Genomic DNA, 72,089 nt, shown 5'->3' on the forward strand with positions numbered 1-72,089 from the left:
AAAACACATGCATTTTCAGTCTGTTTAAAAACGGTCCAAAAACTGTCCAGGAATGCAACGTGTGGTAGCACCCTAAGGATTCTCCGATGAATGCATGTAAGCCTATGTTAAAACAAATTATATATTAAAGCTAAATGTTACTGGAGATTAGGTTCAATTTCATATCTGCCCAATTTAGACAAGAAGGAGAATTTCATCAAAACATGTACCAGTCTAGATCCCTGGGAGCACAGCACTAATAAATGAGGTGGATCTCCTGTCTTCCATGCAAAGGAATATCAGATCTATGGCAGCTGGGGGCTTGAGTGTGCAATATTACTAGAGAAAACATTCCCCGTTCTACAACATGTGGTATTTTCTCTATGGATTGACAAAGCTTGTGTCTGTCTTGTGGAATTGTGCAGCTGTAGCGGCTTCACAATGATTCTTGGAGCTGTATATGTCATAGTCCACGTTTATGAAAGGAACTGTTTTCCTAGCAATAAAGAAAATGAAACAGACCATAGTAGGGATAAGTAAACATGTGCACACAGCCTCCACTGACAAAGGGAACCCGGCTGTCTACAGAGCAATGTGATTACTTACTGTGATACATTCACAATGGAAGGTAAACCCATCCTACAACACTTTTTGTAATATGATTTCTAGTGACATACAATAGACAATTAACTTGATTATTCAACAATTTAAACAACTGTTCATCCTACAATACATGTCAATTGTCTGAAATGAGCAATCCAAGTGTCATATCCATCTACCAGGTACTGAAAAATTTAACACTGACATATACATTACTAGTTAAATATGTTTCACTGTACTGAATAAAACTATACTGAAAGTAACAAACATAACCCGCAGAAGCCTTCAGACTGATTATCGGGGGGTTAATTGATTGGGGCATCTAAGGGTGGGATTACAAATTCCTCTAAACCCAGTTCTTAGTGTAGTGGCAAGTGTCATTCAAAGCCACTAACTATAGGTGACTGATTTAAGTAATCTTTCATGGATTGGATAGATGACCCAGGGGCGTAACTACAACAGTAGCAGCCATAGAAGCGTCACAGTGTCAAAGCGGTCCTGGCTTTTTACCTGACACACTAAAGAATGGAGGATGTGCACCATTATATACATACTATATTATGATGCACATGCTACAGGATAATGGGGCACATTTAGTAAGGGCTGTGTAACAGTTTTATGGAGGACTTCGCACATTCTTGCAAACTGCTTACTGCAAACTGCTTACACAGGTAAGCAACCCCTTTGAGGCGCAGCTACACTAGGCATCGGGCAATTAGGGGGCAATCGCACATTAGGGGGCGTTCTGGTGTACAGTAGGACCATGTGCCAGATTTATCATGCAAAAGTTCGCCAGAATTGTGTCACATGCCTCATGTTAAAGGTATACCATAAAAAAGTTGGTGCACTTTGTTGGCCCATTGCAGAGAGCACCTGATTCCGATTCTGGCGCCCTCTCATTATACACAGGAACTACTCTTTGTACATGTGCCCCAATATGTATATAACAGTGCAAGTCATCCACATGACACACCTGACCTGGCAGCTCAGATAAGAAATGTCAGGGAGAGGGATGAGACAGCAAGAAGGCAGAACTAGGGATCTCCTCTCTACTTCCTGGCATCTATTTCCCCCATGTGGTCCGCATCTACTGGGACGGTACTGTGCAAGTTGCCCCATGCAGAAATGTACTATGGACCACTGCCTTTCCTAGTTATGTCCCTGTAGATGACAGCTGTCTGATCAGTGGGGGACCATCAGCTCGCAACCCACGGATCTCTTGATAACCTTGTAGCCTTGTATCAGAGGAGCAGTATTGCTTATACTCATCCACTCCATTCATGATTTGGAACTGTCGGAAATGGCTTCACTGGTCAGATGGCTATTTTCTATGAATGGTTAGGAAATAACTTTAAATCACTAGAATACTTCTGTAAACAGCCCTGTGTGGAGACTTTCAGTTGATTGTTTTCTGTAGGTTGTTATGCTTACATTGGTGTTGTCACGGCTGTCTCCCAGGCCTCACGGTTGCGTCACGCAATAAGTGCACATATATGTACAGAGCACAAAAAACAATATGGAACATGTAGAATATCCAGAGACATGTCTAAACTGGGAAAGTGGTACCAATAATAATAATGACTCAATGTCAGAAATAATCTTTGTGACAATAGCATGCATGGGATATTATTATAATGAAGCCAATTTGGGTTACAATTGACAGTATTGTCTATGCTTACCTGATTGTAATATGTTTTAAATACAACAACACCACCAGCACAGGACTGAACGTAACTTGGATAATGTTGTCCATTTTCCCGTAACCAAACTTGTGTTCCCTGCAACATAGAGAAATGATATTACATTTAAATTGTATGCACAATGCAGGCACAGGGGGTGATGTAGGAGGCAGCCACACACCATAGCAAATAGTGTCTACAGTTCCTCTCACCTTGGTGAACCTCACATTTCCAGACCTCACAGGGCAACTGATGATTGATGTTTTTCATTTTCAATACAAGATATTTTTAATGTATCAATATCCATGAACTATAGTAAATATTTCCCTGTGTGACATGTTGATTGGAAAAGTAAAATTCTTGTAAATTCATCTATTGTTTAATAAATGTAATGCTTACAATATCATTACATTGCCATATACTTGAGATGTATTTGTCGCCCATGAAACCTAATCCTGCCTCTATTGTTTTACCTGAATAAAATAACAAGAAGTGGAAGTGCTCCCTGCCTTGATGACCTATATAAAGTGCAGTTCTACAAAAGCTTTATTCCTTTTATATCCTGATATGTTCCACCCAAGGATGTGGCAAAGGCGGAGAATTCACACTTTAAAGCTTCTACAAGATCTGAGGTCCACAAAAAGTCTGCTTATATGTCTTCATTGTTTTAGACTATTTTTTAAAATTAACCATCTCAGTAGCTGATAAGCAAGTACAACTGCTCACAAATTTACCCAAAATCAATTTGTAGCCAAATTCAGTCATTTCTAACTAAATAATTCAAAAGTATGCAGCCTAAATCCTTCACAAATATGATAGCAAATAGTTTTACAATGTTGTGGTTACAACCGCTGGGCAGAGTTTCATTAGCATGCTATTGATGTACAATATGGAGGTCAATATGGAGTTAATCTGCAACAAAAACTGGTAGGAAGCATGCTAAGTAACCCAGGGTTCTAACAAGAGGAAGAAAAACCTAGAATGCCAACCCCCGAAAGATGTATCAGACATCATGGACCACCAGCTGGAGAGCACCTGAGAAAAGTACATTTAAAATGACATAGGGTTTGGCGAAACAGGTTGCATAGAGTCTTTTAATCTTTTTAATCTTTTCCATTTTTCTCTTACCACCTTCAAAAAGTCATAACCTTTTTATTTTTCCATGTACAAAGCTGTATAAGGGTTTTTTCTGTACTTCCCAGTTGTGGATTTTATATTCCGTGCTATGCACTGGAAAGCTGGAAGAAAACTCAAATGCAGTGAAATTGACAAAAAAAATTTCAATTGCGCCATTTTCTTGTGGGCTTCATTTTTCAGCTTTTACTGTACGCTTCAAATGGCACCTCTACTTTATACTTTGGGTTGCTACACCAAATTTATATAGGTTTATATATTTTCTATATATTTTTATAGTTTTTAATAGATTTTAAAATTTTAAAACCTCTTGTACGAAAAAAATATCTTTGTTTCGCCCTATTCTGATGCCAATAACTTTTTCATACATGTAATGTGTCATTTTTTACAAGACAAGCAGAATTTTTCATTTCATTTCTACAATTTATGGGACTGTAAAGTCTTCTGAGTGTTTTGTATTGAAATTTATGTGTATTGTGTAATCTCAAAAAAGTGGTGATTCGTCATTTGGTCTTTTGGCCATTTACCATTACGGTGTTCACTGCTGGGAATAACTGTTTTTATATTTTGATCAGGACTCCATAATCTTTAACAGACATGTTATGTACAGATACATCAAATCATCAAATGTCTTTAAAGTGTTAAGAAGTAACTGTAAAGGTTTTTTTGTTTTCCACAAATCAATAGCTCTTGGGATGTAAAACAACTTTGCCTTCTATCTTTGTTACCTAAATTTAGCAGTTTCTTTACTATCCCCCTCAGATTATTATGCAGTAGCTGCTTCCTATCCCTCTGCTGACAAGCCCCGGAGTCCGTAGAATAAACAAATCTACAAATCCTATGGACTCCTGGGAAGGGAGGGGCTGCGACAGAGAACTCTCTGTGTATGTAGCAGGCTGAATATGTTCCAAGACTGTGAATACAAATGTCTCCTGCACAGAGTAGTGAGGTACAATACCTCCCCTTTTCCCTATCAGACCCTACATCCGAGTCTGTGATTCTACAGAACTTTCTCTGTCTCTCTCCTCTCCTCATGCTGCTCCCTTCACCCACCTTTTCATCAGCAGTATCAGCTCTGTGCAGATAAGCTATCAACCCTTAGTGCTCACACAGCACAGGAATATGCATACTTCATATACTTATTATTTCTACCACTTATTACAGGTTTGCTGCTCCTCCATTTGATGGAAGCCGCCAGGTTAGTAACCATATACATCCTGTATGTGCACTGTGCAGTGTTCAGTGGATTTACTTGTCGGAAACTAAATGTATTTATAGCTAAATTACTTTGAAAGAGAACACAAGGCACCAAGGATCTGTGGGCAAGCTATCCGGCCTCAGCTTGAGGGCATAGACAGACATTAGTCTCCGCCCACTTCCCCTCTGGTGAGAAAGATTTTTGTCAAATACTTTCAAAACAGAAAATGACTTAACTTTGGAAAGAAAAGTCTGAGCAGCACAAAGTAGGAATCGTTCTGTTTGTTTTTAAAGGAGGAATCACATAATAATAATAATTTGGTAAAATCATTATAAAACTTTATAGTTATGCTTTAAGCTTCCTACAAACAAACGTAACCAATCTCAGCGATTTAGAGTGACATTTTATTCAGTTTTTCGCAGGCTATATGTATCAGTCTTGCTTCAGTTTTTACCAGATCCTCCTAAACTATTGTACAGGCTACAAGTGATCCAAGAAAAACAGATTTGACTAAGACATGCTCTACTTTTTAACGACCATTGGCAATGATCCATTAAAAAGCATTGCATTTAGTGCAGCTGTGTACCATCCGTCCCAAAAACTTCTGCATCTGCCCTTAGTGAACAAGATTCTGCATGGAAGCTAAGAGCAGGATGCACTCTGCCAAGTGAGGCTGTCAACTGATACATTCATTTAAGAGAGACTGTGATATACTGCAGACTGTAATGTACGGAAGAGAAATACTACTGTGGAATACAAGCACCTCTTGCTGACAAGAGATTTGTTACTGTTTTATGCTGTTACTACAGCTGTGGTACACATGTCTTCAATGGGATTCACATGCACCAGCCATGTGGATGAAACATGTATAAACATATCACAAAATTACAGTATTTTTTGGCACAACCTAGTGAGATTTTGCTGCACATCATCTGAACAATCTATGTACACACAAAGGTTATATTCACGCTTAGTACTTGAGGAATTGCATTACATCTTACCACAACTGAAAAAACTATTTTACCATGATTTGCTGCTATCTTTTAATGTGTAATTTGCCACATGGTTTTTACAGATTAAAGGACCTGAACTACCGTACATGAAACAAAGTATCAGAATTATAGTTTAAAGCAAACACTTATGTGTCACCGTGTTTGTTTAGTTCTTAGAGTAACTAAGCTTTTGAAGCTATTTTTATAATTTCAGAAATGAATACAACAGGAGACAATGGTAAACTTTATGGAAAACAGCTTTTCTGTGTCTTTTTGCTGCTCTTCCATCAAATTTGGGCAAATATGAAGACTAATAATTAAATCATTCAATACGTAAATATAATTTCCATTGATGGTTCATCTCTCTTTCTAGTGATTACACTAAGCAGAGATTGTCTGTGATGAGTTAAGTCACTTTATCAGGATTCCTTATCTCTACCTATCAGTGGTGTAAGGAGGGAGAAAGTTGATTTACAAATACTGGAAATCAGGGGAAATCAGGAGAAATCAGGAGATGAACAAAAAAACATATGTCTATAAAGTCTATTACAAACCTTACTATTATAATTTGCACTATTGAAGTCATACATGATCTAAAGAAAAATGTGGGAAGTACAGTAATACAAAAATGCAACAGCAGGTAAAAAGTAAGTTTCAGATATTCCAAATAGGCCTGGTCTGTAGGTGAAATAGATAAAATAACAAGCAATCATGTTTGTTTCTTATCTGTAGACACATAAAATAAAAGAAGCATGTTAGATCCAATGAACAGTTTCATCTGCCTCTTGGATCTGTCCATGTTGGTTAGTGGGAGACAGCTGCACTGTGCAGCCTTCTGTAGCCTTCAACCACCTGCTCTAATAATAGCTAGCAGACCAGACAACACAGATTCATGGCATCTAACAGGTTTCCAACTAAATTGAATGTGAGTGGTGCCTTTAATTTTCTATTTTGATCAACATATAACAAAAACAGGACCATATAAAGTACAGACACCAAAGACTGTCTTATAACTAGTTTAGAATCTATTATTTTTCCCATATTTTGTTATAATACAAGGAATGAGTGATGAGATAATGTTTTTGGCCCATTCTAAAGGTACTTAAAGGGGTTTTCCCACAAAGCAAAGCTAGGCCCTATCCACTGGATATCTCAGTGTTGGGATCCCTGACGATCGCGAGAACAAGGGGTCCATCGTCAGATTAATGGAGCAAACAGCCGCACATGACCGTTCTTCTCCATTATTCTCCATGGAGCTGATGGAAATTGGCGAGCGCTGTGCTTAAGGATCTCTGTCAGCTCCCTAGAGATAAATGGAACAGAACGGTCATGCGCGGTCGCCTGGTCCATTCCCTGAGGAGCGGCGAGGTCCAACGGACCCCTAGTTCTCGCGATTGGCAGGGTCTCAGCACTGAGACCCCCACTGATCAGCAACTTAGGCCCCATTCCGTGGATTGGGCCTAACCTGGCTTTGTGGGAAAACGCCTTTAATGGAGAAAGCCAATATCACCCCATCCAACATCTCAAGCATCCCTTTGACTTTTGTTATAACAGTAGGGCCTGTTGACATGATATGAAGACCATATTTTGTTACTGTCAAGTAGGATACAATTTACACCATAAATGCCTTGTTTCAAATGTTTTTTACTTCATCTTGCAAACTTTAGTTTAATTTCTATTTCCATATGTAATTTGAATTATGTCATTGAAATGATGTGGGTGTCTTAATGTAGGTAGTTAGTGGGGCAGACAGTTAGGAAAGTTTTATTAATAATGAGACGTGTAATCATAAACCTGGTGTGTATTTTGGATTGTCTACAAGCAAAATGGCAGTGGCTAGATAAATAAGGGGGAAAAATAATACTCTGGTTACAGGAATCCCAAAACCCTGCTCCCAGAGTCCCTAAGTACGCTAGAGACTGTGGTAAGACCAAGTCCTTTCACATGCCCACAGAAGTGACCTGAAGTACTCTATGCCCATTAGACGTAAGACTGTTTTAGGCAGGTTTACTGTACAGTTTGGAACACGCTGGAAAAACATGGTATTCCTGTGAAGCCACACTTCATGAAAGTGGCTAAAAGCTGCTCTCTGTGGCAGAAGGCATTTTAGACAGTTTCTGGCACTTATTACAGGTGATGTTTGTTGTAAACTAATTGATAAATATGCCCTACTGAGTCCTCACTGACAGACGGGTTATGACCTCAATGCTAATTGCTATTGGCATAGATCCTTGTAACAACTAAGTTTGCTTCCTAAAGCCTAATAAATAAACTGGCCAGGTATTGCTTTGTGTCTCGCTGCAGTAATATTCTATGATTTTATGACAACTGTGTTGGTTAAAGAAAGCAGGCCCAATAAATTACCAGATTCACTGACTTTTTCTGCACTTTTTTTACATTCTGAATAGCGAAGGCATGTAAAGCAGCAGTAGCCATGCTTTCATGCAGAAATTGGCTAATTACTATTTTCCTTAGACACCAGTGAAGACATCACTATATTTTTGCTTGACAATGAGTGACATGGAAGATGTAGCACTGAGGTTTTTATTACTTAGTAATCTGATCCATAACAATGACAGCATACACTGCAGGCATACAAGCTGTTACATCTGAACTGCCAGGAGCCAGGTGTGACAAAGTGCTGATAAGCCTTGCAGGGCCAGGACGCCAGGTGACAGCTGATAACAGCTCTACTTTCTATTGCACCGTTTGTATTTGAATGAAAACATTAGGGAAATGCTCTTCTGAACAGTCATAAACTAGGCTGAACTCTTATACAGATTCTCTGAAAAGTCAATGAAGCTACACAAAAGTTAATGGCAGTATCGGAGTATGTATGCAAGTATACACCACATGGAGCACATGGTCAAGCAGTAGAACTCCTTAGGGTGAAGACACACGTGGCGTTTTTAGGCCGTTTTTGGGTCGTTTTTAGTTAGTGCGTTTTCAGATCATTAAAAACGCATCCGTTGTTTAAAAACGGGTGCGTTTTTTGAAAACGGATGCTTTTTTAACGATCTGAAAACGCACTAAAAACGGCCCAAAAACGGCCTAAAAACGCCACGTGTGTCTTCACCCTCACTTGTCATTTTATATCCTCCCCTTCTTTTCCTGGTGCAATAAAACTAAGATGATCAATAAGAAAGAAATGTCTTCAAGAAACATGCAAAACGCTTTTTTGATTAAAGTTATTCTGTGTTTGAAAACATGATGTAATTAAGGTAGAAAGGAACTATAAACACTGGAAATAATTATGCTTTTTACAAATAAATTGAAAATGTATGTCTTATTTTTTGGAAAAACTAAAGTAAAAGTCAAATTTCTAAAATTCATGGTATATAAAACATATGAATATGATTGTGTTTTTTAAAAACTACAAAGAAACAAATCTACTTGTGATCTAGGGTGAGTATAGAAGAGAGGGGGCTTCTACTGCCGATCAAAATACACTTCCCATTTTGGTTCCAGGATTTTACAATCTTTCTATATAGCCCTTAAGTTTCTCTGGGAAGGTGAATTCTTTGAAACGTAACAAGGGAAATGAGACCAACAAGGTCTCAGCCCCCATTCTCCCAGATCCCCATTACTCCCACATGGACTGTCCCTGCGCTTGTTAGCATCTATTGTAAAATCTTATAGGGCAAATTCAAAAGTACAAACAATACCAGAATTTAGCGAGATGTCCAGCATCTTTGTGTCCAAAGTGTTAGATGATATATTTGCTTCCACTAAGCTGAGTCATGTTCCGCTTTGCAGAATAAAAAATCAGTGCAAAGTCCAGGTGGTAATTTGAGGACTGCTAGGTAAATAAAATGTATACAAAAAAAAAAAAAAGTCATTGGAGTACAATGCTTAACCTAAATCAGTCTATATCTTGTGTTATATTTATTTGTATTATATTTCACTACGAGTGGAAAATAATTGCAACACATGTACTATTAGAGGCTTTTTACACCGACTTAATTTCAACCTCAATAAAAAAAATCCCATTTTGTAGCCAGAATTTTAAGCTTGAAATATTGTTCCAATTATCAATTGCAAAATGTTATAAAATTATAGAAATGTGCTATTAGCTGCAGAATTCTTATTTCAACAAATACTAAAAACATTTCTATTGTTTCCTGAACTTTAAAACAAAGCATCTACTGTTTAGAATACAGGTGAAACCTGTTTTGGGCATGTATTGGCAGAGTATACTGTTTGTGTTTCACTAGTGTCAGCAGCACATAAAGGTAGACATGCACACTAATATAAGGCAAAACGGGACTAGACTAACCAGTATATGCCGTCCATAAAGAACAGTCAGTCAAAGTTCAAAAAGGAGGGCCAGAGCAGATTTGCATTGTTATATTGTAAAGTCTATCAGTTTTTTTTTTTTTTTTTAACGTGGATATATTTGCCACATGAGATGCCTTTTTCTGGTACATAATTTTGGGGAATTTATAGCTAATTGATTATTTATTATTAACTATTGGATGGAGGAAATGAAAATCATCAATTTTTGGTAACTTTTTTTGCTTTTTTATTGCCCTTCACCATACCAATGATATGTTATTTTTATTCTTTGGGTCACCACGATTACAGAAATACCTCATTTATATTGCTTTTCAATTTTTTTCCCAATTTTACTGAACTACAAACGAATTTGGAGAAAATCTTGTAAATGTTAGCATCACCATCTTTTCAGAGGCATAACATTTTTATTTTTCAGCTGACAAACCTTGTAAAGGGCTTATTTTTTGCGAGAAGTGGTTTTATTTTGGTGTGTGTAACATTTTTTTATCACTTGTTAGCATTTTGTTAAAGAGGACTAAAGTAAGCAGCTCCTTACTAACACAAACGCAGCAGTGTTACAATGCTAGCGTTATCAAAAACCTCTGATAACGCTAACAAACACCGCTGCGCTGTACAGTGGAAACGCCGGACCACTCTCAAAGCGGGATTGGGGTAGATTGGGGGCAGGATTAGGGGCGGTGACTGCCGCATGACAGCAGCCTCATATGACATCATCTCCCTGGGGTGTGACTAGAGGGCTTAAGAATGCAGGACACAGCCTCAAATCCAAAAATTACAATAGTGTCCACTCCTGCATGTAAGACATTTGCAACAAAAAGTCTCAAAAAGAAGCCAACTGAGAAACTGAACATGCATCACAAGTAAAAAGACAAGATCATATATAAGGCACAAAAAAGACCCTCCAAATGTCTCAAAATTTCACCACAGAAAGACAAAACTATGATACATGTCCCCATATGACTGTATTTATTACTTTTCAAAAATAAAATGTAATAAAAAAAAAAGTTGGTGCACTCTGCAGGAGAAGTGCAGGGGTCCCAGATTCATGGCTGGAAAAAGGCATTTCATCTGGGAGGGGTGAAAGGCCTCAGGTCTAACTGCCTGATGTTAATAGAAGCTTATAATTTATTGTATAGTTGTTTTTTTTGAGATAATGCTGTGAGGACCGAGAACCAGCATCACAAGTAGATCAGAACCTACCTGTTGCTAATAGTTCTACTGTTATAGAGATTTCTTATTTTCTTCTTTTATTTTCTTGTATTGAGCTGAGCTCATCAATATTAAGAACAGAAGTTTTAAAGCACATGGCACACAAGCACACAAGATATAGAAGACTTCAGGGGAGCACAGTAACAATAAACTGCACCTACAGCACCAATCTGATACAGATGCATGCAGTGCTATTTTAGTTGCTCCACTCCTGTGGTATAAAAACATTATTCCTACAGGAAAATCTGTATTATAGTACACACTTCTCCAGGTGTGCCAACACCTCACAGGCCAGGACACCAGCTGTGGAGCCATGTTTCTTAGATGGCATTGAAAGGATGCTTTCTTTTGAAAAGGAAGATCTCCATCTACCACCAAAAATCTACCATTACAATCAAGCACAATAAACCAATAGCTCTGTTCAGGCTAGATACAGTAGAAGTCAGGCTGAACATTACAGCCACCATCCTACTGCTTGTGATCACATGGGTACTGTCAATGTATAAGCAGGGATGTGGAGTCAGAATTGTGTAGTCTTGAAACGCAATAAAATGGACTCCAACTACGCAAACATATAATAAATTATAAAATTTATTATAAAAAATAAAATTATAAAAAATTAACTTTAAGGGGCCACATCAGTTACCAGCAACTAGATGCACCAACAGTACAGCTACAATAATAGTGAAGACCCCAGATCAGATAATAATAGTACCGGAGACCCCAGGGCAGACAACAATAATAATGGAGAGACCCCCAAAATAAACAATAATAATACTGGAGCAGACAAACAATACTGGAGACCCCGGTGCATAAAATTACTAAAATTGGAGACCCCAGAACATAAAACTACTAATACTGAAGAGCAGACAAATACTGGGGACCCCACAGCAGAAAATAATAATGGAGACCGCCCCAGTGTAAACAAAATACTAGAGACTCTAAGACGGTGATGGCAAACCTTTTAGACACCGAGTGCCCAAACTTCAACCAAAACTCACATATTTTTTCGCAAAGTGCCAATGCGACAATTTAAGCAGTAACTTATTACTCCCTGCTCTGTCACAGGTTTTAATTGAATAGGCACCTGAGGACACCAATACAGTAGAAAGAAGGAGAAGAAGTTTGGATTATCATTGTAGCTTCCTTCTAGAGTCCTGGGCTGCAAGAAGCCTTGAGTCCTGTCTGGCGAATTCTGCGCTGGTGTGACAGCAAAGGTGCCCATGGAGAGGGGTCTGAGAGCCACCTCTGGCACCCTTGCCATAGGTTTGTCACCACTAAGAGCAAACAAAATACTTTCCTTTTCTGTCTCTTTTTCTCCTCCCTGTACCACACTTCATTTTCTTCTCGTCTTTTTGTACCGCTCTGCTCTGTGCCCCCCGGTGGTTGTATTCATGGGCTTCAGGAACCAGAGCAGAGCTAAACCAGGAAAGGTAGAGGACCCAGGAGCAGTTCTGTACATCTCACAAGTACATACTGCCCTCTGGTCCTCTCCTGCTCCCCTGGGTTGCTCTGCTCTCTGTCCTTAGCCCAACGCATATAACCAGTGTTAGAAGTCAGGACACAGAATTGTGTTGCAGGAGAAGACCAGAGAACAGTAAGGATTTCTCAGCTGCATTTACTACTGACTACTGAGTCAGTAATTAAAAAGCTTATTCGACTCCGCAATGTGTGGACTGCAACGACTAGCTTTAGAGGCAGCATAAGGTCGGTTTGCGCTGGTTGTGCATACTCTTCTAGGAATTTAGTTTACATAAATGTGTGCTGCACTTTATGTACATGCTCAGTAGTGAAACCCCTTCATTACAGATCAGAAGAATAAGGCACTGGGAAGAAATGCCCACATATATCTCAGCACTGCTAGAGTTATCAGGATAACAGGATTGTGGTATGGGAGTCATGGAGTTGGTGACCATTTTGGTGGCACTGGAGTTGAAGTTAGAGAAATTGAGGAGTCGGAAGTTTGGCTTACGGACTCCAGAGCCCTATATAACAGCTTGATCAGCAAGGTGTACATTTTTGTCCTGGGGTAGGCTCTGTACCCTAATAATAATAATAGACATATGTGTCCTAGGATAGCAACCAGTAAAAATGTAATAGAAATTCTTCTTTAAAAATGTATGAAAATATTAATAAAGACTCAAATTTACCAATTAATGTAAAAATTGTGATGTGGCATGGTAAAATGTCCAAAGATAACATTGATGGATTTCCAAAGCTATGGCATACCAAAATACTTTTAGTTGTAATTCTACCGCAAAAGCATAATTTAAATCCATAGTGTTACATAGGTATTCTGAGTAAATAGGGTCCATCATATCATTGATGCGACATAACCCTATAACTTCCACTATGCATAAAAACCATAGTGCAAACGTGACCAAAGCCTAGAATACTGGCCTAGATTTACTAAGGGCCGCGTGCCAGTTTTCTGGCAGACTTTGCACATTCTGCACAAACTGCTTGCACATGTATTTCAGAAGTGCCCACACCATACAGTGGTGGCCAAAAGTATTGGTACCCCTGCAATTCTGTCAGATAATACTATTTCTTTCAGAAAATGATTGCAATCACAAATTGTTGGGTATTAATATCTTCATTAGTTTTGCTTGCAATGAAAAATCACAAAAGAGAATGAAAAAAAGTCAAATCATTGATCATTTTACACTAAACTCCAAAAATGGGTCAGACAAAAGTATTGGCACCCTCAGCCTTATTCTAGGTAGCACAACCTTTAGACAAAATAACTGAACAACAGCTTCCGTTAACCATCAATGAGTTTCTTACAATGCTCTGCTGGAATTTTAGACCATTCTTCTTTGGCAAACTGCTCCAGGTCCCTGAGATTTAAAGGCGCCTTCTCCAAACTGCCATTGTGAGATCTCTCCACAGGTGTTCTATGGGATTCAGGTCTGGACTCATTACTGAAATGTGTTTTGGGTCATTGTCCTGCTGGAAGACCCATGACCTCTGAGGGAGACCCATCTTTCTCACACTGGGCCCTACGTTATGCTGCAAAATTTGTTGGTAGTTTGTAGACTTCATAATGCTATGCACACTGTCAAAGAGTCTAGTGCCAGAGGCAGCAAAGCAACCCCAAAACATCAGGGAACCTCCATCATGTTTGACTGTAGGGACCGTGTTCTTTTCTTTGAAAGCCTCTATGTTGATGCCTTTTCCCAAAAAGCTCTACTTTTGTCTAATCTGACCAGAGAACAGCCTCCCTGAACGTTTTAGGCTTTCTCAGGTAAGTTTTGGCAAACTCTAGCCTAGCTTTTTTATGTTTCTGTGTAAGAAGTTGGGTCTTCCTGGGTATCCTACCATACAGTCCCTTTTCATTCAGACACTGACAGATAGTACAGGTTGACACTGTTGAACCCTTGGACTGCAGGGCAACTTGAACTTGCTTGGATGTTAGTCGAGGTTCTTTATCCACCATCTGCACAATCTTGCGTTGAAATCTCTTCTTGATGACAGTGCACACGGTAGCCACAGGAACATTTAGGTCTTTGGAGATGGACTGGTAGCCTTGAGATTGCTCATCCCTCCTCACAATTTTGATTCTCAAGTCCTCAGACAGTTCTTTGGTCTTCTTTCTTCTTTTCTCCATGCTCAATGTGGTACACACAAGGACACAGGACAGAGGTTGAGTCAACTTTAATCCATTTCAACTGGCTGCAAGTGTGATTTAGTTATTGCCACCACCTGTGCCACAGGTAAGTTACAGGTGCTGTTAATTACACAAATTAGAGAAGCATCACATGATTTTTCAAACAGTGTCATTACTTTTGTCCACCCCTTTTTATGTTTGGTGTGGAATTATATCCAATTTGGCTTTTGTACCAAAAAATTGAGTATTATCTGACAGAATGGCAGGGGTGCCAATACTTTTGGCCACCACTGTATATGTGTCGCCTGCGACCCTTTTTTGTCGCGGTTACACTATTCTTCATCCGACACAAATTTTCGGCACTGAAATGGGAGTTCCGATGTACAACCTGATCGTGCGCCACGTTTAACATGCAAAGTCCAAAAGAAGTGTGTTGCACGTCCGATAATAAAGGTGCACCAAAATAAATGCCAGGAGCGCTAGATTCATGAAGAACAGGTGCCACAATTCCTGAATCTGGCGGATGCTACACACTACGCATAGTGCTATTTGCTCTGATTTTAGTAAATGTGAGCCACTGTGTCACAAAACAAGGTAATAACCGCTAATAACCGGGAACCGACCGCGGCTATTAACCCTTTCAACGCCGCCCGCAAAGTCGCCGGCGGCGTTTAAAAAAAAGGGCGTCGCACGGGTGCTGCCATCTTTTTTACGATCGCCGCGCCCCCGAACGTCATCGGGGGGCGGCGATCGGCTGCCATGGTAGCCTCGGGTCTTCGTTTTACCCGAGACTATCTGGCATCTGCAGATTCGTTACAATGAGCCAGTGGCTCATTGTAATGAATGTGCTGCAAAAATGCCATATATTGCAATACAGAAGTATTGCAGTATATGGTAGGAGCGATCTGACTATCTAGGGTTAATGTACCCTAGATGGTCTAAAAAATAGTGAAAAAAAAAAAAAAAAAGTTTAAAAAATAAAAAAAATTTATAAAATATTAAAAGTTCAAATCACCCCCCCCTTTCCCTAGAACGGATATAAAACATAATAAACAGTAAAAATCACAAAATGCCCGATCTATCAAAATATAAAAACGGTTACGGGCAGCGGTGACCTCCGAGGCGGGAAATGGCGCCCAAATGTCCGAAATGCGACTTTTACACCTTTTTACATAACATAAAAAATGAAATAAAAAATTATCAAAATATTGCACAGACCTCAAAATGGTAGCAATGAAAACGTCACCTCATTTCGCAAAAAATGACCCCTCACACATCTCCGTGCGCCAGTAAGTATGAAAAAGTTATTAGCGTCAGAAAATGGCAAAATCTTTTTTTTCTTTTTTGTACACATTCGTTTAAATTAATAAAACCTATATAAATTTGGTATCACCGCGATCGCACCGAACCAAAGAATAAAAACTGAGCCCACAAGAACGTGACGTTTTTTTTTTTCAATTTTTCCACATTTGGAATTTTTTTTCAGCTCCGCAGTACACGGCATGTTAAAATAAATAATATTACGGGAAAGTAAAATTTGTTACGCACAAAATAAGCCCTCACACAGGTCTGTACACGTAAAAATGAAAAAGTTATGGATTTTTGAAGTTGGAGAGTGAGAAATGAGCCGAAAAACCCTGCGTCCTTAAGGGGTTAAATGCAGATTTGCTGCACAGACTTTCGGGAATCCCTCACACAATGTGTAAACATTTTTTCATTCAAAGCAAATAAGTGACCTGTCAAACTTTGCAATAAAGAGGTTGAGCTCCTTTCCACCAGCCATGGCAGAACCGCGCTGAGATCTACGTCAGAAATAAGCCAATTTTATGTGCTTTCTGATGCTTGTAGCAGGGCTACTGCTGGGGTAAATCCCATAAACAGCGGTTACATGTGCAGATGCCCTTAATGTTTTTATTTCTGTGTTCACAAACTTAAATACCAAAGGCCTATTAAGTAAACTAGAGCACCAAGTGAGTGGTTTAGTGCTCAAAGTAGCTCTTTAAAGTAAATTTATATATTAAATACATTACACTGTACTGATATACAGTAAGTGGTAATGTCTTTCACACATAAATAACATTGTGCAAATCACTATTTCACAACAAATGGCTGCCACACCTTTGTATGTCATACAGTACTACTATAGTAATGCTTGAGGCAAAGATGACTGACACTTGCCTTAAGTCATTGATTACTAATTGATGTGTCACCAAATGTAAATGAACAGGATGGCAACATGCAAGAGTTCAGGTGAACAGAGCTACAAGTATAATTACTGAAAGAATGTAAAGTTCTGCATATTTATGTACAGGTACATGATAAAACTAGTTGCTTATATGACCATGAAGATGACGAGTTATGAGTGTAGTTTTTATTGTGATAGTATGTGATACTGCTAAAGGGGTTCTCAAGTTTCAAAATGCAGATTCATTTTAGGGGTTTTCCAGGAATTATTAGCATGGCTAGGTGTCAGGGGCGTCAATTTTGGCCATATATATGGCAATATGTCCGGGTCAGGTGGCCAAACCGGAACACCGAACCCGATTATCAGGTCCGTTTATCTGTAATTATTAATAATGGTCTATCCAGAGTTGATTGATGGGAGGTTGATATGAATCAAGTACACAGATCCAACACATTTTATTGGGTTGCAGATCTAGATCCAATGGGTTCTGTGCCCTTATAGCAGCAAGCACATTACTGCAGCCTTAACTCTGACTGAAAGTGAACGAAAGCTGTGGCTGTAGCTACAGGGATACACAGCCAACTGCTGCCAGATGAACAGCTAAATACTGAGGGTCCCAGGTGTCGGCTTCCATTGGTGAACTATTGATGGCCTATTCTGAGGATAGGACATCATAGCAATTGCTGGAAATTCTAGCCATACTCTGTGACCTGTATACAGGTCATTGTGGAGGGAGGGGGAGAAGGAGTAGATGAGCTGTAATAGCTCTCCATAATAGACATAAATAGATGAAAGGCCAGGTCACATAATTAGCAGATATTACCATGAATAATATCATTTCTAACAAATTCTATAGGAAAATTGCATTTTACTAATATTAACTCATGTGGCAGTAACATACAACATAGGTAAAAAAGATCAAGTGTAAAAGGCAGACATTTAATTTTATTGAACTGGCTCATAATGAAGAGAAAAGGCTTTGGTCTGTCTGGAAAGATCAAGCGTTAGTAGTTAAAAATATAACTCTTACTCATTAGGAAGTCTGGGTGGGCAAAGGGCAAAGATGAATGGCAATTTAATTTGCCATATGGTCAGCAAAGATGTGTTGCAGGAGCAAGTGTGACATAACAAAAAGAAGCATAAAATGAGGCCTTTATAAGGGGCCAGTTTATGGCATAAGCAGAAACACTCAAACTTTATAAAGAGCTCTGTGCAGAGTGCTCAGACATATGGAGCATAACTAAATTTTAACAAAACTCCATAAATCAATAGTTCAGACAATAGCAGTAATATTTGTAATCTAATTTATTGAAGAAATATGTTCCCGCTCACTACAGGAGACAGAGGGAGCAAAATAAAAGTTGTACTAAAAGCTTGACTACCTCTACCACTTTACCAAAGTATCAAACACCTACACATACTCACCTGTACTGCTCTTCATCTTGATCCCGGCAGTAGTTTTCGCCTATCGTGACACGCCGAGATCACCTAGAAAGGAGACTTATAAAAAGCAGACAGGCGGGCAGGGACAAGATATCTGGCACCCCTGGGCTGCTGACTATGCACACCTCTTGCACCTCTCTCTTCTATGCTGGAGTGTGAGGTGAATTCATGCCTACTGCGTGATAGATGCCTCCCTCTCCCAAATTTCTTAAAGTTTAAAAAAAAAAAAAAAAAAAAAAACCTCCACCCACCCCCAACATCTGAGGACAGTTTGTGAGATCTATACTCAATACAACTATCTTTCTGCAGGTTTTCACTTTCATTGCATAAGGTATAGTAACTACTAGCAACTATACTATTGTGTATAGCACATTGTTGCTTTTGTAAATGTGAATGGCTAAAGGAGAGGCAAAATATGCCAAAGTATATCTCTCAAAGCATGGGTGATTGAGAGGCTCAAGGCCCTTCAGATCCAAATGAGACTAACCTTTACATATAAAATGTGTGAATAGTACTTTCCATTAGGAATCAATTCATATAGTGATACATAACTATTGCAAGGTAGAGAAGTAACTGGACATTCTGTAAATTCCATGATTCTAGACACTATTTATGCCCGGCTCTCTTGTGTTTGTCATAGTAAATACATAGGAAAGCCAAATCATGCCTGTGTAATCTGTAACATATGTTGGTCAAATAGTATATGTATTTATTGTTAATAGTTCCAAAATGAGCTTTCATGTCTAAACAACTTGTGGCCAATCACTCTTGTGACAGACTAATTGACTTCATTCTTCAGAGGTAATTGGAAGTAATTGGAAAACCCTTCTGTTACAGATGCTTATCTGTGGGGAACGCAATATATGGCTTGTATTACTAAGGTGAGTGGGTGAGGGGCGGAGGGTGAAAGGAAAAAGTAAACAGACGGTTTTTCAGAGTCTGGCTGCTATTAAGCTGCCATTACACACATTCAACCCCACAAAAAGACTTATCTAACAGGAAGATAAAGAGATGGCAATCTGTATTGTAGTAATCGGCCTCATCCAATCTACACCTTATATACCAGGGGGGTGCCAGAAGAAGCAATAGCAAAACACATGTTGGGGTTTTCACAGAGCTCACTTTTGATATATACTATGCTGAAGTCTGAAATAAAATTGATAATTTTTCATATTCTGCCTTTTATAGGTATTTGCATTACAATATCATTGTGTGTTATAACTTACCTTGCACCCTGACAAAATCCTGGGGTAGTCACAGTGGCTGGGCTTTGGTTTGGATGCACTTCAAAAAACAACATCAACAACAACAACAACATTGTCAGAGCTTGGCCCCCACCTTTGTGCTCCTGTACAGCTCCTCCTCCTGCTCCTTCTCAGAGGTCACAGCCTGGTGAGATGACATCAGTGCTGTACAGGAGCACAAAGATGGAGGCAGCCTGCAGCTCAGACAAGTCACATGGCGTTTTCTGAAATGAATCCAAACCAAGCCCAACCCCGGTGACTACTCCAGGATTTTGTCAGGATGCAAGAGTAAGTTATAACACACAATGATATTGTAATGCAAATACTTAGAAAAGGCAGAAAGGCATATTTGCACTGCAGGTGTCATGGGCTTTTACACTCTGTCTTTAGTTAAAATAAGGTCCCTGGTGACAGGTTCCCTTTAACTGGGTATCAGGGTATATTTTCTCTGTGATTGGTCTGTTGGTATGCCTATTTGGGTAGAGGCACTTATATGGCAGGTAATACAAAAACATTTTGTACAGTGACAGTGGAGACATGGATAAATACTGTACTTTACCTATATAATAGTCTACCAATAGTAGTACTGTACACAACTATGGTCATATGCACATGACCGTTTGGGCAGGTGGAAATGGAGCAAACATAGGAGCTGAGCAGCGTGTAGCAAATCTGGGCAGGAAAAGAACCTGTTCTATGATATGCGCTGCAGCTGCACCGTCACCATGCATAATAGAAGTCACCATTTAGAGTTGACTGCAAGAGACCTTATATATAATACCTTCTATTACATTTCAATACATTTCAAGGTATTGTCTTATGTGCATTGATATAGTAGATCACTTGTATAGTAACCCGAAATAAGACAACAATGCTGTACAACAAAGGTTTGCATGACCATACATTTTCCATATATGCTGGCCAAAAGCTTATTCGTTTGAAAGCTAATCTTTAGGATCCTACATACTGCTAATTTGGTTCAGTATGCATTTGCTACAAAACACCTCTGAAGGTGGCTTACCTCAATAAAAACAAAAGCACTGGGTGGTAAACATTTTACTCTCTTAATCTTTCTTTACCCCAAACATTAACTGTCAGGGGAAGAGTAAAAAAAACCCGATACACATAAAAGTTTACGGGCCCTCCACAATTCAGCAAATGTCTTTGCTTTAAAAGTATATGGGGGTCTACCTGAAATACTCACTAGTACAAGTTAGCATTAGTCTTCTTGGTGACCATGAAATCAATGAATGGTCTATGATCAGATGCCACATAAAGATAATGCCCTACATATCTGGAATATCTTCTTGCAATATCCATGGAAAAGAGAAGGACAATAACCATGTCATCCTATAAAAATACAGTCACTTCTAGGACAAAGGTAATGCATTGTTAGTTGTCAGATGGAACTGTAGAGTTCCAAGGGTGATGGGCTAGTGCCCGTGTTAGGCTCAAACAGGTTACATATTGTTCCTAAATAATTTTTTTTTGTATAAGGCCCCAAATTCCTCCTAAACACAGTATAGAGTCCACACCACCCTTAGAATTGTGTAATTTACTGTAATATGAGCCATTTTTGTATAAAGTTAAATACACATGAATACAACACTTTGTGGGACAAATTGGCGAACTGCATATAAAGTATTATATTGGGTTACAGAACTCTGGGCAGGTTGGTTCATTTGTGATATTTAGCTTTAAAACTCAAAACAACTTCACTATCAATTCTTGAAACCTGGCCAGTGTTTCCCTTTAAGTACAGCTGTGGCAAGTTTACAGTAGGGATGTAAGCATGGATGCATGCTACTGGAACAGCAAAGCAGTTATATCCCAACCTGAACGACACAATTCTTACTTTCTCCATTGCAATACTTTGTTGAGGTATAAATGAGAGAAGGACTTTCCCAGTAGTGGAAGCATTGCTCAGGGATACCATTGTGGTTAGAACTGCCATAGGGTTCGCAGATATACACATGGGTGCTGGAAGTTTATACAGTTAAAAAACATCTACCACCAGGATAAAGGATTGTAAACCAAGCACACTTACATGCTGGTGTGTGGCACCTGTGTTAGGATATGCTCTTCTTTTAGCTTCTTATGCCCTGGTTTTTACAAAAAAGGCTTTTAAAAATATGCAACTGAGCTTGAGGGGCTCCAGGTTCCATGTGTTAATGGAGCCTTCAGCCCTTCAGACTCATTAGCTTAATTTTTAAAGTCTTTTTGGTAAAAATAACAGGGTAGTTTTTATCTTAAAAACAAGGGCATAGGAAGCTTACAGAAGAGCAGATCCTGCTAGAGGGGGCACACACTAATATGTCAGTGGGATTACAATCCTTCATCATTGTGGTAGATGTCCTTTAAGTGCTGAATAAAACAAACTTGTGGGGCCCAAAGTGCTCCAAATGATGTATAGAGCCTAATATACTTTTTGAAAGATGGAAATTTTATAAACATAGAAGCAATAATAATTGTTAATATTGAATACAATTTCATTATAAATGTGCTGCAGATGATAAATGTATGGGGTCACTTTTAAGGGTAACTGGAAAATGCAGTCTGATGAACAAGCAAAATCCCAACTATGATCCTTCTTACAGAGATATAATCAGCAGTAACTGTTAAAGTCAGTTCTTGCAGGATTTCCCAGTGTTCAGTGAATGGGAAGTAGTCAGTAAAATCACATTGGCAGTTACTGACATCACAATCCTGTTCTGAAGAAAAAAACAAGTGCGAACAAGTGAAGCAGGTCGGGAAGCTGTACCTGGATCCTAACGCTTTATTGCTCAGCACACTATACCTGGTTAATCATTAGCAAGCCTTTCAAGTTAACCAGTTAAAGGGGATGAATAAAAAGCTCCCTACCAAAGTCATGTTTCATCTGTAGAAGTGTTTTTGATCTTGTCAGCTCATATACAGCAGATTTAAAAGTAAGCAACCCTGGCCTGGGAATAATATCTGCAAAGTGTACAAAGCTAAAATGTACTTCATGTATATTAAAGCAGCCAGGATGATTCCCACCTGCCTGTCTGGCCTGTGAGCAAACAAAAGGCAGGTGTTGGGAAAAAAGACTTAAGTCAATTCCACATAACAAACACCATAAACACGGTTCATTAATGTTACGCTATGGGGGAAATGTACATATAAAAAAAGAGAAAAAAGGATTAATAAGAGCAACATGACAATTTAACATGCCTTTAACGTGCTTCTTAAATATATGCCTATAATATTGTGCTTTTGATACATTCCTTGTTCTAGACCTGTGTCTATTTCTGTTCATGAGGTATTCAGGGTCTATGTATAGAATGCACAGGGATTAAAGCTGTCATGGTATAGACCAAATACATATCCATAGGACAATATTTGCCTCTTTGCCTCCATCTGTTGAATTCTTCCTTTTGTATGCCCAGTGCTGAGACCCCCACAGATCACAAAAACGAGGGGTCCGTCCCATGACGGTTCTGTTCCATTCATTTCTATGGAACTGAAGGAAATTGCAGAGCAACGCGCTCACTGACCTCCATTAGCTCCATAGAGTTTAATGGAGCAGAAGGGTCATGCGCGGCCATCTGCTCAATTAGTGTGATGGACCCTCGTTTTCGCAATCTGTGGGGGTCTCAGCAAGTTAGGCCGTATCCGTGGAAAACCCAGTCTACTGGCCAACTCTAATATTAAACATATCTTGAAATTGGTCGTTATATGACTTTGTAGTCCCAATCTTTTTAGTTGATTCTTATGGAAGATTAACCTTACATTACATTTCCTGATGTCTGTTAAATGTCCTCCAAAAACATGGCTTGAGCTGATTCTGTGAAAGGACCAAGTAGGTATGGTATAGGTACTGATACAATAGAGCAACAAATTCATGCTACATGGATATGGATGTTACAGAACAAAGGTTCTAAGGAATTGTGTTTCTCTATAACATTTTGAATACGTAATTATTACACTTTAAATCTATACCAGGGTGCTGCCTGTATTGTCTCTATCCCTTTTTGACATCAAAGAAAGCTACTTATCAACCTGTATGTAGTAAAATAGAAAAAAACAATTATCTTAATTAGAAATAAAAAGTGAGTACCTGGCTCTTTACACAACCTGAGTAAGCAAAGTGAGCAAAGCTGTAGTACAAACATTACTCTGTGTCTCCCATTTCAAGTACTTTGATATGTAAATAACCTCTTTGTCTTTTTTCTCTCTTTTGTTGAGTTTGTATACTTTTGTATTCAAAAAAAGAAAGCTTATAGTGCTGATTTTTGGTGCATACACATGTCAAATAGAAATAATGTATCATCACAAGTAAATGGCTGCTTTTTGGTCACATCTCTATACTTGAAATCCTATGCGGTGGATAACCAGATCGTTACTCTGAATGTTTAAGAAAAAGCATTATGTTTTACAAGAATCTTCTTCTGCAGAATTTGTGGTCCCAGATTTAGCTGTGGCTAACCAGCCCCCCTGAAAAAGTGTAGATGTCAGCTTTAAACAACATTTCTGTTGACATGTATGTAGTATTCATACCCTACATTAGAATGTTGCAGTCAACAATGTAAGATCCCACAATGCCTCTAATCCTCATCTTAATATAACAACATATTCCTTGTGGTGGTAGGGGCTAGAGAAGCTCTAAAATGGGGTTGTCCAGGAGGCACAACTCTTTATCTCCTCAGGCTCAACCATGCCCAAAAAACATCTTGATGTCTGCAGATCTTTATCATTTATCCAATGAATAGAGAGATTGCTGGTACAAAGAGCTGCAGGACACATCAGCTGACAAGTCATTTGTATGGTCAACCTTAGAAGATGCATCCTGGCAGGTCATTTACAAGTTATGTAAGCAAATGTTCATGGTAGCAGCAATCCTGTCTGCTGTGTCTGTTTGATGTCATACAAGTCTTTTATTCAGAACATTTCATGACTGTGTTTAACCTATTTATTCCAGTGTTATGACCCAAGAAACATCTTCTTACTGATTGAGCTAGATTCTTATGACCATTAGGGAAGATTTCTATTTTTAACTAACAAATTACATGCAATAAAAGAATTAACTACAAATAAGTCATACTGTCACAGAGACAAGCCAATATCTCCTTTTCCTTTAGTATTGTCTTTGGAGCCCAAAAACCATCCCCCACCTGGCAAGTGCTGCATTCCCTTTTACAAGCATGGGTGGGATTTCCATCTCAAATCTATGCCTATTTCTAACCATGAATTGAACTAAATGTGAAACAGAAACACATCACCAGGGCTGGAGTCAGACTAATAGATCCCAGATGATGTCACAAACCGCACAGTAACCAATGGCTTATTTTGTTTCAACATTTAATATACATTAATATTCAGTGGTATTCGTGCAGAGTTGGCTCCTTTTTTGCATTCCCTAAAATAGTCAGTTCTGGCACAGCATTAACATCAATGACATAGTCTGAATTTTAGATTGTAGATATAACAAGTTATGAAACAACCCATTCAACAGAGTCCGACATAACAGATCACATGAGTGACATGAATGATATTTTTTGAACTTTTATAAACTCATTTTCACAGTAGAAATTTGTTATGGAAAGCTTCTGGGCTACTAAAGCAGTAGTAAATTGATGCCTATAATAAGAAAATCCAAGAAATCATGGTATCTGACATTGCCTCTTTTTGTAGATGACAAAAAGATGTAGAATAGTACTGTGAATGCATGATCATAGACCACAAACTGACTTGGACACACTGGGGTAAATTTATACAAAAATTTTTTATAAAAATATATAAAAATAGTTTTTTTTATGTTTGTGTGGCATTGTTTTGGCATAATTGTGGTAAAAATACTGTTTTGTGACTTTCCATTACACCCTATGAACATAGAATAATGAAAAGTCACTTTGACATGGACCCTGCTTGCACCAAATTCATTAAACTTGCATAGCCAAGTTTTCACAATAGGACTGCATTCATTTATTGCAGGCAGAAGTTATGATGGAAATTGACTCCAGTCTCCACTCTGGCCAATATGCTGCAACTTTTGCAGGTTTTTTCTACGATTTTTGTGCAACTGTCGCAACAAAAAACATAGGAACGCTGTAAACAAAAATTTTTCACAGGACCAAAGCCACTTTAATTCATCTGATAGGCTATGGTGGTTGAAGCAATTGTCTGTGCCTCTACAATAACTCACAGATACTCCACTGAATTAAAATTAGTTTGAGACGGCTTAAAAACAAGCTCCCATTACTACAGTATGGAAAGGGTTTTGCCAAAGAAAACAGCATATGAGTAGGGTAGGTTCATGGGGTGCAGTCATAACACCCATCCGTGGGACTCCCACTGATTTATAACTTATCTATAATCCTGTGAATAGGTGATAAGATGTTTTTTGGCAAACCACCTATAAGATGGGATATCCCCTTTACAACAATACAAAAAACATGGAATAATATAACCAAACGAAGATATTTGCATGGTAGTAAAGTATGTTTGTACATAAGGAGAGAAGAAGTTAGAAGACCATTGCTCCCTGCCCTACCTTACCTTGCCCTAAACTGTATTGACATCATAAGCATGTTAGTGTAGGGCAGTGGTGGCGAACCTATGGCACGGGTGCCAGAGGTGGCGCTCAGAGCCTTTTCTGTTGGCACTCAGGTCTTCACCCAAAAGTTTTCCAGATAGGACTCAGGGCTTTCTCCTGTGATCCAATACAGCCCATGTGCCAAGCTCAATGCTATTTGGCTGCCAGGACTACAGGAGGAGCAAGAAGGTGTAGATAGAGATGGATTGTCATTGGAGCTCCTGCTCTGGGTCCCCTGATTCTTCCTCTTCAGGAGACCCTGGCGGAAATCTACAATCCACATTTCTCCATCATCTTTCAATTGTATTGTTGAACTCAGGACACCAATACAATTAAAACCTGTGATACATCAGGGATCAATAAGTTACTGCTTCTATTGTCATGTTGGCACTTCACGACATATAAGTGGGTTTTGGTTGTAACTAGGGCACTCTGTCTCCAAAAGGTTCACCATCACTCGTGTAGGGTCTCTTGATCTTCGGGTCTCCTAGCAATTGCTTAGGTTGCGTTATGGGTAAATCTGCCCCTGATAAAGTTTCTTATTGGTGTCTCTATGTCTATGGCTACTTTAGTGATGCTGCTTTACTTCTCTCCCAGCTTTCTTCTCCACACATGTGGTCTGCCTTTCTCCATACACAGGGTCTGCATGCTCAGTTTCATATATCAAGGTACCCCTCACAGGAAACCCAAACTTTGCTAAAAGGAAATACCAGACCTCACTGGGAGGAATCAGGCAGATTGCCATCTCCTTGTTTCAGATTCAGCATCTAATAATAAAGCGGATTCTTTCCTCATGTCTGCCAGAAGATTGCTGAGAGTATCACATTATCCACACAATAACACTGACCCTACAGTAACACTTCCATGTGATAGAACCATAAGGATTCTATAACAGCGCCTAGTGATCCAGTCACCTCTCCTGTATAATGTATCTGGGAATGCTAACCCTACAGTAACACTTCCATGTGATAGAACCATAAGGATTCTATAACAGCGCCTAGTGATCCAGTCACCGCTCCTGTATAATGTATCTGGGAATGCTAACCTTACAGTAACACTTCCATGTGATAGAACCATAAGGATTCTATAACAGCGCCTAGTGATCCAGTCACCGCTCCTTTATGATGTATCTGGGAATGCTAACCTTACAGTAACACTTCCATGTGATAGAACCATAAGGATTCTATAACAGCGCCTAGTGATCCAGTCACCGCTCCTTTATGATGTATCTGGGAATGCTAACCTTACAGTAACACTTGCATGTGATAGAACCATAAGGATTCTATAACAGCGCCTAGTGATCCAGTCACCGCTCCTTTATGATGTATCTGGGAATGCTAACCTTACAGTAACACTTGCATGTGATAGAACCATAAGGATTCTATAACAGCGCCTAGTGATCCAGTCACCGCTCCTTTATGATGTATCTGGGAATGCTAACCTTACAGTAACACTTGCATGTGATAGAACCCTTAATGTTCTAGTGATCCAGTCACCTCTCCTTTATAATGTATCTGGGAGACAGACACTAGAATTGAGCAGACCTTTCAATTACAATTTATTCATGACATAATAATGTAAGCATCTTTTCTCTAGACACAACACTAACTCCATCTGTGGGCACCTCATTCATAGCACCTCATAGTTCATAGTAACACCCATCGCTGCCCCCAGCTCCATGATATAGACCTGGACTCACCTCGGTAAAGAAGTTATCCATTGTTGAGCAGTGCAGCCTCAGGAAGTACAGTCTGGAGTAGGATCCTTGGGGAGCATGTGCTACAAGTAGTAGTAGATGTCTGGGTATAGTTACTGCATCCTCCCCTGTGTGGAGCTCCTGGGAATACTCAGTAATACACCTTCATCCGGGGTCTTTGTCTTGTCCTGAGGCAGTGTATAGGGCTCCGGCTCCCGGGATGAAGTTGCACTAGTTGAGTGCTGGCAGGAGGCTCTGTCACTGTGCTGAGTGTGAGCTGTGCGGGAGCCTGGCCCTCCCCAGCCGCACTATGAGACCCCTCCCCCGCAGCTGCCAATCACCTCCCCCTGCTCCTGGCTGAGGTGCGTCCTGTGTCAGGGACGGCTTTATTGAATGAGCATAAGTCAGAGTTACATACATTTCAACAGACATACAGCGTATACATGACATATACAATAAATTAAGATTCACACGTAGTGTTGACAGCACACAGGAGTATAATCCTCAACTGTGCCATGAAAACACTATACTAGCACACAGCTCGCTCAATTGACCTAACTAAACACGCATTGCATCTCGCTTCACCTCAAAGCTGTTCTGCATCAGGCGCTACTTGTGCGTTTCTCTATAAATGTGCGTTTATCCTGGATTTGGTTCTCATTTAAATACAATGGCCAACATTTAGCAAAACTAGTGCACACTGCTCTCGCCCACATTTATCAAAATTAGCGCAAACTGTACTAAATGCACATTGCCTGATTTGATTTATAGATGCATAAATGTAAAGTGTATTATATATAAATAGATGATAGACGATAAATACAGTAGAAGAATTAGAACATTGATAGATAATAAATAGGTAAATAGAAGATATATAGATACATAGATAGACAAAAAGCCAGATAGATGAATGGTTAGATAGACAGATATATAGATAAGAAATAGATAAATTGTAGGAGATAGATAACTAGACGGATAGATATAGACAGGAGATAGATGATAAGCTTCTTCACCTAGGCATAAATACATCTTCTGCCTACAAAAGTCCACATGCAGAGCGGCCCTTTAGGACAGCGGGCCCTGGGCCAAAGCTCATTATGCTGCCCCCTAACGCCGACCTTGCTATGGAGTGTGCAGAGTGCACCAGATTCAAAAGTGGCGCAAGTTCTCCATTAATCTAGTGCACCCTGCACTGTTTGGGAAGTGCTCATCGACTTTTTTGTACACAGAGCGTGCGTCACAATTCCGTTGAGTCGAGGTTATAAATATGGCACACAGTCCAACTCTGCATCTGAACAACCCTTTATGTGATGAATTTTTGTTTCACTTCAGGCATGGTGCAACCGTGACACAAATGTGGTGCGGACACTTCTTAAATACATGGGGAAGCAGCTTCTTTCTAGTGCAAAGGCTGTAAAAAGCATGCAGAGTCCAGCAGATTCATCAAAACTGGCGCACGTCAGTAAATAATTTGGCACAAACTCCGACTAACACACTAACACAGTAGCAATAACACACCCCTTTAGGTGCACATTGTTGTCTTGTCGGACACAGTGAACATATACCTCCAAACCTTTGGGCTGAAGAAAGAAGGATAAAAAGAATGGCACACCACATTTTTTTTGCATAATAAACCACTGCCATTGAGCCCGCCCCTTATTCTACCCCCCTAGAATGCCCACACAGTAGAATATGTTGAATAATGGCTCTTACGCCAAATATTCTCACTTTGTACCATGCCCCATTCAACCTCCCCTCTAATTGTGGTCCCTTTCTCTGCTACCCCTTTTATAGTGCCCCCCCCTTCTGCTCCCATTCCTTATTATGCCCCCCCTCTTTGCTCCCCTTATTGTGCTCACCGCTCTTCTCCCCTTCTTACTTTGCCCCCCTCTTTGCTCCGCTTCCTAATTATGTCCCACTCTGCACCCCTCTTATTGTGCCCCCCTCTCTGCTCCTCTTTTTAATGTGCTTCTCCTCGTATTGTGCTCCCCCTCTCTGCTCCCCTTTTTGTTTCCCCCCTCTCTGCTCTTCTTCCTGCTCTGCCCCCCTTTCTGTTACCCTTTGTATTGTGCCCTCCCTTTCTGTTCCCCTTTTTATTGTGCTCCACCTTTCTGCTCCCCTTCCCTATTATGCCCTCCCCTCTCTGTTCCCCTGCTTATGGCCACTCTTATGTTGCATTAAAATTAAAAAACTGTACTCACCTTTTCTCGTTCCCCCGCTGCCGCCCTGCCTCTTCCTCCACCGTATCTACAGTGCCCGCTGATCGCTCTCTGTATCACCATAGAAATTCATCCAACTCTATCGGCGACCAGAGTTGATGTCCCAGGCCATACCTCCCACTGGGTGGGACAACAAGACAGAGCTCCTTTTTGTGTTCTTTTCTGCAAAGTCAGACAAAAAGAGGCGCGGGCCATTGGATCACTATGCTTCAAAGAGGGAGAGTCCAAGTCCACAACATAGAAGTACACGTTAGGTCCAGCTTCATACAACAGTCTGGGGTAATCCATTAAAAATAGAAACAGTTAGATCAATGGTTACCCCAAAGATATATTATATACACATATACATGCACACACACATATAAAGGAGGGATTTATCATACAATTTGCTCATATGGTGCCCGTTGTTGCCTTCAGATTTATCAGGAGGCTGCACGCCTGAAGGAGGTAATTATCGCATTTACTGGTGGGTTGCTAGTAAATGCTATTATTTCAGGGCATCTAAGCCCTAATAAAGTTGTCTGCTTAATATGGCAGTAAATTGTAGGATCACAGTATGGCAAACCATGGGGATTTTCCACATCATCTACTACAATGTGAAAATCGGACATTGTAATAGATTGGCTATAACAAGACAACTTGGGGACATTACGTGGAGCTACAATCAAATAAAAAATGCCGACAAAAATGCCGCAGGTGTTAGCGGTGGATGTTTGCTGCAATATGCAGAAAACCCAATGTCTGTATGACGAGGGCTCACCCCGTAAACTGTCTTCATACATCCTTAACTCCTTAACGCTCCTTGATGTACCTGTATGTCATAGAACAGGGCAATCTACCTTCAAAATCAAGCATGGATAAACAAATAACCTGGGACTCATGGTAGAGGGAGATAAAAAAGGGCCAATCTATTGAATTGCTCCTTCCCTACTGTCCTCACCCAGTAAAATCCCTTGGGGAATGACATGATATAAGGTAAATTCTCTATTAAATGCTGCCTTCTTAGACCAAGAAGAAGTGTTGCGCTGCCTCAAAACTACTAAATCAGACAAATCACTGAGCACATATTGCATAAACCCCCGGGCATTGATAGAATTATTTAATGTGATAGACAGTCCATTATTTGTAATATTTAAAGATTTAATAATGACAGACTATAAATACCAATATAGTGTAGAGTTAGGGGATCTGACAGACTATATTAAAAGCAACTGCCCTGCCTAATACCCTGTCGTGGTGTGGGGTGGTGCAATGGGGGAAAAAGTCACAATTCCTTGCCATGCACTAGGAATTGTGACTTGTTCATGCCGACGCTCCCCCGAAGCTCTGCTACTTTATCCAGTCCAGCCGGCTGTGACTGCTCCGTACGCCGGCCCTGCACAGAATATGATGTCGGCAAGCGGCTCACATCACAGTCTGTGCCGGCCGAACTGGATAAAGTAGTGGTGCTTCGGGGAGCATCAGAAAGGTGAGTACAGTATTTATTATTTTTATGTGCCGGGCAAGCTGAGAGGCCGATGGCTGACTGTATACTGAGACGGGCTGGCTGTATACTGAGGGGGGCCAGGCTGTATACTGAGGGGGGCAGGCTGGCTGTATACTGAGAGGGTTGACTGTATACTGAGAGCGGCTGGCTGTAGACTGAGGGGGGCCTGGCTTGCTGTATACTGAGGGGGGGGGGGGGCAGCTGTATACAGAGGGGGGGGGGCTGGCTGTATATTGGGGTGGGGCTGGCGGGCTGTATACTGGGGGGGCTGGCGGGCTGTATACTGAGGGGGCAGGCGGGCTGTATACTGAGGTGGGGACTGTCTGGCTGTATTCTGGGGGACTGTCTGGCTCTATAAAGGGGGGGCAGGCTGGCTCTACACTGGGGGGGTGCTGGCTGGCTGTAATCTGGGGGGACAGGCTATATACAGGGGGCTAACTGGGGGTGTTATATGGCATGGTAGTAGTAATAGTAATTATATTCCTGTACATAGGGGGCAGTATTCTAGTAGTTATATTCTTGTACAGAGGAGGAGTATTAAAGTAGTTATATTCCTGTACATGGGGGCAGTATTATAGCAGTTATATTCCTGTACATGGGGGCAGTATTATAGTAGTTATATTCTTGTACATAGGGGGCAGTATTATAGTAGTTATATTCTTGTACATAGGGGGCAGTATTATAGTAGTAATATTCTTGTCCATAGAGGGCATTATTATAGTAGTTATATTCTTGTACACAGGAAGAATATTATAGTACGGTAGTTATATTCTTGTACATAGGGGGCAGTATTATAGTAGTTATATTCTTGTACATAGGGGGCAGTATTATAGTATTTATATTCTTGTACATAGAAGGCAGTGTTATAGTAGTTATATTCTTGTACATAGGGGGCAGTATTATAGTAGTTATATTCTTGTACATAGAAGGCAGTGTTATAGTAGTTATATTCTTGTACATAGGGGCAGTCAGTATTAAGTTGTGTTCTTTTAAAAAAGAAGCTTTATTCCTTTACAAGGAAGGCAGTGTGAGTTTCTTTCTCTGTGCTGCACATGTTGATTTAGACCATCTATCAACAGTTTGTGTGAAGTTTAGTAACCCACATCACGTCACGTCACGCCTACTTGTTTTGACTCCGCCCACAGAATGGAGCCACTTTTAAAGTTTTTTTCCAGGGCCACTTTAAATTCCCAGTCCACCCCTACCTGTGATACTGTGTAATTGCCTCAGAAGTTGGTCAAAGCAGGAACAACACAATGCTTCAATGCTTTTGACCTCTTTCAAAAGCAAAATAACATTGATGATTATGTGAGATTTATCATATATTATTTATTATTTATGTATTACTTTTCATGCAATTATTTTTATTTAGATTTATATCATATTATATATGTATGTTTATTCATGTATCACTCCTCATACAATTATATATATATATATATATATATATATATATATATATATATATATATATATATATATATACCGTATATGCCGGCGTATAAGACGACTGGGCGTATAAAACGACCCCCAACTTCTGCCCTAAAAATATAGAATTTGGTATATACTCACTGTATAAGACTACCCCTCTCCCAAATGAAAAAAAGTCTGCTTAAAACTTTGCAAAAAAAAAAAAAGAAAGCAAGTGCCTGGTGATCATAACTGTAAGCTGCGATATTAATGAAGATCCGACATGCTTCTGTAAGTGCCGCCTGTGACCCCCAGCTCTGTGAAGCCGACCGCTGTGACAGGGCGGCTGCATTAGCATACAGCGCGCCGCCCCGTCAGCGCGTACTAAGCCTCTTCTAATGACTGTGAGAGGCGGACTGCCGCGCATGCGCGGCGGTCCCAGGAAGCGGCTCTCTGCGCGCTGACGGGGAAAAAAAAACACCTCACACAGTGCGGCCCCCGTATATCCGGCGTATAAGACGACCCCCCACTGTAGCCATTATTTTAAGGGGTTAAAAAGTAGTCTTATACGCCAGTATATACAGTATATTTATCTATATATATATATATATATATATATATATATATATATATACATATATATTTATTTTTATATTTATTTTCATATTTACTGTATTTTATTTTACGTTTTATTTTCATTTTAGCTCTGTATAGCTGCGGATTTATTGTATGCCTGATGAAGATGCTGATGTGGCGTTGAAACGTGTTGCTCTAATAACTGAGTAATTTAAAAAACCCTGTGTGTCCCCTACCACCTCTCATCCGTAATTTTTGGTGTTGAGCGTGTCAAACATTTGCCCTCTTCTTTCATCTCTACCACTTCTCAGTCATCACTTGGATCCCTCCCAGCTTTTAGGCCAGACTCTGCATCTAAGCCTACTCTTTTCCTGTCAAGTGGTTGTCTTTTCTGGCTGGATACACACGTTTTTAGGAGGTCATGGATAACAAATTGTCAGTGTACTCTGAATAGACTCTGCCTTCTGAGTTCACTGCATGAGAGCCACACCTAGGGCTGCCTTTCTGGTGCCTTGCAAAATCCCTGAAAAGCTTTGTGTTTCATTACTGAACTCAATACTGCTCTCAGCTGTGGGTCGAGTACAGGGCCGGTGCAAGACAAAGTGGGACCCTGGGCAAAACTAAAAATGGGGCCCCAAAATAAAACTATTTTATGACCAGTCACAGTCAGTAAGAGGCTCCCTTTAGTATGTTAAACAAACTGTAATATGGGAGAATTTTATAGAAGATAGATAGATGATAGGGAGAATGATGGGCAGCATGGTGGCTAAGTGGTTAGCACTACAGCCTTGCAGTGCTGGTCAACATCTGCAAAGAGTTTGTATGTTCTCTCTGTGTTTGCGTGGGTTTACTCCGGGTCCTCTGGATTCCTCCCACACTCCACAAAATTACTGGTAGGTTGAATAGATTGTGAGCATTATTAATTATAATTATTATGATAGAAGATAAATATGAAAGATGATAGAGATTTCTAGATGCAGAACTATAACGTAGTTATAGTATATATACAGGAGATGGATGAGAGATAAATACAGCAGAAGAGAAATAGAAGATTGATTGAAAAATAGATTAAAAAAAAATATTTTGTCAAAGATATTTTGTCGTGTTATCGACCACAGCAATTTTTACAATTTTGACGTTTAAAAAATAAAATTTTGCCCCATTTTCAAAATTGCATTAAAGAGTTTATAGACAGAGGCGCCTTCATGCAAATTTTATTCAAACTGAAACATTTCATAAAAAATTTGAACTTTGATGGCAAAAAATTTGCTATAAACAGAAAATATTTACCTTCACATCTCCTAAATGTAATAGATGGACATGTGTAGAGTTCACAAATGCCCCGTATTGATATGGTCACATAAATAAATCCACATAATATCACTAAAACTGTAATACCTAGATATCTGCTTTTCAGCAAGAAATTTTTAGACAGTCACAACCTGCAAAATATATCAATAAAACAGAATAAAAAATAAAGGCGCCATAAAACCTTTATAATTCGTAAATCCAACAACCAGGCGATACATTTGGCAATTAACATTCAAAATTGCCTCTGAAATATGTACAAATCCAGATACTTATATAAAGAAAATATACTTTCCTAAAACAGTAAGATGTGAGGGGATCATACAGACCCCACATGTAGATAGTCACCAAAATATGCAGCAAAGGGAACACCCAAATAATAGCTATATATACATAAACCCCTCTTATGACATAATAAAAGTCACTTTTAGATGTGCACCATTGTATTAGCTGCACAATAACAGAACCCCCCGCGCTTCATAAAAATCTGAGTGAGAACATCATAACATGGGTGTAAGTAATGGAGGATGGTGGGAAATAATAACTTTATTCCAGAACATGTGTGTGTTTTTGTTGTTACATATAACTTTATGGACATGTTCTGGGTCGTGGAGTTAATATGTAGCGACATTAGGCGAAGAGGATCGAATGTTCATCGTATCAATTTTTGCAAAAAAAACTGCCACCAAATAAAAGGCAATAAGAGAGCAGGTGTGTTCTTAGATAGTTCTGCATAGAGAAGGGTTAAAACATGAACATTAGTTGATATTATTCCTTCTCAAAATGTAGAAACATATAAAGTAAATATTTCCATTATCTGTGAGGTGCAGCAGCTCCTGTGTGCAGCAAATTCTCCCTGTAGCCTGAGGGCTGAGAATCTGGAGGGGGGCTACACTACAGGGGGCTGTATCTCTGGCTCTGTGACACATAGAATCTCACTTCTTTTTTCCTGTGAAAGAAGAGAATCTCCTCTTTTATATAAATAAATGTTTCTAAGTGTCAGGAAAACGGAGATAATATACCTGAATATCTCTGGATCCAGAGCACCTAGAAAAAAAATTCAAGATTCATTTGAAAGAAGAAGGGAGCAGGGGGCCCTGGGCAATTGCCCAGTTTGCCTACCCATAGCGCCGGCCCTGGTTGAGTAATGCAGGGGCAAGCCTCTCCCAGCTGCTGGGGGTAGCGTCCAGTAATTGGATAAAGAACTAGACAATAGAGAGGTAGGGCAGCAATCCTTCTTGTGAAGTGGATCAATTTGTGGTGGTGCCCGCGGCCCAAGTTTCTGATGCCGGAAACCAGGGGTTAACAATCTTGAAGGAGGGAGCCACAGCACCAGAGGTCAAAATTCAAAAGGGTTTATTTATAAGTGCATCCAAACATGATGAGCGCGACGTTTCGATTCACAATGAATCTTTATCAAGCATCAAGCATTTTGAATTTTGAATTTTGACCTCTGGTGCTGTGGCTCCCTCCTTCAAGATGGATAAAGAACTAATCCTTAGCTTGTTACTGTACTTTTAACAACTTTTATACTTAAGCTCTGGGACCAAATAGCCTACCAGCTCTGGAACCCTTGTCTTGCCAGTTCTGTACTCATGTATCATGCCAGATCCAGAACCTTGTATCCTGTCAGTGCTGTAGCACTGAACCTGGATGGTACATCTGTGACCTGTGGTTCTTCTGTCTGCTACCTGGCTTGACTGTGAAACTTCAGCCTGATCTGGTACTGCTGTGAGGAGTGGTTCTTCTGCCTGTTACTTGTTCCAGACTCTGTGAATCCCATTGGAAATATCTGAGTCTGTATCCAGGCTGAGCTGGTACCCTGAATCCCAGTTTGCACTGTTTTACACTGGTTTTCTCCTCTAAGGGCACACTCGCAATGCATGCTGCCTGGATCGCACGGCCCTAACGCTGCACACCGGGAGTGAACTGACATGCTGAGTTCAGATCCTGTTTGCAGCGTTCGGGCTGTGCAATCCGAGCAGCATGCGTTGCGAGTTCATTGCATCACACTCGCAAGTGAAGAACGGCCCTAATTGTTTTACCTGAATTTACTGCAGAAGTTCAACTGAACGTAAAGGACCACCTGTAGGAAATGACCCACAAATCTTCTGCATTGAATTCAGAATAACTTGTCCTTTGCCTGTAAGAAAGCATACACTCTTTAAATAGATAGTACCGTATATGCCGGCGTATAAGACGACTGGGCGTATAAGACGACCCCCAACTTCTGCCCTAAAAAATAGAATTTGGTATATACTCACTGTATAAGACTACCCCTCTCCCAAATGAAAAAAAGTCTGCTTAAAACTTTGCAAAACAAACAAGAGAGCAAGTGCCTGGTGATCATAACTGTAAGCTGCGATATGAAGATCCGGGGGAACTACACAGAGGTAGCAAGCTGGGCACATGAAAAACTAATTGTACAATCATGCAAAAGAAACATGTGCTATTCCAAAATATATAGTCTTTATTTAATATAAACATAACATAGAAATTGCACACCAAACCAAAAAACCAATAAAAGCATTTAAAAAGGAAAAAAGTCCTCTATACAAAACCCAAGGGAGGTTAGGACCCATGATACGGTCCATGAAAAAGCAACCCCTCCCTACCCAGCCCCAAAACCCTCGGCCCGTAAGATGACAACTATACACCAAAAAATATATATATAATCAAACAAGATCTCTGTAATAAGAGAATGTAGTAAATGTACAAAAAAGGATAATCAACATAATTACCAGGCTCTGAGCCTTGTTTGATTATATATATATTTTTTGGTGTATAGTTGTCATCTTACGGGCCGAGGGTTTTGGGGCTGGGTAGGGAGGGGTTGCTTTTTCATGGACCGTATCATGGGTCCTAACCTCCCTTGGGTTTTGTATAGAGGACTTTTTTCCTTTTTAAATGCTTTTATTGGTTTTTTGGTTTGGTGTGCAATTTCTATGTTATGTTTATATTAAATAAAGACTATATATTTTGGAATAGCACATGTTTCTTTTGCATGATTGTGCGATATGAAGATCCGACATGCTTCCGTAAGTGCCGCCTGTGACCCCCAGCTCTGTGACGCCGACCGCTGTGACAGGGCGGCTGCATTAGCATACAGCGCGCCGCCCCGTCAGCGCGTACTAAGCCTCTTCTAATGTATGTGAGAGGCGGACTGCCGCGCATGCGCGGCGGTCCCAGGAAGCGGCTCTCTGCGCGCTGACGGGGAAAAAAAAAACTCACACAGTGCGGCCCCCGTATATCCGGCGTATAAGACGACCCCCCACTGTAGCCATTATTTTAAGGGGTTAAAAAGTAGTCTTATACGCCAGTATATACAGTATATGTAGGTACATTGCAGTGTCAGACATATTTCTTTGCCCACATGTTGATATCTTCAATGTGTTTATTTTGCATATCTATATTTTAAAGTACGTTGAGATACAGTTTGTCCTTATATGACTGTGAATCATATGATTTTACTGGCTGAATGTGCAGTTTGTGTTAGTTTTGTGCAAAGAAAATAAATAACAACTACCAGTACGTTTTACACTGCTAAAAAAAATAAATGAAACACTTAAACAACACAATGTCACTCCAAGTCAATTACATTTATGTGAAATGAACCTGTCAAGGTATTAATAAACACGAATTATGAATCAATTTGCAAATGGAACAGACAACTGGTAGCAATTAGCAAGACAACCTATGTAAAAGAATGCTTCTACAGGGGGTAGACACATACTATTTCTCTTTTCTCATTCTTTTTGGCTGTTGTATTGCATTGTAGTTGCCTCTAGAGGTAGCACGTAAGTGCTCAGGTACTGCAGCTCATCCAGGATGGATCATCCTTATTAGCTGCATCTGTCAGCACAGTGTCCAGATACCAGGAGACAAGCCAGTACTTCAAGAGACTAGAAGGGGGCCATATGAGGGCAACATCCAATCAGCAGGACCACTACCACCTCCTTTTGGCAAAGAGGAACACAAGGTGCAGTGCCAGAGCCATGCAAAATGACCTCCAGCAGGCCATTTATATCCATGTGTTTACACAAATTGTAAAAAACTTCTGGTTGCCATTTGCCAAAGAACACCAAAATTGGCAGATTCTACCATGACACCCTGTACTGTTCGCTTGGCTGGTTTGAAGTGGGGTAAGTAAAGGTGTGGGGTGGCATTTCTTTGGAGAGCTACCCAGTGCTCCATGTTGTAGCCAGAGTTACCCTGACTGACATGAGGTATCAGGATGAGGTCCTTTGACCCATTGTGAGACCACATGAAGTTACAGTGGGCCCTGGGTTCCTTCTCATTCAATACTATTATTATACTACTACTACTGACTGGGCTGCCTGTCCCACAGATATGAATCCAATCATCATCCACCAATGACACTTTGCACTACGTCCGGGAGTTTACTAATGCTGTAATGCAGGTCTAGGAGGAGATCCCTAATGAGAACATCCAACACCTTATCAAGAGTAGCCCCAACCATTGTAGGGAGGTCATATATACCAATGGAGGGCATACACACTACTGAGCCTAATTTTCTTGTCTTCAAAAGTAAGGGGAGGCTGCAATTTGAAAAGCTATAGGAGGTATCACAGGGGGCCACAATATGTTGGGGATGAAAGGCCATAATATAAGGGCTCTCCCTTATATTATGGCCTTTCATCCCCAACATATTGTGGGAGACTACATTATTATTTATATATTACATTATATATGGGAGACTACATTGTTAGGAGGAAATAAGAGGGGCCAAAACATTTAGGAGAGATTACAGGCCACAATATGAGGGAGATAAGAGGGACCACAATATGTCAAAATACATTTCAGGCTCATCTGGAGAATCTCCTCCCTGAAAGCAGGTGCATTTAGACCTAAATGATTGCATCATGTAGGTAGCAACTAGTGTTTTTTTTTTTAACATGACAAAACATGTTACTTCATAGCGAACAAAAGCACTTAGGTCTGAACCCATCTGAGTTCAGGGAGGAGATTCTCCAAAAAGGCCTGAAATGCATTTTAAAAAAAGAAATTCAATTGCATCCTGTGCACATGGTCTTAGGCTGTGTTAACTTTATGGGGCTCATTTACTTACCCGGTCCAGTCGCGATTCCACGGCGCGTTGTCCGACGTGGATTCGGGTTCTGCCGGGATTCACTAAGGTCGTGTGCCCGATATCCAGTCCGCCGGAGTTCACCTGCTTCTTCCCGGTGCATGTAAGTGCTTGATCTTGCGACACATTTTGTGTTTTAAATACTGCGGTTTTTCCGAATCCGTCTGACACGACCCCCCCCCCCAATTTCTGTTGCGCGAAAGCCGGTGCGTGCACCAAAATCCCAGTGGAATTCGGCGCAAAACGGAAAAATTCGGGAAACCCCAGGAAAGTGCGGCCGCGGAGTCCTCAGTAAATGAGCCCCAATGTGTTTACATTGCGTTTTAAAACACATTGCGAGCACATTGGGAAAAATGCACCACAAATTGCATCTGCATGTTTAACATTAATACTGATGTGATTTGCAATGTGTTTTGCCTAACGCATTTGCTGTGCCTTTCAATACACAATGAAAAGCCTTCTCTAAACGAAGCCTAAAAATATACAAGTAATATTTCCATGCAGCAGTAGGTGGGCTCCCAGAATCAATTTCACTGGTGGGCTCTAGGTGGTTCCCTGTAGAAACTGAGTTGAGTGTACAGAGACCTAGCATTTTGTGTGAAGGATGGGGATATCGATCCTCTATATCTCTTGCCCACCCGTACAGTACCGTAGCGGGCAGGGGCGCACCTGCCATGAGGCGAGTTGAGAATCTCGCCTCAGGCGGCGCGCCACCTGCTGGACGAGGGGCGGCATTGTGCGCCCGGCCGTCCATGCTACCACCCGCCAGTCTGCCTATGCTGCCGCTGGAACCCCCACCCGTGCTGCCGCCAACCGGACCTTGCTGCCGCCCGCCGGCCTGTCCTGCCGTCCACCTGACCACCATCCCAGGCTGACACCCCCCCCCCCGCTCTCCCCCTCCTCTGCTCTGTTCCGCGCCGCTCCCCACCTCTCCTCCACTCTGCTCCGTTCCGCTCCCTCTGTCCCGTTCATATCCGCTCTCCCCCTGCTCTGCTCCGCCCCCCCCTCTCCTCCACTCTGCTCCGCTTCTTCTGTCCCTTTCATCTCCGCTTCCTCCACTATGCTCCGCTCCGTCCTCCTCCGCTCAGTCCTCCCCCTCTCCTCCACTCTGCTCCGCTCCCGGCCTTCTCCGCTCGGCCCCCCCTTCTCCTCCACTCTGCTCCGCTCCCGGCCTCCTCCGCTCCGCTCGGCCCCCCTCCTCCGCTCGGCCCCCCCTTCTCCTCCACTCTGCTCCGCTCCCGGCCTCCTCCGCTCCGCTCGGCCCCCCCTTCTCCTCCACTCTGCTCCGCTCCCGGCCTCCTCCGCTCCGCTCCCCCCCTCCTCCGCTCGGCCCCCCCTTCTCCTCCACTCTGCTCCGCTCCAGGCCTCCTCCGCTCGGCCCCCCCCTTCTCCTCCACTCTGCTCCGCTCCCGGCCTCCTCCGCTCGGCCCCCCCTTCTCCTCCACTCTGCTCCGCTCCCCCCCTCCTCCGCTCGGCCCCCCCTTCTCCTCCACTCTGCTCCGCTCCCGGCCTCCTCCGCTCCGCTCCCCCCCCCCTCTCCTCCGCTCGGCTCCCCCCCCCTTGTACGCCCAAGCCCCCCCTCCCCCGCTCCTGGAGAACCTTCCTGGAAAATACAAGAAAATAAAGTAAGTTTATCTGTTTATATGTATGTGATGTGTGTATGTAATGTATATATATGTGTCTATGTATGTGATGTGTCTATGTATGTGTGTATATGTGTATATGTATGTGATGTGTGTATGTAATGTATATATGTATATGTATATGTTTGTGTACATGTATGTGTGTATATGTGTATATGTATGTGATGTGTGTATATAATGTATATATGTATATGTTTGTGTACATGTATGTGTGTATATGTGTACATGTATGTGATTTGTGTATGTAATGTGTATATTTATGTGATTTGTGTATGTAATGTGTATATGTATGTGATGTGTATGTGTATATGTATGTGATGTGTATGTGTATATGTACGTGTTTATTTGTGTATATATGTATTCCGTATGCATTTTATACTACATGGTGGCACGTTGTATGCGGTTTATTCTACATGGCGATACACTACATGCATTTTATACTATGTGGCGATATGCTGTATGTATTTTATACTACATGGTAGTAAGCTGTATCCATTTTATTCTACATGGTGGTACGTTGTATCCATTTTATACTACATGGCGATATGCTGTATGTATTATATACCACATGGCAATATTCTGTATTCATTTTATACTACATGGCGATATGCTGTATGCATTATATAGTACATGGCGATATTCTGTATGCATGTTATACTACATGGCGATATGCTGTATGCATTTTATACCACATGGCGATATGCTGTATACATTTTATACTACATGGCGATATTCTGTATGCATTATATAGTACATGGCGATATTCTGTATGCATTTTATACCACATGGCGATATGCTGTATACATTTTATACTACATGGCGATATTCTGTATGCATTATATAGTACATGGCGATATTCTGTATGCATTTTATACCACATGGCGATATGCTGTATACATTTTATACTACATGGTGGTACACTGTATGTATTTTACACTACATGGCGATACGCTGTATGCATTTTATACTACATGGCAATATTCTGTATGTATTTTTTACTACATGCCGTATACGCTGTATGCATTTTACACTACATAGCAATATGATGTATGTATTTTATACTACATGGGGGGGATGCTGTATGCATTTTATACTACATGGGGGGACGCTGTATGTATTTTATACCACATGGCAATATTCTGTATGCATTTAATACTACATGGCGGTATGCTGTATGCATTTTATACTACATGGTGGTATGCTGTATGCATTTTATACTACATGGTGGTATGCTGTATGCATTTTATACTACATGGCGGCATGCTGTATGCATTAAATACTACAGGGCGGTACTCTGTATGCATTTTTGCATTGCTTTATTTTCACACCAAACCAATATGATGGATCTGGTCCTGACACTCCCTGAAATATTACATATATGGGCGGGGGGGGGGGGCGTCTCTCTATGGCTCGCCTCAGGCAGCAGACAGGCTTGGTACACCCCTGGTAGCGGGCAACGGCAGTGCACGGGGAGAGGAGGAGGAGGTGAGCGCAGCTCACCCCCGCCCCTCTCCATAGAGATATATGGTGCACGGCGCCATATTACGGGAAAAGATAGGACAGGTCCTTTCTTTTTCCCGGGTACGGAGCAGTACGGTGCTGCACGTGTGCTGCACCGTACCGCTCCCGTAGGGCGCCGTGCGCCCATTGCTGTCTATGGAGGACATATATCGGCCGTATATATGTCGGCCGTATGTGAATGTAGCCTTATATGGACTATTTCCAACAATGAAAAGTGCGGTGAGAGATTTTCTTGTTTAAGAGGTAGCAGCTTTGCATTTTGTCTTTTTTTCTGATTTGACAGGTCATTTATTTGGTCTTACACCTTAGCCGTAACTGCTTTTTGGGTCTGTTAATTTTCAAAATAACCGTGTCTCTGTTTCTACCGCTAGCAGTATTAGGTAGCAGCCCTGGAGTGCTGGGCAATCATATATTATGCAATTCAGCAGGATGTAGAAAAGTATAAAACATAACATTTATTAAATGCTATTAAAAAACAATCTTATCTTTTATAGTAGGCCATCCCTGAAATGGATCTCATAAATACACTGTACACATATGAAAACCCCTTTTTCAACAGAGCTGTTGAGTGTGGGGAGCAGTAGCAAATACAGTGTGTAGACAATGAAATAGGGGTGCAGGTGTGTCCACAGCTTTGGTGCGCTTGACCCCACTCGCCCTGTTGGTTACAGAATGCCTCATCCCCAAATTTTTGACTCCCGCCGTCCCCACACTTTCCGTAGAGAGGCTAAGGAGCCCTCACTCCTAGAAAAAGAAAAAAATCCCTATGTGTTTCATGTACCATATGAGTACACTTCTCAGGGGAATAAAACTATTTTAAACTAAGCCGTGGCATACTTATATACGGCTTACTTGGCCGATGGTTAATCCCTAAAGGACGCAGGATATTTTCGCTCATTTCTTGCTCTCCACCTTCCAAAATCCATAACTTTTCCATTTTTTATGTACAGAGCTGTGTGAGAGCTTATTTTGTGCGTAACAAATTTTACTTCTCTATCACATTATTTATTATTCCATGCTGTGCACTGGGAAGCTGGAAAAAAAATTCCAAATGTGGATAAATTGGAAAAAAATTCACATTCACTTCATGTTCTTGTGGGCTCAGTTTTTACGACTTTCACTGTGGACTCCAAATAACACCTCTACTTTATTCTTTGGTTCGGTGCGATCATAATACCAAATTTATATAGGTTTAAATTTATTTAGTAGGTTTTAATTTATTTTCAAAAGTTAAACGACTGTGTGCAAAAAAGAAAAAAAACCTTTCACTATCTGCTGATGCTAATAACTTTTTCATACTTTGGTGTACGGAGCTGTGTCAGGAGTCGTTTTTTGTGAAATGAGCTGACATTTTCATTGCTACCACTTTGAGGTCTGTGAAACACATTGGTCAATTTTTACTCCATATTTTATGTGAGGTAAATGTGATGTTTTTATATTTCGATAGAGCGGGCATTTTGGAATGCGACAATACCTATTGGGGCTCATTTACTAAGGGTCGTTCGGGGGGAATGCCAATCCGATCCAAGATGGCGTTCAAGCACCGACCACGGTTATTAGCGGTGGGGGTTTCCTGCAATGTGCAACAAACCCCACCTGTGTATGAAGAGGGCTCATCCTGTGAGCCCTTTTTATACACCCTCCGCACCACTGCACCGTACAGCTATGGCGCAGAGCGTCAAGGGGTTAAGGAAGAAAACATATGACCAAACTATAACTGTGTCCCTGTTTCTACCGCTAACAGTATTTGGAGTGCTGGTCAATCATATCTTAGCAGGATATCATTAAATTAAGCGACAATAAGTAGGAAGATATACATAATGTAACAAAAGTAGCTGCCCATGGTAACCCATTGTTGAGTTGTAGGAGCTTCTGGCTGTTAAAAGTTTTCAATCAGACTTCCGGTTAATAGAAGGCTATGCATTTATTTGAGCAAAAATATAAATAAGCAAAACAAGAACAAAAATGCAGATAATTCGGGGGTCAGGTTGCAGCTACCTTGGAACAAGCAGCTCCCCTATAGTCAGCTCAGACACTCTGACCTAGAGACCATCTATGTACACCAGGGGTCTCAAACTCGCGGCCCGCGGGCCAACTGCGGCCCGCGGGACAATATTTTGCAGCCCCCACCTGCATGGAGAGGGCAGGTCGCGCTGCATGGAGAGGGCTCACGGGCCGAGCCCTCTCCATAGCCGGTAAGTCTTTGCTGCATATTGCAGCAAAGGCTTACCGGTAACACCCGCGATCGGTGCTAGTACCGATCGCGGGTGTTTTCACAGCGATGGCTGCCGGCAAAGCTGCCGGCAGCCTCAAACAGATAGCGGCGCATGGGCGCCGCCATCTTACCTGGGATCGCCACTCCCCGTGACGTCATCGGGGGGCGGCGATCCGTCTCCATGGTAGCCTCGGGTCTTCCGAAGACCCGAGGCTATTTCGTTTTAACCCCTTCATTACAATGTGCTGATAGCACATTGTAATGAATGAGGAGGAAAATCCCCATATATTGCCATACTGTAGTATGGCAGTATATGATAGGATCGATCAGACAACCTAGGGTTAAAGTACCCTAGGGAGTCTGAAAAATAGTATAAATAAAAATACAAAAAAGTTAAAAAAAAAAATGATAATAAAAAAACCTAAAATTTCAAATCACCCCCCTTTCCCTAGAACTGACATAAATATAAATAAACAGTAAAAATCATAAACACATCAGGTATCGACGCGTCCGAAAATGCCCGATCTATCAAAATATGATAACGTTTTTTCAATGCGTTTAACCCCGTAACGGAAAATAGCGCCCAAAGTCGAAAATGGCACTTTTTTGCCATTTTGAAAAATATAAAAAATCTATAAAAAGTGATCAAAAGGTCGTACAGTCCTAAAAATGATATCATTGAAAATATTATCAAATTTCGCAAAAAATGACACCACCCACAGCTCCGTACACCAAAGTATGAAAAAGTTATTAGCGCCAGAAGTTGGCAAAATCAAAAAAATAATTTTTGTACAGGAGGTTTTAATTTTTGTAAAAAACATTATAAACCTATAACAAATTTGGTATCCCCTTAATCGTACCGACCCAAAGAATAAAGTAGACATGTCATTTGGGGCGCTCAGTGAAAGACGTAATATCCAAGCCCACAAGAAAATGGCGCAAATGCGTTTTTTTCATCATTTTCATTGCATTTGGAATTTTTTTCCCGCTTCCAAGTACATGGCATGGAATATTAAATACCATCACTATGAAGTGCAATTTGTTACGCAGAAAACAAGCCGTCACACAGCTCTTTACGTGTAAAAATAAAAAAGTTATAGATTTTTGAAGGTGGGGAGTGAAAAATGGACATGAAAAAACAGGAAAGGGCCCGTAACCGGTTAATCCCCTTCCCTCCGGTACTTGAAGAAGATGAAGTCGCCGCTCTGAACGCACTTGGTGCAGGTCAGAGCGGCGACTTCATCTTCTTCGATGGGAGGCAAGTACCGGGGGGGAGGGGGGGATGGAGTGTCCTGGGCTCAGTGCGGTAGGAGCTTGGGACCCCTCGGTGCACAGGACGTGTTCATAGAGAGAACACGTCTCCCAGCATGGGGCTTTCCTTGCGCTGGGAGACGCCATGACATTTGAATCTGAATAATGATATTTTGTAAGCGCATTTTGTGTGGAAAACTTGATGTGGCCCAGCCTTACCCAGAATCTACCTCCAGCGGCCCCCAGGTAAATTGAGTTTGAGACCCCTGATGTACACACAGGTGTCATTAAATACCCAACTATTTCCAGACTCCTAGAGTCTTAAAGGGATACACCCTTGGGTTGCACAAATCACACAAATCACATCACAAATAAGATATATTTTACACATAAATAATGTATACACAATATATACACAAGTAACCAAATCATAAGAAATACAAACACATATAGCATGCAGCTCTGCATCACCTGGCATTAATCAGGCGCAGCTATAAAAATTACCCCACTTCTTTATTTGTTTTTGGAGTTGGGGCATCATTTACATCTGTCACTTTTTCTGGTTTAATTTTTCCACCACCTATAATGTTTCCATTTTTTTCTGAGCTATGGAACATTTGTTGTATTGACTGTAGGTCCAGCTTTAGCCAAGGCTAAAGAGATGATATTTTCCAGATGCAAAAGATGAGATTTCCAATCAGAACTGAAGACAATGACATCATCAAGGTAAGTGGCACAGTATGAGGAGTGTGGTCTGATTACTGTATCCATTAGCCTTTGGAATATAGCAGGGGCATTATGTAGTCCAAATGGCATAAATGTAAACTGAAACAACCCCTGTGGGGTGGCAAAAGCTGTTTTTTTTCACAGGACTCCCCTTCAAGTGGTATCTGCCAATAGCCCTTGGTCAGATGAAATGTAGATATATACTGGTCTTCTCCCAAGCTACTTATCAGGTCATCAATATGGGGCATAGGGTAGCTGTCAAATTTTGAGATCTGATTCTAAAATCAATACTGAATCTAATGTCCCCATTGTTCACCATAACAATGGGGGAGCACCAAGGACTGCAAGATGGCTCCTAATTTTAGCATGGTTGAACCTCCATCACAGGTTTAAGCTTTTCAGGTACCCTGTAGGGTTTCTGACATATGGGTTTGACATCAACAGTGTCTAGCTTGGTGTGACCTGGTGTAGGAACAAAGGTTTGTTCATGCTTCTGCCACAACTGGTCTAAGTCTTTATTCAAGTCATCATAAACTTAGTCATGTTGCAGCTAACAAGCAGGTCCCCTGTGGTCAACCCAGACGCCTTTTTAACTTGAGACCTTGTGGTTACAGCAGAAAATAACCCCTTAATGACGTGCGCCGTATTAGTACAGTAGTTAGTATTAGTTAGTACGGGCTGAGCCCTCTCCATAGCCAGTAAGTCTTTGCTGCAATAGTGCCATTTTGCATTGAAAAAGGGATCAAAAGTCACACAAAATGACACTGTCAGGTTCGCAAGGGAGAATGCTGGGACTTCTGGTTCTTCTGGTGGTGCCAGCAGTGTTCTCCGAACCCCGGCGAGTATCCGTGCAAACTCCACCTCTCGTTCTGGGCAGCGGCTGCTAAGATCTCGTGCTGTCTAGGAGTTGCTGGGACTTGTGGTACCTCTGCTTGGTGCCTGGTTGTTCTGCACCATGAGGGGTTAATTCCCAGAAGCTTTCCAGCTCCTATCAGGTTCTGGAGGTGGAGTTCTGGCTTCATAAATTGCAGCTTCACTAGTCACCTGTGCCAGTGTTTGAAATCCCTTCTCCACTCGCTCTCAGCATTAGGTTTAACTTGCTCTGTATCTGTATCTGTCACGGGTGGTCCCGCGACCCACATCGCGGGTCGCGGGCTCACCCGTGCCGCCCTGCCCCCGCCAGCGCGCCGCCAGCGCATCTCACCCGTCCCGGCTCCTGGCTCGCTCCCCTCCGCTGTGCGCGCGCGTCCCCGACTGCTAGGGCGCGCGCGCGGCACCTTCTCCAAATTTAAAGGGCCAGCGCGCCATTAATTGGCGCTGGCCATATTGCCCAATTCTTCATAAGCCTGCCTCTTCCTGTTACCCTTGCCGGATCTTTGTGCCTCATAGCCTTAGAGAAAGCTTACTAGCGATTATTCCTGTGTTCCTGTGTATTCCTGCGTTCCCGTGTATTCCTGCGTTCCCGTGTATTCCTGTGTGTTCCCGCTCCTTTGTTACCCGAGTTCCTCCGTGTTGCTGTGTTCCGTGTGCCTGTGTTCCCGTTCCCACCTGCCTGGACCTCCTGTTGCCGACCCCGGACTTGGACCTGACGTTGCATCTCTGCCGCCTGCCCTGACCCTGTGCCTGGACCTGTCTACGAGATTGTCATCCGCTAAGGTACCTCGACCTCGGCTGCCACCGTGGGCTAGTCACACCTGGGAACGACCTAGTGGTATCCTGCCGCAGCAAGTCCAACCCGCTTTGCGGCGGGCTCTGGTGAATACCAGGTGCCGCTGGGCTCCGGTTCCGGGTGTTGGCTAGTTACATCTCCCGCGGTGGTCCAGAGGATCCACTGATCCTAACAGTAAGATCCGGCCATGGATCCCGGTCAAGCTCCTTCTCCCAGTCAGCCTGATCTCGCCACCATCGTGATCCACCAGTCCCTGCAGATTGCTGCACAACGGAATCAACTGGAGCAAGTCACCGCCATGCTGCAACAGCTGCTAGCTACCCAGTATCAGCAACAGTCTCCTGAGGTGGCCGCTGCGACTCCTGCTACCCCGGCTTATCTTCCTGCTGCTGAACCCAGGCTACGTCTCTCTTTGCCCGGCAAGTATGACGGGGATCCCAAGATGTGCAGGGGCTTCATCACCCAGTGCTCCCTGCACATAGAACTTATGCCGTTGCAATTTTCCACAGAACGGTCCAAGGTGGCATTTGTCCTCAGCCTCCTTTCCGGGAAGGCTCTGGCCTGGGCTACTCCTCTTTGGGACAGGGATGACCCGGTTGTCGCTACCCTCTCGGAATTTCTGGCAGTGTTCCGGTCAGTCTTCGAGGAACCGGCCCGAGCTTCCTCTGCGGAGTCTGCATTATTGAACCTGCGCCAGGGTAACTCATCTGTGGGAGAGTACGCAGTTCAGTTCCGCACCCTGGCTTCTGAACTTGCCTGGAACGATGCGGCCCTCATTGCTACCTTCAAGAAAGGACTTTCTGCGCAGGTCAAGGACGCGCTGGCAGCACGGGTCCTGCCGTCAACTCTGAGTGGTCTGATCACCCTGGCCACTCGAATTGATGTGCGGTTTAAGGAGCGCGCTGAGGAACTACGCTCAGAGTACCCCCAAGGCCGTGTTAGACGTCTTCCTCGCCTGGCACCTGTATTCCAAAAGCCGCTTCAGCCCCTGGCTGAATCTTCTGCTGATGAACCTATGCAGGTGGACCGAGTCCGGCTTTCTCTACAAGAGCGTTCCAGGCGACGTCAGGAGAACCTGTGCATGTATTGTGCCAGCCCAGGGCACTTCGTCGGGGCTTGTCCTGTCCGCCCCCAACGTCCGGGAAACGCCAGCACCTAGGCTTCTCAGGAGAAGCGTCCCTAGGTGAGAATAAAGCTTCTCCACGCTTGACTCTCCCCGTACTCCTCAGCGTTGGCACTGGCACCCAGATCCAAGTTTCCGCCTTCCTGGATTCGGGCTCTACAGCGAACTTTATGGATGCTGCCCTGGTCTCCCAGCATCACTTCCCGGTGGTTCGTCTCAGGAAGCCATTGTCCATTGCCAAATTGGCCAAATTCTCTCCGTGCCCATCCGGTTTCGCACAGAACCCCTGCTCCTGCAAGTTGGAGCATTACATAGAGAAAGACTGTCCTTTTTTGTGCTGCCCCAGTGCACTTCCACTCTCCTGCTGGGCCTCCCCTGGTTGCAACATCATGCCCCTGTTCTGGACTGGTCTTCTGGGGAGATTCTCCGCTGGGGTCCGGATTGTTCATCGCACTGTATGAAGGTTCTACATCCGCTCCCTGTCGGGACTTCTACCTTGTCTCCTAAGCCTTTAGGGGGGGCTTCCCGCTCCATACCAGGACTTCGCGGATGTGTTCTCCAAGAAACAAGCTGAGACCCTTCCTCCACATCGTCCCTACGATTGCCCCATCGACCTGCTGCCTGGATCTTCTCCTCCTCGGGGTCGGGTGTACCCGCTCTCGGTACCTGAAACAGCCGCCATGTCCGAGTATGTCCAGGAGAATCTACAAAGAGGCTTCATTCGTAAATCCACCTCTCTGGCAGGCGCCGGCTTCTTTTTTGTCACCAAGAAAGATGGCTCTCTCCGCCCCTGTATTGACTATCGCGGTCTTAACAAAGTCACCGTTAAGAATCGCTATCCTCTGCCGCTGATCACGGAGCTGTTTGATCGCCTACGGGGTGCGAGAGTCTTTACCAAGCTGGATCTTCGTGGGGCCTACAATCTTATCCGCATCAGGAGGGGCGACGAGTGGAAGACCGCCTTTAACACCCGTGATGGGCATTTTGAATATTTAGTTATGCCTTTCGGACTCTGTAATGCGCCAGCCGTTTTCCAAGAGTTTGTCAACGATATCCTCAGGGACTTATTGTACCGCTGTGTTGTGGTTTACCTGGATGACATCCTTGTGTATTCTGCCGACCTCGAGTCCCACCATTCCCATGTACGGCAAGTGCTCAGCCGCCTCAGGGCCAACCATCTCTACGCCAAACTGGAGAAGTGCCTGTTTCATCAAAAAAGCCTTCCATTCCTCGGCTACATTATTTCCGATAAAGGCTTGCAAATGGATCCTGATAAGTTATCTGCGGTTCTTCAGTGGCCACGCCCAGTGGGACTACGGGCTATTCAAAGATTCCTGGGCTTCGCAAATTATTATAGACAATTCATTCCTCACTTCTCGACTCTGGTAGCTCCTATGGTGGCGCTAACGAAGAAAGGTGTCAATTCTCGTGCCTGGCCCCCAGCGGCTGACCAAGCCTTCACGAGACTAAAGTCTGCTTTTTCTTCTGCATCTGTCCTTACCAGACCAGATACCGAGAAGCCATTTTTTGTGGAGGTTGATGCCTCCTCCGTAGGAGCTGGAGCGGTCCTTACTCAGAAGGGGCCTAGGGGCCGTACTCTATTTTGCGGCTTCTTCTCCAAAATTTTCTCCCCTGCAGAGAGGAATTATTCTATTGGAGATCGTGAGCTTCTAGCCATCAAGCTTGCCTTGGAGGAGTGGCGTCATCTGTTGGAGGGAGCCAGATTTCCAGTCAGCATCTACACTGACCACAAGAACCTCCAATACCTACAGTCCGCTCAGCGGTTGAACCCGCGTCAAGCCCGGTGGTCTCTCTTCTTTTCCCGTTTTGACTTCCAAATCCATTTTCGCCCTGCCGAGAAAAACATCAAGGCTGACGCCTTGTCCCGTGCTTCGGATGTTATGGGGGAGGACTGTGCCCCGAGATACATCGTTCCTCTTGAGAGACTTGTGCTGGCAGCGCCGGTGGACCTCCGGCAATTACCTCCCGGCAAGACTTATGTGCGACCTGGACTTCGAAAGAGGATTCTGACCTGGGGACATTCCTCTCGTGTGGCTGGGCACCCTGGGGTGCAGCGCTCGGTGGCCCTAATTTCCCGATTCTACTGGTGGCCTGATTTGGTCAAGGACGTTCGGGATTTTGTGCGGTCCTGTACCTCTTGTGCTCGTAATAAGCCCTCACGACAAAAACCAGCTGGTCTTCTGTTGCCGTTACCCGTGCCTACCTGCCCGTGGTCTCACGTGGCTATGGACTTTATTACAGATCTGCCACCATCATCTGGCAATACCGTTATCTGGGTGGTAACCGACCGCTTTTCCAAAATGTCTCATTTTGTTCCTCTGCCAGGCCTGCCGTCTGCTCCACACCTTGCCAGTTAGTTCTTCACCCACATCTTTCGCCTACACGGACTTCCGTTGCACATCGTCTCGGACCGAGGGGTCCAGTTTGTCTACCGCTTCTGGCGAGCCCTGTGTAATCAACTGCAGATAAAACTGGACTTCTCTTCTGCGTACCATCCTCAGTCTAATGGACAGGTTGAAAGAGTTAACCAGACTTTGGGCTGTTACCTGCGTCACTTTGTCTCTGCCCGTCAGGATAACTGGTCCACTTTGCTACCTTGGGCAGAGTTCTCATATAACTCCCTGGATTCGGAGTCTGCTGGTGCATCACCCTTCTTTGTTCTATATGGAAGACATCCACGTCCACCCCTACCTCTCTCCGTGTCTGCTGATGTTCCTGCTGTGGAAGAGTTGGTAACGGACCTTAAAGCTATTTGGGAACAGACTCGTCAGTCCCTGCTTCAGGCCTCTGCCCGCACCAAGACTCAGGCCGATAAAAAACGCAGGTCTCCTCCCATCTTCTCTCCAGGGGATAAAGTGTGGCTGTCTTCAAAATATGTCCGGTTGAAGATTCCCAGCTACAAGCTTGGCCCTCGCTATCTGGGTCCATTTGAGGTGCTGAAGCGTATTAACCCTGTGGCCTATAAGCTGCGCCTTCCTCCCACCATGCGCATCCCGAACTCCTTTCATGTCTCCCTGCTCAAGCCTGTCATCTTGAATCGCTTCTCCCAGCAAGATCCTCCTCCTACTCCAGTGGCGGACTCTACCAACACCTATGAGGTAAAAGAGATCTTGGACATGAAGACGGTGAGGGGGAAGCGGTTCTTCTTGGTTGACTGGAGGGGGTTCGGGCCTGAAGAAAGGTCGTGGGAGCCAGAGGACAACATATTGGATCGTAGTCTTCTGCAGAGGTTCCTCCAGCCTAGGAGGAGGGGGAGGCCGAAGGGGGGGGGGGGGCACTGTCACGGGTGGTCCCGCGACCCACATCGCGGGTCGCGGGCTCACCCGTGCCGCCCTGCCCCCGCCAGCGCGCCGCCAGCGCATCTCACCCGTCCCGGCTCCTGGCTCGCTCCCCTCCGCTGTGCGCGCGCGTCCCCGACTGCTAGGGCACGCGCGCGGCACCTTCTCCAAATTTAAAGGGCCAGCGCGCCATTAATTGGCGCTGGCCATATTGCCCAATTCTTCATAAGCCTGCCTCTTCCTGTTACCCTTGCCGGATCTTTGTGCCTCATAGCCTTAGAGAAAGCTTACTAGCGATTATTCCTGCGTTCCTGTGTATTCCTGCGTTCCCGTGTATTCCTGCGTTCCCGTGTATTCCTGTGTGTTCCCGCTCCTGTGTTACCCGAGTTCCTCCGTGTTGCTGTGTTCCGTGTGCCTGTGTTCCCGTTCCCACCTGCCTGGACCTCCTGTTGCCGAACCCGGACTTGGACCTGACGTTGCATCTCTGCCGCCTGCCCTGACCCTGTGCCTGGACCTGTCTACGAGATTGTCATCCGCTAAGGTACCTCGACCTCGGCTGCCACCGCGGGCTAGTCACACCTGGGAACGACCTAGTGGTATCCTGCCGCAGCAAGTCCAACCCGCTTTGCGGCGGGCTCTGGTGAATACCAGGTGCCGCTGGGCTCCGGTTCCGGGTGTTGGCTAGTTACATCTCCCGCGGTGGTCCAGAGGATCCACTGATCCTAACAGTATCGTTGTGACCTCGGCTCGTTTTTTGACATTGACTCTTTGCCTACTGATTTTGCTATTGACGTACTCTCTCGTTGTGACTCCGGCTAGTTTACCATTCTTTTGTGTTTTATGTTGTCAGTCTGTTTGTGTTTCCCTTCCCACACTTATCCAGTGTATTTCGAGTCTTCAAGTAGTCGCCCCATGGTTTAGCGTGGGGGGGCTATAGGAAGGGACAGAGGTTGGGGCAAGCTCAGGGCACACTATCCCCTGTCTTTTGTGTTACCCAATCTTAACAGACACCACCTACAGTTTCGTACACCAAAGTATGAAAAAGTTATTAGCGCCACAAGATGGCAAAATAAAAGGTTTTAATTTTTGTACATGTATGAAATCATTATACAACCTGTACAAATTTGATATCCCCGTGATCGCACCAACCCTAAGAACAGTGTAGACATGTCATTTGGGGCACACAGTGAAAGCCCACAAGAAAATGGCGCATATGCGTTTTTTCACAATTTTTACTGCGTTTGTAATTTTTTTCCTGCTTCCCAGTACGTGGAATGGAATATTCACTACCATCACTATGAAGTGAAATTTCTTATCAGAAAACAAGCTATCACAGAGCACTTTGCGTATAAAAATAAAAAAGTTATAGATTTTTGAAGGTGGGGAGTGAAAAATGGAAATGAAAAAAAATAAAAGGGCCAGGTCGTTAAGGCGTTAAACTGTCACTTTTAATAGGTAATATGCTAATTTCGGGACAACTCCCATTTCTAAAGACATTTCTACATCAGCTATTTGCAAAAATATCACAGTTTTAAGGTACATCTTTTTATCACCATGCACACAAGTCAGAAATAAATGACCTGTAGTATTAACAGAGTTATATGTTGAGGGGTGAATAGTGAACTATTTATCTGTCTGTTTGCTTGTACTTTTTCCAGCACACAGACAAATAGTTCACTATTCACCCCTTAACACCCATAAGACGGCTGCGTTAATTTCCACAAAAGGGAGAAAACTTCCTTACATTTTTCTTGTTCCAGTTTTGATAAATCCTCAACAGAAGCTATTTGGGAATGTAGCAATCCCTTATGTGTGAATTCTTTGCATAGCTGGTTGAGTCTGTGAATATTGCAGAGAGAGTGTCTTGATAATTATGTGCTATGTAATGAATATTTGCTGCCAATACATGTAAAATAAATATAAGGCTTTATTTTCAGTTTGTTGTGGCTCATTTATTGCGGTGCACACCAAGTATTAGACATCACACGCTTTTCTAAGTTATTGTTGAATCTGATTTACATCAATTACTGAAAAGTTTAGTATTATAGCTAAGATTAAATGATTTTCTTTCAACTCTATTTCCTCTTCTCCACCCAAAAAAAGTAACTCAAATCGTCTTTTGTCCAAACCACATTGGATTTATTCAAAGATTACATCTATGATGCATGCCTGATTCCTAAACTTCACAAAGAGACAATTGAGTTTCAAAGCGTATACTGGCAGGAAACAGTCAGACAAGATGACTCTCACTTTGGGAACTTCTATACAAAGAGAATATTGTCTATGTTGTGGGGACATGCAAAAGAAGAAACCACTGCAATAAATATTTCCTGTGGAAACATGACTTTTTATATTTCAGACTGCCTATGTTATTAAATGACAGCTTAGATCATCAATATGTTCACGTACATATTGCTAATTTTCACATTAAGTTGAGTTGGTTAACTTGAGACTTATGTCCTTCCTGCTGACAAGGGACCCATCTGGTCTCACTTATAAAATAGATGTCGCTGCCTGATTTGGGATTGATTTCATAATCCATGCCCATTCAAATTGTCGACAGCTGAAACCTATGCTTTTTGCATGAAAAATATTTTCAAAAATATACTTAAAGAGGAACTGTCACCCAATTTATCGGCATTAGTGCTTGATCAAACGCCGCAGTGTTAGTGATTGCATTACCGGAAACCTTCGGTAATGCTATCAAACACTGCGGCAGGGTACAGTGTAATTTTCGGACAGCTCGCAAAGCTGTCTGACGTATTCATGAGGGGGCGGGGTTGGGGCGTGGCTAGGGGCGGTGACTGCCGCCTAGTGCGCAGCAGTCACTGCCGGACTATGGAGCGACCGGGGCGGTCCGGGGAAGAGGCAGCACCTTGGACCGCCCTCTCATGAATACATCGGACAGCTTTGCAAGCGGTCCGATGATTACATTGTACCCCGCCGCAGTGTTTGATAGCGTTACCGGAGGTTTCCGGTAACGCTATCACTCTAACACTGCACCGTTTGATCAAGCACTAGGAGCTGCTTACTTTAGTATTTAGGTGAATTTAGGTGACAGGTCCTGTTTAAATACTTACCCAGTCTGATGGGGCACATTGGACTCACATCAGAAGATCCTGCACCTCATCTCATGATGAGGGAAGTGAAACATGCACCATGCTTCACTGTGCATGCACCACACCTACAGCGCTTGCACAGTGGAGCCGGGAGGTAATACGCTGGCTTCACTTGCGGGAAAATGCAGGCACTTGACATAATAGTACTGTAAAGGCGGCAGTGACTTGCTGATCCGTGCAGTGCAATTACGTCATGCTTCTGGCAGCAGCTCACAGGAGCAGGTACCAGAAGCAGCGAGTGTTAACCCCTTGCACACTGTGGTCAAGCATGACTGCAGCGTTTAACAGCCTTCCCATCCAGAATTTAACTCCTCCCCCTTGACACTTACTGGGCGAATGTGATACAGTCCTTGGCAGCCCCAGGATCCGACAAGTGTTTCGGGGCTGCCCGATGCCTGTGCACCTCCAGGAAGGACCCAGCTGTATACTACTGAGCTTGTGTCAACATGTTCAGCAAGTTACATGACACTGCACTGCAATACATTAGTATTGCAGTGTACTGTCTTGGACTTGAACAAGTGATCAAAGCATCGCTTGTTCAAGTCCAATTTTTAAAAAAAGGTAAAATGTAAAAAAAGTTAAAAATATTTTAAAATAAATAATAAATTAATAAAGTTAAAGTCCCTAAAACACCTCCCTTTCATATACACTCCTAATGAAATATTTTAAAAAAACCAACACATAAACTCTCCATATATTTGGTATTACTACGTCTGTAATAATGTGTACAAAACATTTGAACTATAAATGGACATACACGGTCAACACTAAATTTTTTTTACCAAAATTGTAGATTCTTCATCAAATTTCACGCAAACATGGAGAGAACATACAAACTCTTTGCAGATGTTGACCTGGGTGGGACTTGAACCCAGGACTCCAGCGCTGCAAGACAGAAGTGCAACCCACTCAGCCAACGTGCTGCCCCATATTTTACTGTACACTGGTTCATAGGACCTTATGGTAAATTCCCTGCTCATATAAATTCACAGTCTAAGGCAGCGGTGGCGAACCTATGGCACGCGTGCCAGAGAGGGCACGCAGAGCCCTCACTGCTGGCACGCGCCCCATCCTCCCAACCACTGCCAGGTGCGGACAACCACTGTCCACACATGGTTGTCATGGCTGCTAGCAGTATCGGAGCTGCGCTCCGATACTGCTAACAGCCATGACAGTGCAGGGCGCCGACACTGCCTCCTCTGTCACTCCGATCACAGCAGCGCACAGGACGGTAAGCGTCCCAGCGCTGGCAGCGAAATGATGTCATTATGCTGCCAGCGCTGGGGAACCTTACTCCGTGTGTGCTGCAGTGATCAGCCGGAGGAACGCCAAGTCTGAGGTGAGTGTATTTATTTATTTTTTTACTTCGGCGCTTCCACAGATAGATAGGAAGGCTGATTTCCTGCCCGCACCTCCCATAAAACTCCGCCCGCAACCGGGCCGAAAGTCAGTGCACAAACTGCGCCACAAGCACTACCACAAGCACACCCCCCCCCGCGCCCGAACCCCAGCCTGTTCTGCCCGCTATCGCAATTCAACACCCCCCCCCCCCGCAAGAACTCCGGCCGCTCTCACTACCGCCCCCCCCCCCCGCTCAACTCCGGTCACTGCCCCCCCCCCATCACCCTCTCCCCTGGAACTCATGCCTCATAACCAAACTGCCCAGAACTCCAGATGCTGCATCCCCCCCCTGGAACAACAGACACCTGAGCAAGAGTAAGTAACATATGTATTTTTATGTATGTATTTATGTATATGCATATTATATTATAAATTTATATGTGCATTTATATATACCTGTGTGAGGGCTTATATTTTGCGTAACATATTTTACTTGTCATTTATTATTCCATGTCGTGTACTGGGAAGCTGTAGATTTTAATACTTTTGCTGCTCCAAATCATTTGTCTCCTTTATTCTTTGGTTCGGTCCTATCACAGTGATTTTTGTAGGTTTTATTGTGTTTTAATGCTTTTTCTATAATTAAAACAGTGTACGAAAAAGAAAATAGTTTCGCCATCTTGTGACGCTAATAACTTTAGTGCACGGAGCTGGGGAGGGGTGATTTTTTTGCTTAATGAGCCGTTGTTTTCATTGCTACCATTTTTAGGACTGCGTGACCTTTTGATAACTTTTTATTACTCTTTTATGTGATGTAAAATGATGTAAAAGTGGCGTTTCAGTGTGTATAGGACGGCTGGAATCTGAGCTCAGGCAGTCCTGTGTAAATTGATTCTAAACTAAACCGTCAGTTTTCTGGTTAAATTGCCGTACTGGCACTTTGCGATAACTCATTAGGTTTTGGGTTGCAGTTTGGGCACTCGGTCTCTAAAAGGTTCGCCATCACTGGTCTAAGGCCTCATGCACACGACCGTAAATGTGCCATGAGCTACCTGCACAAATAGGGGCTAGCTCACACTGTGAACGTGCTGAGCAGCCTGTCCAAAATTATAGAAAAGGTCTTATGGAAAGCTATATATAAAAAACACATTTTACAGCAACTTTATCTCCGTCCGGTTCTGTGGCCTGTAAAAACATCATCATGTCATAGTAAGTGATTTTGATGGTAGGTTTCCTGTAAAGGTGTGTGCAAATAAGATGTATACATACAAATAGGATGTTCTTACATTAACTGCAACACTGCTTATACAGTGTAGTTGGTAAACTGTACATTATGCAAAATCCAATACGTTGGGTGCACCACCTGCCCATTAAAAGTATGTATCAGAAGACACATTTCAGATAGGACAAGCGAAGCAGTCAATGGGGGACATGTATCAAAACAAATAGTAAACACGATGTGAACACATGCAAAACGCATCCGTTAACACTTTGTTAACGCAAATGTTAACAGCTGTTTAATAGGCAAATCTTAGCTGTTGCAATGCATTTTTAAATGCATGAGCTAAACACGACGTTTGACTGTGCCCTCATAAGTAACCAATACATTAAAAAAAAAAATGTAAATGCAAAAATGTATGAATTGTCAAAAAACAGGTTACTGTGCTAAATTTTAAACATTTAAAGCATGTGAAATAATTCCAATTTACATGTTAAAATAGGGACCATGAAAAAAATTCATCCTTTGCACCTGCCCTGGACCAGGTGCAGATTTGCAGCTGAAAAGTAGCAAAAATAAGCAAAAAAGTGATACATAAGTGAAAAGTCGCATGAAACATCTGGGAAACAAAGATACATAAGGCACTGCACAACGTGCAGACCAAGGTGTACTTGAAAAACGGCAGCAAAAGTCAGAGTGAAAAGTGGCAAAAAAGTTGCAAAAACGACAAAAGTCGCAAAAATGAGACAATTTGACTAGAAGAAATAATGAAACATGTCCCCCAATGTGTCTTCAATGATCTTTCATTTTAGGAGAGTGCATGCAGGAGACACCAGTAGTCTTATATGGCAGGGGATTGAACGAGTTTGTAAACCAACAACAGGGGATGACCACCAGAAGCAACTAATGAATCATTCTGGATGCTGGGCACTAGACAACTGCAGGGTATGGACTTATGACACAACCTAATTCTAAGGCTACATTCACACTGTCGTATGGGTGGCGTATATACGGTTGATATACGACCCCCATAGACGGCAATGGGCACGCGCCGCCCTACGGGAGTGGTACAGTACTGCACATGTTTGGAACTGTACCGCTCCGTACCCCATAGAAAGATAGGACATGTCCTATCTTACTCGGGAATACGGCGCCATGCGCCATATATTCCTACGGAGGGGCAGGGGTGAGCGGCACTCTCCCCCGGAACTGCCGTGTGCCCACTCTGCTACGGTACGGTGGGCAACGGCAGTGTGCATGTAGCCTAAGCTATAGATAAATGCAGATGAGAAAGAGCTAACTATGTCTTTTGCATATTTGGTAATATGATTCATGTATTGATATTTCCATTTCCATTATCTATTTTTGACATCTTGATACTAATAACTTAATTGCTCAACTTACATGTATTCTCTTATCTTTATTGCAAAGGTACATGCTGGCATGTCACTTGTTGTCTCTATTTTTTGCATCCATCCTCCTTAGATTTTGTTAAGTTGGTGCGGATAAAGTTGGTTTCCATGGAGACTACACCAGCTAGCCAGCTAGCCAGCCAGCCAGCGTATTATTAGTATATAGACAGAAGCCCCTTGTCCCAGTATACAGCCTACACTCTCTGACCCCCAGTATATAGCCTGCAGCCCCTTCACCCCAGTATATATAGCCTGCAGCCCCAGCCCCCCCCCAGTAAAAAACAAAGGTAAAAACAAAAAAACAAACGACAAAAAATGTACGCAGCTACATACAGATATTTTTTGGTAACCCATAAAAGAATAAAAAACATTCTAAAGCTTCATAAAGCAATGTGCAATCTTAAAAATTTTAAAAATTTCTTATGAACTCTTATTCCATTGTTAGTAACAGTTCACATTCCAAAGTCCAAAAAACTCTTGGCGTTTTTCTTAAAATGAATAGTGTTCTCCACTTATTTCACTAATAATAATTCCCAAGTGGTTTATGGTTCGGTTATTTCACAAGTAGTTAATACTCCAGACAATAAATTCACACTTAGGCTGCATTCACACACATGTAGGGGGGACGTATATACGGCCGACGTATATACGGCCGATATACACTCACCGGCCACTTTATTAGGTACACCTGTCCAACTGCTCGTTAACACTTAATTTCTAATCAGCCAATCACATGGCGGCAACTCAGTGCATTTAGGCATGTAGACATGGTCAAGACAATCTCCTGCAGTTCAAACCGAACATCAGTATGGGGAAGAAAGGTGTGAGTGCCTTTGAACGTGGCATGGTTGTTGGTGCCAGAAGGGCTGGTCTGAGTATTTCAGAAACTGCTGATCTACTGGGATTTTCACGCACAACCATCTCTAGGGTTTACAGAGAATGGTCCGAAAAAGAAAAAACATCCAGTGAGCGGCAGTTCTGTGGGCGGAAATGCCTTGTTGATGCCAGAGGAGAATGGGCAGACTGGTTCGAGCTGATAGAAAGGCAACAGTGACTCAAATCGCCACCCGTTACAACCAAGGTAGGCAGAAGAGCATCTCTGAACGCACAGTACGTCGAACTTTGAGGCAGATGGGCTACAGCAGCAGAAGACCACACCGGGTGCCACTCCTTTCAGCTAAGAACAGGAAACTGAGGCTACAATTTGCACAAGTTCATCAAAATTGGACAGTAGAAAATTGGAAAAAAACGTTGCCTAGTCTGATGAGTCGCGATTTCTGCTGCGACATTCGGATGGTAGGGTCAGAATTTGGCGTCAACAACATGAAATCATGGATCCATCCCAACGGTTCAGGCTGGTGGTGGTGGTGTCATGGTGTGGAGAATATTTTCTTGACACTCTTTGGGCCCCTTGGTACCAATTGAGCATCGTTGCAACGCCACAGCCTACCTGAGTATTGTTGCTGACCATGTCCATCCCTTTATGACCACAATGTACCCAACATCTGATGGCTACTTTCAGCAGGATAATGCGCCATGCCATAAAGCTGGAATCATCTCAGACTGGTTTCTTGAACATGACAATGAGTTCACTGTACTCAAATGGCCTCCACATTCACCAGATCTCAATCCAATAGAGCATCTTTGGTATGTGGTGGAATGGGAGATTCGCATCATGGATGTGCAGCCGACAAATCTGCGACAACTGTGTGATGCCATCATGTCAATATGGACCAAAATCTCTGAGGAATGCTTCCAGCACCTTGTTGAATCTATGCCACAAAGAATTAAGGCAGTTCTGAAGGCAAAAGGGGGTCCAACCCGTTACTAGCATGGTGTACCTAATAAAGTGGCCGGTGAGTGTACGTCCCCCATACACTTCTATGGGCTCACGCATGGTACGGGAGCGGTACAGTGCAGCACACGTGCGGCACCGTACCGCTCCGTAGCCCGGGAAAAGATAGGACATGTCCTATCTTTTCACGTATTACGGCGCCGTGGCCCATATAATCCTATGGAGAGGGGCAGGGGGTGAGCTGCGCTCACCTCCTCCTCCTCTCCCCGTGCGCTGCCGTGTGCCCACTGTGCTACGATGGGGCGGGCAACGGCAGTGTGCATGTAGCCTTATGATGTAATGTTCCTGTAAACAATCTTGTAACGCATGTTGCATCTTTAAACGTTATAATGTGCAATCTGAATTTTCAATGGATGAATTGCAACGTTGTATCATAAGGAGTCAATGTCTTATGTGGATTCCAAATATAGTTTAAAGTTGTAGCAAAAACAAGTTAAGTGTTTGGACAATAATCTATGGTTGGATTTCAATGCGGCTCGTCACTGTGTGTGATTGATGTTAAAAACACACCGATTTTTGCAGCGAAGTCAGCAATATATCCTTATGTCTCATGCCAACAACATATTTCTCTTAGTTGCAACAATAAAACCATAAAAATGAGAAATAAAATGTAACGTTACTCATGACCTCTGCTATGCACTCTGTATGAACAAGTGTCTCCTTCGGCGTTGTGTTCGCTTAACTGCGTATGCATGGAAACCAGTTAGTTACGGAGCTCCGTTTCTTGTAATATGTGGTTCCTTCTGAAGATGGTGTAAGCTAGGTAGCTCTCTTGGCTTATCTTGGAGATCACGTTTTTGCTTCTTGTTTAAGAAATCATTTATCTATAAAATCCGAGTGCTTTGGATGGGGAAAATGGATTACCCACCTGAGCCATCTCTTGCGGCTCAGTGCAGGGATGCAGGTGGTGTGGGATGACATCATTACATACTGCCTGCACACTGTACAGAGCAAGACCCGTCTGTCTGCCCCGTTCTGCATATCAATGGTATCTGTGTCTTAAAGGGGTTGTCTGTGAGTTATGAAAAAAACAAAAGGTGGCCAGGAGGGGGCTGCTTTAAAAAAAAAAAAGGTCTGCGTGTGCCACGTAAACGAACATGGTGCCGGAGCAGTGCTGGATTCAGCTTGCAGGCGGACCCGACAACCATATGGCCTGCATACACAATGCTGTGAATAGGGATGGGTGGGTGTGGCTGGCCACGGCCGGCCGGAAGATGAATCCAGCACTGCTCCGGCGGCCATGTTTGTTTACATGGCGCGCAGACCGAAGCGAAAGCAGCGTGGGACACCCAGAGGGTGTCGGAGGGTAAGTACATGTTTATTTTTTTAAGCAGCCCCCTCCCAACCACCTTTTGTTTTTTCATAACTCTCGGACAACCCCTTTAACACAGGTGGTATTGATATATGTACGGAAGCCGGACTGTACTTATGGTGGGTGATTTGGGTGGCTGGAGCAATTTCACCAGCTCTGGTCTACACATTCAATCAATTACACTCCAACCTCTCGACCTTGAACAAGTCCAATGAAAACAGGGACATTAACGTAAAACTGCACAAAGTTGGGACTAGGTACAGGACAATAGATTTAGTGAAAATGCAATAGCTGTTGGCGCAATTATTAGAAAATGGAAAAAAAATAAAAATGAAAGTCAGTCTTCCTCAGTCTGGAGCTCCATGCAAGATCTCACTTTTTTGGGTAAGGATGATTCTGAGAAAGGTCAGGAATCAGTGCAAAACTTCATGGTGAGGACCTTGTCAATGACCTAGAGATAACTTGGACCACAGTCTCAAAGATTACCATTAGCAACACACGCAAGCTCCCCTAATCACGCCAGTGCATATCCAGGTCTGTTTGTAATTCTCTAACGACCATCTGGATGATCCAGAGGAGGCATTGGAGAAGGTGATAGGGTCAGATGAATCCAAAGAACGTAGAACTATTTAATATCAAGTCCACTCGCCATGTTTATAGGTACAACCCTAATAATACAGTTCCAACAGTAAAGCATGAGCATAGAAACAGCAGTACAGTTATGACCAAGATATCTGCCTCTCACAGGAGGTCATTGCCCCCTGTAACTGGGGCTCTTTTATATGCCCCAGTAACAGTGGAAAATTTTTAAACAAAAATTTTAAAAAATCAAATTAATCTTAATGACCTTAATAATTATAATCTTTATAATCTTAAAATTATAATCTTTTATGACCAAATGGAGGTCATATAAAGTATAAGACATAATAAAATAAAAACACCGCCATAGCATTGTCACGGGTGCTCCCGCGATCCCTGTCTCGAATTGCGGGCGCATCCATGCTCCCCCGTGAGCCCCCGCTGCAGCCCGGTCTCCTCACTCACCTCTCCCGACTCCTGCTCTTCCACGGACTGCCGTGCGCGCGCGTCACCACCTCCTAGGGCCCGCGCGCGGCTCGTGCCGAAAATTTAAAGGGCCAGCGCACTGCTAATTGGTGCACTGGCTGAACACCTCACCTTTAAGAATCCGGATCCTGTCGGATCTTTGTGCCTCATAGCCTTAGAGAAAGCTTCCAAGCGAGTATTCCTGCGTTCCTGTGTATTCCTGTGTTCCTGTGTATTCCTGTGTGTTCCCGCTCCTGAGTTCTGTGTTGCCATGTTACCTGAGTTCCTCCGTGTTGCTCTGTTCCGTGTGCCAGTGTTCCCGTTCCCACCTGCCTGGACCCCCTGTTGCTGACCCCGGACTTGGACTTGATGTTGCATCTCTGCCGCCTGCCCTGACCCTGTGCCTGGACCTGTCTACGAGATTGTCAACCGCTAAGGTACCTCGACCTCGGCTGCCACCGTGGGCTAGTCACACCTGGGAACAACCTAGTGGTATCCTGCCGCAGCAAGTCCAACCTGCTTTGAGGCGGGCTCTGGTGAATACCAGGTGCCGCTAGGCTCCGGTTCCAGGTGTTGGCTAGTTCCATCTCCCGTGGTGGTCCAGAGGATCCACTGATCCTAACAGCAAGATCTGGCCATGGATCCGCCGAGGTTCCGCTTCCCACTCGACCAAACTTTGCCGCCATAGTGGTCCAGCAATCCTGGGAGATTGCCGCTCAACGCGAACAGCTGGATCAAGTCACAACCATGCTGCAACATTTGCCAGCCGCCCAGCAACAGCAACAGGTCCCCCCGTCTGCTCCCGTGGCTTCTGCAACCCCTGCTGCTGAACCACGACTTCGGCTGTCTATGCCCAGCAAATTTGACGGAGACCCCAAACAGTGCCACCTTTAAGAAAGGACTTTCGCCGCAGGTCAAAGATGCGCTGGCGGCTCAGGATCTACCGTCAACTCTGGGTGGTCTCATCACACTGGCCACTCGGATTGATGTCCGGTTTAATGAACGCGCCGAGGAACTTCGCTCTGAGCATCCTCAAGCTCAGGTAAGACGTTTTCCTCTCCTAGCACCTGCCTTCCAAAGACCGCTCTAGCCTCCACCTGTATCGTCTGCTGAGGAACCCATGCAGGTATACAGAATCCGTCTCTCTCTACAAGAGCGTTCCAGAAGACGACAGAAGAACCTTTGTCTGTATTGTGCCGATCAAGGGCACTTCATCGGGACTTGTCCTGTTCGTCCCCAATGTCCGGGAAATGCCAGCACTAGAGAAGAGCGAGCACTAAAATGCTCGGGTACTCGTTATTCGAGACGAACTTTTCCCGATGCTCGAGTGCTCGTCTCGAATAACGAGCCCCATTGAAGTCAATGGAAGACTCGAGCATTTTTCAAGGGGACCAAGGCTCTGCACAGGGAAGCTTGGCCAAACACCTGGGAACCTCAGAAAAGGCTGCTATGATTGCAACTTCAGGTTTCCAGCATGGTGGCGACAGACCGAGTTCCACTATGTATCTGGTGAAACACCTGAAAATTCTGCCTGACACAGCTCGTTTGATAAGGGGATGATGTGCTGCATATCCTCTCGTGCTCCAGCGTCTGGGGTATAGAGAGTTGAAATGAGACATTGGTGGACGCTGTGGAGGATCGTGGAGGCAAAATGGACAGGAAACAGCAGGGGCAGCATGCATGGATGCCTCTGAGGCTGCTTAATCTTGGGATGGAGCTGGCGTTCCACTGCCAGGCGAGCTTTCGTCTGTCCAAGCCCCTGTCTCTCGGCTCCTCCCCACCCAAAATGGGCCTGGGGGCCAGAAGTGTTTACTTTGAAAAAATTATAACTTTCAAAGCAGGCCGAGTCGTTTGAATATTTCACCTAGGAATAATGGAATAGCATGGTGGTTCTATTTTTAATTGTTTTTACGGAAATGGTTCCATGATTAAGAGCGACAGTATGGGGCATCCATATTGCGCTGCTATGATTGCAACTTCAGGTCTCCAGCATGGCGGCGACAGATGGGCCGAGTTCCACTATGTATCTGGTGAAACACCTGAAAATTCTGCCTGACACAGCTCGTTTGATAAGGAGACGATGTATGGAGGCAGTGAACTAGTAGTAGATTAAAGGTGCTGCAGTTAAAACTATGTTAGTTGGATCTTGGGATGGAGCTGACGCTCCGCTGCCAGGCGAGCTTTCGCCAATCCAAGCCCCTGTCTCTAGGCTACTCCCCAAACAGCACTTCTAAGAACCTTTTGTATAAGATCAAGTGTAGTAGCGTTCTTATAAGTTTGGGTTATGGCGGGTGAGGGGAATGTAAACAGATGCACAAGAAGCGCTGAAATAATATCGGTAAATGATAAAAGTTTGCCAGTATATTTTGTGGATTACACAGCAGGGTGGCGACAAAGTTAACAAGTTTGATGTGGAATCCATGAAAACAACCCAAAATTCTGCCTGACACAGCTCGATTGATAAGGGGACCATGTATGGAGGCAGTGAACTAGTAGTAGATTAAAGGTACTGCAGTTCAAACTATGTTAGTTGGATCTTGGGATGGAGCTGACGCTCCGCTGCCAGGCGAGCTTTCGCCAATCCAAGCCCCTGTCTCTAGGCTACTCCCCAAACAGCACTTCTAAGAACCTTTTGTATAAGATCAAGTGTAGTAGCGTTCTTATAAGTTTGGGTTATGGCGGGTGAGGGGAATGTAAACAGATGCACAAGAAGCGCTGAAATAATATCGGTAAATGATAAAAGTTTGCCAGTATATTTTGTGGATTACACAGCAGGGTGGCGACAAAGTTAACAAGTTTGATGTGGAATCCATGAAAACAACCCAAAATTCTGCCTGACACAGCTCGATTGATAAGGGGACCATGTATGGAGGCAGTGAACTAGTAGTAGATTAAAGGTACTGCAGTTCAAACTATGTTAGTTGGATCTTGAGATGGAGCTGGCGCTCCGCTGCCAGGCGAGCTTTCGCCAGTCCAAGCTCCTGTCTCTAGGCTACTCCCCAAACAGCACTTCTAAGAACCTTTTGTATAAGATCAAGTGTAGTAGCGTTCGTATAAGTTTGGGTTATGGCGGGTGAGGGGAATGTTAACAGATGCGCAAGAAGCGCTGAAATAATATCGGTAAATGATAAAAGTTTGCCAGTATATTTTGTGGTTTACATAGCAGGGTGGCAACAAAGTTAACAAGTTTGATGTGGAATCCATGAAAAAAACCCAAAATTCTGCCTGACACAGTTCGTTTGATAAGGAGACCATGTATGGAGGCAGCTATATGGACGACTTTTGGAGGCAGCTTTGGCGATGACGTGTGGAGGTAGCAATGGAGACAACGTGTGGAGCCAGCTAAAAAGACGACATGTTGAGGCTGCTATGGAGACAATTTAATTTGGATAGTGCCTGTATATGGCTGTCCAAAAAAGTTTTCAAACCAGCGGAGCAGGTAAAAATAAATAGATTGAGTGCCTGTATGTGGCACTCCCAAAAATTGATTAAAACAGAGGACCGGGTAGGTGGCCCTCCAGAAAAATTAAATACATAGAGTACCATAGCTAGAGCCAGTTGGCCCTGGCAAAAAATAGCCAGTTTCCTCTGCTTTAGTGTACAAAGAGGAGGAGAAGGAGGACAAAGAGGAGGAGGAGTGCATACATTATTCAGGTTGAGCTTCTTTCACCTGGTGGAGAATGAAAATCCGTAGAAATCCAGGCTTTATTCATCTTGATAAGCGTCAGCCTGTCAGCGCTGTCAGTCGACAGGCGTGTACGCTTATCGGTGATGATGCCACCAGCTGCACTGAAAACCCGCTCGGACAAGACGCTAGCGGCAGGGCAGGCAAGAACCTCCAATGCGTACAGCGCCAGTTCGTGCCACATGTCCAGCTTTGAAACCCAGTAGTTGTAAGGAGCTGTGTGATCATTTAGGACGATGGTATGGTCAGCTACGTACTCCCTCACCATCTTTCTGTAAAGATCAGCCCTACTCTGCCGAGACTGGGGACAGGTGACAGTGTCTTGCTGACATAAAACTGGCAAAGGCCTTGTAAAGCGTACCCCTGCCAGTGCTGGAAAAGCTGCCTGCTCGCCTACTCTCCCTCGCTACTTGTCCCGCAGAAGTACGCCCTCTGCCGCTAGCGCTGTCAGAAGGGAAATACTGTTTCAGCTTGTGCACCAGGGCCTGCTGGTATTCATGCATTCACACTCCTTTCCTCTCCAGGGATGAGAGTGGAAAGATTTTGCTTGTACCGTGGGTCCAGGAGAGTGAATACCCAGTAATCGGTGCTGGAATAAATTCTTTGAACGCGAGGGTCACGGGATAGGCAGCCTAGCATGAAATCCGCGAGTCCCAACGCGCAAGAATTCACTCCCCTCACTGGCCTGACTGCCCATTTCCTCCTCCTCCAACTCCTCTTCTTCTGCCCATACATGCTGAACAGTGAAGGACTGAACAATGGTCCCCTCTTCTGTCTCGCCAACATTCTCCTCCTCATCCTCCTCCACCTCCTCCGATATGCGCTGAGAAACAGACCTAAGGGTGCTTTGGCTGTCAACAAGGGAATCTTCTTCCCCCGTCTCTTGTGACGAGCGCAAAGCTTCCGACTTCATGCTGACCAGAGAGTTTTTCAACAGGCCAAGCAGCGGGATGGTGAGGCTGATGATGGCGGCATCGCCACTGACCATCTGTGTTGACTCCTCAAAGTTACTCAGCACCTGACAGATATCAGACATCCACGTCCACTCCTCATTGTAGACTTGAGGAAGCTGACTGACCTGACTACCAGTTCTGGTGGAAGTTGACATCTGGCAGTCTACAATCGCTCTGCGCTGCTGGTAAACTGTGGATAACATGGTTAATGTTGAATTCCACCTCGTGGGCACGTCGCACAACAGTCGGTGAGTGGGCAGTTGGAGGCGGCGCTGCCCTGCCCTGAGAGTGGCAGCATCTGTGCTGGACTTCCTGAAATGCGCACAGATGCGGCGCACCTTCGTGAGCAAATCAGACAGATTGGGGTATGTCTTGAGGAACCGCTGAACTATGAGATTTAACACATGGGCCAGGCATGGCACATGTGTCAGTCTGCCGAGTTACAGAGCCGCCACCAGGTTACGGCCGTTGTCACACACAACCATGCCTGGCTTCAGGTTCAGCGGTGCCAGCCACAGATCGGTCTGCCCTGTGATGCCCTGTAATAGCTCTTGGGCGGTGTGCCTTTTATCGCCTAGGCTTAGCAGTTTGAGCACCGCCTGCTGTCACTTAGCGACGGCACTGCTGCTGTGCCCAGAGCTACCGACTGATGGCGCCATGCCCACGGATGGTAATTCGGAGGAGGGGTGGGAGGAGGCATAGTAGGCCTTTGAGACCTGGACCGAAGTAGGCCCCGCAATCCTTGGCTTCGGCAGTATATGACCAGCCCCAGGGTCCACCAAGTTAACCCAATGTGCCTTCAGTGATATATAGTGGCCCTGCCCGGCAGCACTCGTCCACGTGTCCGTGGTCAGGTGGACCTTGTCAGAAACGGTGTTGGTCAGGGCACGGATGATGTTCTCTGACACGTGCTTGTGCAGGGCTGGGACGGCACATCGGGAAAAGTAGTGGCGGCTGGGGACCGAATACCGAGGGGCGGCCGCCGCCATGAGGTTTCGAAAGGCCTCAGTCTCTACCAGCCTATAGGGCAGCATCTCCAGGCTAAGCAACTTGGAGATGTGGACGCTGAGACTGCGACCGGTGGAAAACCTGGGCATCGGAAAATAGCTCAGCAGCAACCGGACAAGTGGTTTGTGACTGTGGGAAGGGTCCAGAAAACAGTTCCTCAGAGTATGCCGGTTCAAATGCCAAATTTTGCTGGGAGGGGGCAGACTGGGGGGAAGGAGGCTGAGGTGGAGGAGCTGGAGGAGTGCTGATTTCGCGTGGAAGACTGACTGGTGGACAAATGGCTAGAAGCATTGTCCGCAATCCACGACATCACCTCTTCGCACTGTTCTGGCCTCAACAGTGCTCTACCACGAGTCCCAGTAACTTGAGACATGATGAACCTAGGGAGTGTAGCTCTGCGGCGTTCCCCTGCTCCCTCATCAGCAGGTGGTGTCTCACCCCGCCCAGGACCACGGCCTCTGACCCCTGCAGTAGTTGGACGCCCACGTCCATGCCCTCTTCCTCTACCCCTAGCCCTCGGGTTAAACATTTTCCAAATTAAAGTGTAAACTTAAATTTATTTTTTTTTTTGGTGTTTATTTTTATTTATTTATTTATTTTTTAAAACAAAACGATGCTATCCTATTGCTATGGCTAGTTTCTAACCTACACTGACAGCACACAACTGGATTTTGTGCTGTGCCTGATGACTTTGAGTTATAAAAAGAAATAAAGGTAAAAAAAAAATCAGCAGACTGTGCCTAATTCAAATCAAACCCCTAATAAATTGTCCCACTTCGGTGTTTGAGGTGGATATGCGTGTCACTAAGAGCTAAACAAAGCGGTCGCAAGTCTCCCAGCAAATTCCTCACAATATGGTACTAGCTGCACTACTAATGCCAGCAAGCCCAGCCACAAGCAAACAAAAAAAAGGAAAATATAACGCTATTGTAGGCCTAAGTAAGCCGTTGGGGTTCTCCTATGGCTATTTTCTAGCCTACACTGAAAGCACACTGCTTTGCAAGATTACTTTGAGCTATATAAAGAAATAAAGGTAAAAAAAAAAAAATCAGCAGACTCTGCCTAATTCAAATCAAACCCCTAATAAATTGTCCCACTTCGGTGTTTGAGGTGGATATGCGTGTCACTAAGAGCTAAACACAACGGTCGCAAGTCTCCCAGCAAATTCCTCACAATATGGATCTAGCTGCACTACTAATGCCAGCAAGCCCAGCCACAAGCAAACAAAAAAAAAGGAAAATATAACGCTATTGTAGGCCTAAGTAAGCCGTTGGGGTTCTCTTATGGCTATTTTCTAGCCTACACTGAAAGCACACTGCTTTGCAAGATTACTTTGAGCTATAAAAAGAAATAAAGGTAAAAAAAAAAAATCAGCAGACTCTGCCTAATTCAAATCAAACCCCTAATAAATTGTCCCACTTCGGTGTTTGAGGTGGATATGCGTGTCACTAAGAGCTAAACACAACGGTAGCAAGTCTCCCTGCAAATTACTCACAATATGGTACTAGCTGCACTACTAATGCCAGCAAGCCCAGCCACAGGCAAACAAAAAAAAAGTAAAATAAAACGTCATTGTAGCCCTAAGAAGGGCAGTTGGGTTCTTGTAGAATCACTCCTGCCTAACACTATTCTAATAGAACACCCTAACGCTTTCCCTGACCAGCAGCAGCTCTCTCCCTAGCGGCATCCAGACAGAGAATGATCCGAGCAGCGCGGGCAGGGGCTAGTCTATTCCAGGGTCACCTGATCTGGCCAGCCAACCACTGCTAT

At 43.4% G+C, this 72,089-nt stretch overlaps 1 long non-coding RNA gene across 1 annotated transcript; it reads left to right on the forward strand.

Annotated features, from left to right (window-relative positions):
• Positions 1-520: 520 nt before the first annotated feature.
• Positions 521-33,725, forward strand: LOC140133110 (uncharacterized). The gene is made up of 3 exons (XR_011855797.1): positions 521-607; positions 4,557-4,590; positions 33,638-33,725. It is a non-coding gene; the product is annotated as an uncharacterized lncRNA (long non-coding RNA).
• The last annotated feature ends 38,364 nt before the right edge of the window (positions 33,726-72,089 follow it).

Source organism: Engystomops pustulosus, chromosome 5, assembly GCF_040894005.1.
Source record: "Engystomops pustulosus chromosome 5, aEngPut4.maternal, whole genome shotgun sequence".
NCBI classification, from domain to species: domain Eukaryota; kingdom Metazoa; phylum Chordata; class Amphibia; order Anura; family Leptodactylidae; genus Engystomops; species Engystomops pustulosus.